Raw genomic sequence first — 62,720 nt, 5'->3', positions numbered from 1 at the left:
AGTGTGTGTGAGTGTGAGTGTGTGTGTGAGAGTGTGTGAGTGTGTGTGTGAGAGAGTGTGTGAGTGTGTGTGAGAGTGTGTGTGTGTGTGTGTGTGTGTGAGAGAGAGAGAGTGTGTGTGTGAGAGAGAGTGTGTGAGAGTGTGTGTGAGTGTGAGTGTGTGTGTGAGAGTGTGTGAGTGTGTGTGTGTGTGTGAGTGTTAATTAAATTCACATCATCTTCATTCAGACTCACACACTCTCTGAGGTCACCAAAGACTCCAGAGGTTTTCTGGTTTGAAGGATGTAAAGTTTTGTCCAGATGAGGTGTGACGTCCTCTGTGGGACATTTTGTCCGTCTGTGAATGAGCTCACAAAGCACATGATCCAGCACACCTGAGGCTTCGTGCTGCGTTCAGTGTTTGTCCAGCACACCTGAGGCTTCGTGCTGCGTTCAGTGTTTGTCCAGCACACCTGAGGCTTCGTGCTGCGTTCAGTGTTTGTCCAGCACACCTGAGGCTTCGTGCTGCGTTCAGTGTTTGTCCAGCACACCTGAGGCTTCGTGCTGCGTTCAGTGTTTGTCCAGCACACCTGAGGCTTCGTGCTGCGTTCAGTGTTTGTCCAGCACACCTGAGGCTTCGTGCTGCGTTCAGTGTTTGTCCAGCACACCTGAGGCTTCGTGCTGCGTTCAGTGTTTGGTGGCCTTCAACACCTGTTCAAGCTGCGTTTGAGTGTCAGCACTCAGAACAACTTCATCACATCAACACATGTTCAGTTCAGCCAATCAGAAGAGTCACAGCTGCTGCGTGTGTATCAGCTGCCTATCAGGCTGAAGTCCTGCGTTCACTCACCGAGTGTGTGTGTGTGTGTGTGTGTGTGTGTCCTCAGAGGGGGGAACCATTTCATTCAAAGTAAAGACTTATTTAAAGGAACAGTTCACCCAAAGGTGAAACCTTAGTCATTCTGTCCTGTCCTCACTCCGATGGAGAGTCAGGTGAAGTCTCCATACAGCTTGTCAGGCGTAATCCAAAGTCTCCCGAGGCCCTGAGATCCCAAACTGATTTGAATAAAACTTTATTCACATTTTCTGTCCGTCTCTGTCCGTCTCTGTCCGTTTCTGTCCGTCTCTGTATGTCTCTGTATGTCTCTGTCCGTTTCTGTCCGTCTCTGTCCGTCTATGTCCATTTCTGTCCGTTTCTGTCAGTCTCTGTATGTCTCTGTCCGTTTCTGTCCGTCTCTGTCCGTCTCTGTCCGTCTCTGTCCGTTTCTGTCCGTCTCTGTATGTCTCTGTCCGTCTATGTCCGTTTCTGTCCGTCTCTGTCTGTCTCTGTCCGTTTCTGTCAGTCTCTGTATGTCTCTGTCCGTTTCTGTCCGTCTCTGTCCGTTTCTGTCCGTCTCTGTATGTCTCTGTCCGTTTCTGTCCGTCTCTGTCCGTCTATGTCCATTTCTGTCCGTTTCTGTCAGTCTCTGTATGTCTCTGTCCGTCTATGTCCATTTCTGTCCGTCTCTGTCTGTCTCTGTCCGTCTCTGTCTGTCTCTGTCCCTTTCTGTCCATCTCTGTCCGTCTCTGTCTCTATTTTTGTTGCTTCTTACTGTCACCTCAGCTTCTATTCAGCTTCTGCTCTCAGCTCAGTGCTAAATGGAGCTTCATGACAAAAGACAATACAATCAATAAACATCACAAAATACACAATCAATCAATGAAAATCACAAGTGACATGTCATGAAAAGAAGAGACAAATGTGTACTTGACTGAAGTACAGCATTGACAGTAAACCTACTCAGTTCCTGGCAGTGTGTGTTTCGTGTGAGACGTCGTCTTGGTCTGATGTTTCAGTCAGGAGCTGAAACGTGCAGCTGCTGGGGGCGCTAGAGGGACAGGTAACACCTTCTGGAGCTCTGTGATTGGACACTTCATACAGCAGTGCATTCTGGGACTTGTGTTTGTTAGTAGCCGTCTCGTACCTTTGACTTTCTGTCAGCAAACCGGAAGCCTTTGGGCTCCGGGCTGACGCTGATGACTGAAGTGCTCCTGGTGAACTGACACCACGTGACCTAATCTCTGGGCTGTGATTGGACCTCCGCCTGCCGCTGTCTGTGTGTGTGTGTCTCTGATGATGTTTCGACCCAAATCTCGCAGTTTTATAATCTTCATTTGCTAAAGGAGCGGCGGGTTCAGCTGCCACGCCGACCTCGCGTTAAACTGGGCCGCTGCGGTGCATTAATCTTCATCCCATCACGGACGAGTGCGTGTTTTATAACGCACATCATCCGGGTCACAGTGGGACGCCGGCAGCCCGTCCGGAACGCACAGAGAATATCACGGGGTTCAGTGTGAAGCACAAAGCGAGGCCGTGTGTCGTGACGTCAGCACACGTCAGTGAGACAGGCTTCCTCTGTGCATCCAGGCGGTGGTGGATGAAGTACTTTTACTTAGCTAAAAGTAGCAACAGTATACAAACACTCTGTCACAAGTATAAGTAATAGTATTGTTGTGCATTTAAACCTAAATGATTATCTTATCTTAAGTGAAATAATTAAATGCGTGACTTTTACTCGTAACACAGTATTTCTACACCGCGGTGTTGCTCCAAGGGGTCAGTCATGAAAGTGGATCGTGGGGAGGTGATTCAGTCCAGCAGGTGGCAGCCGAGATGCAGCTGCAGGGGAGACACGAAGAAGAGTCTTCTTCTTCTTCTTCTTCTTCTTCTCTTCTTGCAGCTGTTTCTGTCCATTGACGTGTGGTCCGCCTCTGTTTCTGTTCAGTGATTTTTTTCCAAAACATTTGCCAGAGATGTCCGAAGGTCTGCGGTCCGAGCTGGAGACGTACCTGGAGACTCTGAGCATCCAGACGAGCTGCGTGGAGCACCCACCGGTAAAGCAGCTCAGCGTATCCGTCAGCCGCTCACCCACAGCCCGAACTCCTTACTCAGGAACTTCGTTGTCATTCTTTCAAAACAAAATAACGTTGATGACAGGAGGTTTGATGGGACAGAAATTCAGTCGGGAAAGATTGGACTCTACTCTCACGAGAACAACACACCAGGGAATCTCATTAGACATTTACACATTAATAAGATAAGATTCCGTGCTTACTCTAAAGTTTAGAGTAAGCACGGAATCTTAGGTTTAGAGTCTAAACCTAATGAACGTCTTAAAAACATATCTGGTAACACTGCATGAATCGGTAGAATTTACATGTGAATTCGGCGTTAGTCAGCCCCCTGACTGGTTCTTATCCCCCTGTGGTTTAGTCCTTCAGCTGTGATTTGTCTGCACTGCAGTGTTAATGAGCACGTGGACGGTTTATCTAGTTGTCATTTGACGTAAATAAGAGATGTGCTGCCTGTTGTTTGTATGCCGAATTAACAATCAGCTCAGTCGAAGCTGAAGTAGTGTGAAGATGTTCTCCTTTAGTCGTGTTTCTGTGCGTGGGATCAACCCAATCCAAGAAGCGATGAGTTTTTCAAAGGAACCTGGTGCGACAGCCTAACCTGACGCTTTTACTTTGAAATACAAACTTTATTTAGGGACAAACTCCCTCACCTTCCTAAGCTGTCTTTAAAAGGCACAGACTTGTATTAAACTGTCGTTGGCCTGATGTTAGCGGCTACATGCTGCACACACTGAAGTGGACAGGCGGAAGATTGTCTTCAGGTCTACAGGCTGCTGATCAGCCACTCAGTCTGAACGTTTCCGCTGCACGAGCCTGCCGTGACCTGCAGGAGGCGCCAAACGACACTTTATGTTGATGTGTTTTTGTTTGCACATGCAGTTTTACACTTGGTCATTTAAACCCGCCTGTGTCACGTGATGTGATCGTCTCCTGTCCTACTCCCCGCAGGTGTTCACGGTGGAGGAGATGATGCCTCACCTGCAGGAAGTGAATGGGGCCGTCACTAAGAACCTCTTCCTGAAGGACAAGAAGAAGAAAGGCCTGTGGTTGGTGTCGGCTCGCCACGACCGCCAGGTCAGCTCACGTCAGTGATCACCTTTCACTGCTGAGTGCGTCACATCTCCCCATAATCCTCTCTGTTCCCACCCAGGTGAACCTCAACGACCTCGCCAAGAAGCTCGGTGTTGGCAGCGGTAACCTGCGCTTCGCAGACGAGGCGGCCATGTTGGAGAAGCTCAAGGTGAGAATAGGTTAAAGCACGCAGTTTACAGAAACACCTGGAAGCCCAGTCAGCCTCCTCGGCATCAGGCAGGAAACGTTCAGCTGTGAAAATGTTCCTGTCTGACGCGTTGGTCACTCTGTCAGTGATGTCAGTGATGTCAGTGATATTGTGAATTTATATTTCATGTTTGTGATTCTCTTGTGTCTTACTCACAGTCTTCCTGCAGTCTGACTCCCAGGAGTAAAGAGTGTGTTCATGATGCGAGGAGACCAGGGTTCTCCTCAGTTTAAAACCAGAGTGATGCGTTTAATGTCCACCAGGTGGCAGTGTTCTGCTCTGGTTAACTCACATGTAGTTTACACTTCCAATATGACCCTGGAAAATGTTTGCGCCTCTTTGGTTGCTTTTAAACTCTTTTGGGTTCATGAAAATAAAGACGAAATGTGTCAGGCAGCTCGTGGGTTCTGTGACAGGAACAGGTTGTCTTACCTGACTTCCTGTGTTCACTTCCTCTGTCCGCCTCCTCTCAGGTGGGTCAAGGCTGTGCAACGGCTCTCGCTCTGCTCTTCGATAAGGACCGGAGTGTGAAGTTCGTCCTGGACCGTGACCTGGTGGAGGGAGGCCACCACATGGTCTACTTTCACCCCATGACCAACACGGCCACCATGGGGCTCCGACCAGACGACCTGCTGCGCTTCCTCAAGGAGACTGGACACGAACCCGTCCTGGAGAGCTTCGAGTAGCATGGTAACCTGGACCTGAACCGGGAAGAAAACTGGACCTGAGTATCCTGCAGGGGTTAAACCAGGACACGAAACAAACTCATTCTGCCTTAAATATGATAAAATGGAACCCACGTCTTTAGTCAGAAGCTGAAGAGAAACTTTTATTTTGTAGCCCACAACAGTCGGTCAGAAAAACGTTTTCATAAAAATTGAAATGATTTATTTTAGAGACAAATCAGCCCAGGAGCAACAGTTTTTATGCATGCACACACACACACGCACACACACACACACACACACAGACGTTTGTTTAGTCTGCAGCTGAGAGCAGAGACGTCGACGTGTCCTCGCTCAGCAGCTCTCACACATCGAACTGACGTGTGAAGTTGGTGTTGAGGCTGAAACGAACCCCAGCCAGCTCGTCTGTTTACAGGAGGCTGATCTGCTGGGAGACCTCGAGTCCCGGCCTTCATCAGCTTCATCAGCTTTATTGACAGTATGTATGTTGTTACACACACACACTGAATTCATCTTCTGCATTTCTCTGCATCTCCTTAGTTGAACACACACATGCAACACCCGGCACACACAGGAGCAGTGGGCAGCATCAAGCGCCCGGCGAGCATACTGGGGGGTTAAGTGCTTTGCTCAAGGGCACATCAGCCTAACGGAGGGGGGGAGCATTTTTCGCATTAATCACTCCACCACACCCAAATTCCCCCACCTTTCCCGTCCGGTGGGGGAATGGAACCGGTGACCCTCCGATCACAAGCCGCCTCTCCCACCTCCAGGCCACGGCTGCCCCCGTGGCTGTGGATCCTGTCTGACGTACACGGTTGCAGACCACCTAAACCCCCTCAAAATTACTTTGAGAACTTTGATTTTGTTTGATTTCATCAGACCGCTGGTGAAACATTCGTCCTGAGGGTGGCACGAGAGGAAACATCACGGACTCACTGAGGTGAACCAAAGTGTTCAGGAGGTCACAGACATGGACGGTGTAGTGCTTTTATTTTGAAAGGACCACCAGGAATGCTTGCACTTGGCAGGTCCATCAGCCTGCAGCTGATTACCAAAGGTTCCTGAGCTGTGTGTGTGTGTCTGTGTGTGAAGTGCTCCCTCTCTGCATTCTTAATGAGACTGTGTATTGTTGTATTGTTGTGTAAAATTAGCAAATGAATAAACGTCACGTACTGACACTCGGTTCCCAGGAATTCTTTCACACGCTGTGTGTGTGTGTGTGTGTGTGTGTGTGTGTGTGTGCGTGTGCGCGTGCGTGTGTGTGTGTGTGCGCGCGCCTGCGTGACCCCCTGTTGTTCACACATTGTGCTGGGAGAAGTCCTGTGTGGGAATCTCTGTGAAACAGACGTATGTTAGCTGCCGCTGATTGAGATGCTGCAGTCAGAGTTAAACTTAATTATTAAAGAGTTGAGTTAAATGAACCAATGAGAGAGCGAACAGATGGTCACATGTTCCATCCTCACAGTGCTGAGTGACCTCTGACCTGGAGAGAGAGCTTCTCTCCAGCGCTTCCTGTCTGTCTGTCTGACTGTCTGTCTGTCTGTCTGGTTTCCATCAGTTGTGGTCCTGAGCTGTAGCTCTGTCACCGTGGCAACACAGAGGAGTGTGGTCGCTATGGGAGACGAGCCAGAAATAAGCTATCATTAGATGTCTGTGTGTGTCTAGACGTCGTCGTCGGGTTCTTATGTGTTTTTCTGCTGTTTCTTAGTTTTCCTCACAGCTCCAGAGTCTCTTCAGTGAACACTGCAGTCTGCTGTGGGAGGAGGAGTAATGCAGTACTACTGATGAGTACTGTAGTAGTACCTGTTCAAAGTCCTTTGAAAAGAACTGTTGTCTCCCCCTTCTGGCAGGCAGAGTCTTTACAGTCACAGTGGACCTTGACCACCTGTTGCACACCTGTTCACCTGGACTTACCTCAGTGTCCTGCACCTGTCCTCAGACCTGTCAGTCACACCCGGGAGGCTGCGGTCCAGCAGCACCGGGCTGTTACAGGACCTTCATGAGTGACCATCTCAGTGATGTTCTCAGCTGCGAGATGAGGAGGCCACACAGCTGGGTCAGTCCGTTAACGAGGCAGTTCAGTCTGTTGACGATCTGTTAATATTTAAAACTTTTTGAATACATGTTTGTTCTCTTAAAAACAAGACTGAGAGAAAGCTGCAGAGCTGCGGAAAACGTGCTGAGACGGAGAGGACGTGAGGCCTGCAGGCTTCGACAGCCTGATGAACACAGCTGACGTTTCAGGTGAATTCTTTAAAATGCTCTGCTGTGATTGGACAGTAAAAGTTTAAATGGCACGTCTGATTGGAGGCCGGTCTTTCACACGAATCCATCACGTCTGCTGCTGTAACCATCTGACATTATGAGTGACAAATGATCCTGCACCCCCCCCACACACACACAGAGTAAATGAGGTGAAGGGTCTGATATGTTTAATGGGACTGTCGGGTGTTTCTGCATCGGTTCAGTGTTGGTGTTTTGAAGTGGAAGCTGTTCTAGAACAGACACAAGTCTGATTCCCTGAAGTGAAGCATCTGCAAAACTTTTACTTCTGTTTCCTTCTTACTTAAATACAGCGATTAATCATGTGGTCTATAACAGTTCAAATATGGGGAAGATTTCCTGAATCTGAAGGTGGAGTCTTTAAAAGTTTTGGCTAAAACTCAAAGAGAAAATCCTCAGGTTACAACCGGTTTTGTTTTTGCTCGATCAAACAAGCAGCATCGCAGTACTGACAGTCTGGACTCAGTCAGTATGACACACGTATGTGTCGTTCTGCCACACATAAAAATAGAAATAGGTCAGGTAGGCTTTTTTCAAAGATAGGAAGCCAAAAATGATCCCAGAGACAGGGTCATCACAGGTCATCATTAAGTCACATGATCACAGCGGGCAGGTGTCCTCACGCTGTTAGAAACAAGCCTGTTGCTTTTGCCCTGCAGGAGTGACTGACACTTCCCCTTTAAGAGATCCAGGAAGTGCACCGGTGCAGGGAGGGGGTGCTGGGAGGCGGGGCTTCCTGGTTCAGGGGTGGTGCTTTTTGAGGAAACAGGTGTGTGTTCTAACAGGGATGATGTCATTCTCTGGCTGAGTCACCTGGGAGACGGCTGCTGAGTGTGGCGTGGACAGAGAGATAAGAAAGAGGAGGAGGAGGAGGAGGCAACGAGCTGCCACCATCACTGCTGTTTTTCTTCCCTGAGGAGGCGTCGGTGTGAGGCAGGAGGCCCAGCAGAGGAGCAGGAGGAGGAGGAGGAGGAGGAGATCACCGTTTGAATGCTGCCGTTTGTCAAGGTGAGACAGAGACAGAGAGAGGTAACATGCAGTCATAGAGTGACTCACATTCTGTGGCTGAATCTTCTCACCAAACTCCATTCAAAAATCTGCTCATTTTGTCTCATCTCCTAACTAATAAGGCCTCAACTCAAAGTGGACACCACCGTCCACACACTTTGGTCTGTTTGTTCAGGGAAATGTTTGTGCTACAGCATCCAGTCTTGTTTTAAACAAATATGTTTTTTAGTGCTCATATTTATCTCTGAGGCAGTTGCAGCCTCTGCGTTCTTGCAGCTGAGCGGCACCAGTTTGTCTCTTAGTTTTATTCCAAAGTTTTATTCAGACGTGATCAGACATCAGCGTCACGTTTCAAACTGAGCACGCAGCCTTCAGGACCACGGCTTGATTCAGCTCAAATCTGTGGAAAGGTGAGGCGTGCTGCCAGGTGAGCTGAGGAGGAGGAGGGGGAGGAGGAGCAGCAGGAAGAGTAGCAGCAGGAGCAGGAGGAGGAGCAGCAGGAGGAGCAGGAACAGCAGGAGGAGGAGCAGGAGCAGCAGGAGCAGGAGGAGGAGGAGGAGGAGGAGCAGGAACAGCAGGAGCAGCAGGAGGAGGAGCAGCAGGAGGAGGAGCAGCAGGAGTAGGAGCAGCAGGAGGAGGAGGAGCAGCAGGAGCAGGAGGAGGGGCAGGAGGAGGAGGAGCAGCAGGAGGAGCAGGAGCTGCAGGAGCAGCAGGAGGATCAGGAACAGCAGGAGGAGCAGCAGGAGCAGCAGGAGGAGGAGCAGCAGGAGGAGGAGGAGCAGGAGGAGGAGGAGCAGGAACAGCAGGAGCAGCAGCAGGAGCAGCAGGAGGAGGAGCAGCAGGAGGAGGAGGAGCAGGAGGAGGAGCAGGAGCTGCAGGAGCAGCACACTGACTCATTCAGTCTGTGATTTCTCCAGCTTAGCAGTCAGTTTTCTTTGCTCTCCGTCGCTGCCTGCTTTTGGTCTTCGTTTTGGATCGTCTGTCTGTCACTGAAGTCTGACGCCATGGACGCTGAGCCTGTCTGGTTTTGGCGGGAAGCTACTTTCATACTGGGACAACATTCAAACCGCTTCCTGCAGTCCCACCGTCGTTTCCTTCTTTTCTCTGAACTCTGTCACCAGTCAAGGCCCATAAACTTCCTCCATCTTCTCTCATGTTGCTCCGACCTCAGACCTGAACCTGCTCGAGCTGCTAAACCACGCAGCAACACCACTGCAGTACTCTCAGCTCCGTGCAGTAACAGTACTGCAATACTGTGTACCTGACTCTGCTGCAACTGGAGGCTCCTTGAAGTACTTTGTACACAGTCAGTGCGGATGTTCCCGACCCGCAGAGTCGTGATTTAAGCTGCGACACACCGGCGTGTCTTCAGTCTCTGGACTTTGGTCTTTGTCTGGTGGGATATTTGAGCGTTAACTGAATGAAATGATTTCCGTGGTGGAGCTGCTAACGACTCACAAACACCTCAACTCAACTTTACTTTGAAAGGGTCTCAGGACAGGAAGTTTGGTTTAAATTCCTCATGTTGTAGTTCAGTGTAATCATGGCTATAGCTGTTAAATAAATGCAGTGGAGTACAAGTTGTATACAACTGAAATACTCAAGTAAAGTACAAGTACCTCAGAACAGTACACATGATTAATTATGTACGTGGTTTAGTGATGCGTCTTCTCTCCACACGGGCTGAAGACTTCGACGTCGATAACGTTGAAGATCACATTACAGTCAGTCAGTCTGTCAAAGCGAAGACGAGCTGACGGCGTCAGACAGCAAACAGGTGACTAACAGTCTGCACACACACACACACACAGAGCCCGCGGCTGTGTGTGTGTGTGTGTGGTACCATCATATGACTGGGAGGGTAAATAGTGCACATGCAACACGGGTGAACGGTGAGGATGATGTCATACAGGAAGTGGATGACACACACACACAGAGTTAATGTTTAGCTGGTTGGCTTGTGTGTTTCTGCTGTTACAAACCTCACCTGTGGCAGGTGAAACCTGTCACATGCAACAGGACTGTCTTCACTCTGAGACACACGTGTGTGGACGTCGTCTCTGAACTGTGGGACCCTCTGACTCCTCTAGCGCCACCATCAGGTCAACATTGCTTTATTTTCATCATCTTCTTACTATAGTCTTGGTATCTCACGATCGTATGACTTTTCACAACTTGATTCTCAAACTCTCCGTCCAATAAGATCAAACATTGTGCTCTCAGTCTGTTTCATGGTGCATAATTAAGCCTGATTGTCCTGGTGGACAAACGGGTCTGAGTGGCGTGATGACTGTGTGTTTGTCTGAGACAAACGATTTGAGGTTGTCACGGCGTGTTTTCAGACCCAACACTGAGTCACGTCCATCCTGTCCCACTCTTACTGTCCCCCGTCACTGCTGCTGCTGTGCTGATGAACAAAGAGCTCAGTGAAGTGAGAGCGGAGACGCGTCTCTCATTCACAAAGAGTCTGCAGCTCAGGACAGACCGACCTGCTGCAGCTTCCTGCTCATTACGGACCCTCGGTGTGTGTGTGTGTGTCTGAACCAGTTCACTCGTGCTGAATTAGAAACAGTTAACAACGCTGGCGAACATACGAGCAGCAGAACTTTTCACTGCTCTGAAAGCAGCTCTGGCGCAGGTCAAAGCTGAAAGTTTGGTGTCCTCGGCTGACCTGAGGATCCTGATTGGACAGGAGCTCCGTCCAGCTCTGCGGTCATGAAGAAAAGTTTCAGCAGGTTCAAACCTCACTGAAATGTTTGTATTTTGTCCTGTCAACCAGCTGTTTTGTTTCTCTTTTCTCGTTTGCCTCACTGTGGTGCTTGAATATCCCGTAAAATCAATTTTAATGCTCCTTCAGAATAAAAGCATGCTCACAGTTTTTACCTTTTGTGGAAAAACCCGTTTCTGTCCATTTTAATTTGACGTTCCCTTGCACTACGATGGCTGTGCCTAAGTTGGCTTACATTTTGGGAGGCTGTGCTCTGGTGTCCTACTAATCCCTGTTGTCTTTGTGCTGTGACCTCTGACCTTTGACCTCCTTCCTGTCGCTTGTGTCGAAGCTCGCTCTGCTCCCCTCTGTACAGAAATGGTCCGTTTGCATGTCCCAATATGGACGAGAGGAGTCCAATAATTCTGAAACATTTTCAAACAAAGTGCTGCATGGAGCAGAGACAGCAGAAAACAGACTAAGAGCAGAGCCTGACAGTGCGAGCGCGGAGATGATGTGTTGGCTGTTTGTGGTCTGCGTTGTCTTCCAGGTTCAGTAGTTTTCAGTGTGAAGCAGCTCTGGAGTGTGTTTGGTTTTGTCCATATTTATGCTCCTGTTCCTGAGCAGCAGAGGATATGAACCGTGTCAGATATTCATTTTATAACCTGCTCTTGTTGACTTAAGCTCGGGACAAACCTGAAGACAAGCAGGACAAATCAGACTGCCTTCACCAGTTTTTTAACGGGCTGAGCACCAACATGTTCTCGTACGGAAACCAACATGGACGCCACGCAGCAGTTTGAACTGTTTGTGTTGAAAAGGCTCAAAATGTTCGGTGAGATCCTTCGTGGAGGCGTGTGGGACCGAAGAGCCTCCAGAGGAAACGTCAGATAAAGCTGTTTATTTTCGGCTACGTCTCCCATGGCAACACACGGGCGACGTCACCAATCACCGACATCCGCTGCCGGTCTGTGAGAACAGATCCAGTCTGACTGGGTCTCATAAAGCACCAGGCTGGACCTTGATGGAACCACCACTTGTCGAACCTTTGGTGTGAAATTCAGCTGTGAGACTGGTTCCCATTAGAGTTTAGCCAACCTCAGTATTTTACCATCTGGAAACTGGATCCAAAATGGAAACTGGTTCTGGATCGCCTTCTGAATCCATGTAGATTTTGTTGCCTAAACCCAAATCGTGAGGAACCAGTTTGTCTTTTATTTTGAAGGACTCGTGCTGTCGCTCAGAGTCATGTGATGTGTGTTGAACATCATGGCTGCTAAGGATCCTCCTGACCTTCCCTTGGGACAGATGAGGCACAGGTGTGTTCAGGTGTGAAGCTCCTCGAACAGCTGCTGTTTGTGTGGCCTTGCAGGGGAGCTTCTCAGCAGGGGTTAACATGATGATCCACTGCTGGAAACTCATCCAACACATCCTGTTCACACGCGAGAGCTGCTGCCTCTCATCTTCAGACTGTCTGTGTCTGTAAGACTCATGAAGTACTGGTGTCATGCTTTTACTGCATGTTTTGTGTACACGATTCTGTCACATGAAGGATAAAACAAACAGCCACCCGACACGTCACCACATGCTTCACTTTTATTCTGAAGGTCTGGGCAATGGCGCCTGCTGTAAGATGTAGACTTTGATCAAATATGACTCAGCAGTAGTACTTCAACATTGTTTTTACACTTGAATTTTTATGCAGATTAACAACATGTTTGCTTTTTCCAGTCCTTATGCTAAGCTATACTAGCTTCATGTATGAAAAGTGAGTACATGACGGTCTGAGAGTTTTCATCTGATTCATTGTTGAGATTTTTCTTCTTCCAAACGACTATCAAAGCTTTATTTTGGTCTCAGCAGAATCTTCAAGAGTACATTAAATCTAATCAATAACCTATAATTTAATCTGGTCATAGGTTATGGAAGGAGGAGTCTGAAAAACAGTTCAGACGTTCAGTATCTGTAAAACTGACAGAGCTGAACTGCTTCCAAACTGTGGCGAGGATGACAAACACCATCATCACTCGTCCCTCTGTAAACATCCATAGAAACGCTTGCAGCCACGTTGAGCCCAGTTCGGCCCAGTCTGGTCCCAGTTTGGTCCCGGCTAATAGAAACCAGGCTGAGGAGTTTCCACCAGAGGAATGTTTGAGGGCTGAGCTGTGGTTCGTATCTGATCTCCACCCTCGTCGTCTTGTGAACTTCTGTTTACTCTGGTACACAGTGTGTTTTTATAGGCAGTATTACTGCAGTACTTCAGTGCTGCGCTGAAGTACATACTACTGCTGCACTACATGTCAGAGAGATTTACTGTACAGTGCAGAAGACACTTCTCACTGCATGTTGTCTTTTATTCTGAAAGTCCTCGCGTCATCCTGAGGAGTCATATTCACCAAACAGCTGAACTGATTCTCTGTGTTTCAGTGGGCCGAACGCCTGCTGTTGTTGTTGATCTGCTCTGGTTTCCAGCTGTAAACTCCTCCCAGTTTTCATTTTCTCGGTGACAGAAAAACAATAAATCAGTTTTATTATGTGGTGAATTCATTACTTTCTTCTGTTCACAGTTGACAGCTGCAAAGCGACTTTTGCTCACATTATCTGTAGGATTACTTCGAAGTGTACTTCAGTGTAAGTTTGTGGTACTTTACATGAGTACATATCCATTTTCTGCTACTTTGTACTCCCAGTCTTCCAGTCCACTCGGGTACTTTGGGTACTTTTTACTGCACTGCTTCTGGTTGTAGTATTAATGGTGGTACTATGACGGTGGTAAAGTATGAATAAATCAGATTAAAATATTTATGTGAATGAGTTAGCAAAAGCTGTTAATGAATAATTGAACTCCCTATAATGACAGGAAGTTTATTATAATCAACATGTTGACTGTGAACAGTGTGAGTCCTCCTGCAGTGTGTGCGTTGTGTCAGGCTGTGCTGAGCTGCACCTATTGATCCTGACATGTCCTCCTGTGTTTCTAAAGTGATCAATACTCTGATCAATACAGTCACACAGCACTACTTCACTGCGCAGTCAGCTCACAGGTTTAACTCCTGAGTGGCTTCATTCCCAACACCAGACTCCACTGATTATCCACAGACTTTTAGGAGGTGATGATATTCCACTGACCTCATCTTAAGGTTAGTATAATCTCATGATAATCTCCACAGGAATCTAAAAGGTGTGCTAATTATTTACCTGTCTGACCTCTTAAACTGTTGCATTGGTTGTCCCAATGGACCTAAATATATCTTTAAATAAGAGACATGGCGCTTGAAGGACTCTCTGACATTTTGGAAATTGTCTTGTTCCTTTTTTTCCAGAGTCGCACATTGATGATGAGTGCCAGTTTTCTGGCTTGGTCAGGTTTGGCCATCAGGACTGATGATTGGTTAGGGTCAAGGCGAGGCTTGGTAAGCCAAGACAGAACAGGGCAGATTGTTCCGGTCCAGGATGTGGTTAGCCTAGCTTAGCACAAAGATGTGATGCAGGGTGAACTGTTAGCCTAGCATAAACTGGATCTTATAAGTTAACAAGCCAGTAAGCAGTGTACAGTCAGCTGGATTTAAAACAGGACTGATAAGATGCTGCGTACAGATGCTGTTTGGTTAGCAAACAATTTGAACTCTGAATAATGTTAGCTAGCATTTGTGTTGACTGTTTCCATTAGGTGTCAAAACAACAAACGAGCATAAAGAAGGCCTACCGCCACCTGCTGGCGCAGAGAGGTATATCCTGGTCCAGTGCGGACGTGTTGTCCCTAATCTTTGTTTTTTGGCCCCAGCACAGGCGACATCACGGTAGGCCTGTGTCGTCAGCAGTTATGTGACGTCAGTTTGGTGTAGTAAAGTATCCGAAAGTTAGTACTTTCACTACAAATTGTTTTTATGATTTAATATGAAGATGTTTTGTTCCCACGCTGAACACATACAATAACAGGACATGGACACGCACGCACGCACACGCACTCGTGCTCGCGCGCAGTGCTGCAGGTAGTAACTCCTCCCCCCTCCATTCTGCCGCTTTAAACACAATAACCGCCGCTTCTCCGGAGCTGCGGACAAACTGGCTCCAGGTCAGCCGGGATTGCTGCTTCTCCTCCGGTTTACAGGTCACAGGTGAGCCCGTCTGTAACGTCTGCGTTCGTGCTGTGATGATGTCTGTAGATTTGAACGTAGCAGCCGTTACTCTCATTCACCGGCGTTAGCTAATACTACGCTGTCGGTGCCGGTTCCAAACAAGCTCGGCAGTGAACCGCTCGCTAACGTGCCGTAAACATCCAGGCGGATTCGGTGTTTTTGTGGTTGTAGCTGAGCCGAACCGGAGAGTATTCGGTTAAAACTGGTCGGTGATGCTGTTTTGCCCTCATTGTTCTCCGTGAAGTTTGCTGGAAGTGATGTAATGTAGCCCGGTGCGTTCGGTGCGGTGTGAGCCCTGCGCCGGACCCCCTTTGAAAAAACAAGCATTTAAAGTGCAACATCGCTCGTCAGCAGACGGCCATATGGCTGGACGTATTTTGGCCTCCTGTGCTCGGAGTAATTTGGCAGGCAGTTAACACACCAGTCATAATAGTGTCTTAATGAAACCTCAACTCTGGGCATTTGCTCCCGGGCTTCTTCACTCCCGTTTTCGAAGAAAGAAATAAGAGGCGAACCAGCTTTGAACGTGACGTGTTTTCTGTTTGAACAAGAGCCCTCCGCTGGGTCTGGTTCATGCCGATGTGAAGAATGGTTCCTGTGGATTTCGATTACTGACTGATGAATACTCTCCAACCAGTATATGTTGGCATGTAAGCAAGAAACTTTTAAATGTTCGATTTTGAGAAGGGAATTTGGCGTGGAGGTAGAATGAGAGCCTGAAGGGGACAAGATGCGATGGAATCCGCTTTTGGTGAACGAGTTATTTTAGAGGTTAATTGTTCGATGATCAGCAGCGCGTGAACTAACTTTAAAACAGCGCAGTTACAGCGTCACATCATACATTCATCCCTGCGTTCAGACTGACGTTACTTGTAGTGTGAATGCATTGAAACAACCTGTGGGTCTGCTGGTCGTGGTTTTGTCCTGAGTGAACCTCCATCACAGTGATGCTGGGAGTGAAGCGCCTGAGCTTTAAATTAAAGGGACATTATTCAGCAGTGTTCATGGGAAAATAATGTGCTGAAAGAAGAGGAGGAGGAGCTCCTCCCGGTCTGGGTGATTTACTGTTTATTCACTCAACTGGTGGAATGTGGGAGAGCGAAAATTAGAACAATACATTCACATCAGGAGGTGTGACGGAGCAGAAACAACAGGAAGCCTCTGCAGAAAGTTTGAGTTTGAGGGGGAAAGTTTCTGAAATAGTTGGCTGTTGTCAAGTTGTGTTCTTGTTATCTCCATCCTTAATTCAAACTAAATAATGATGAGTTTCGCCTCACGGATGCCTGAAGGTCCTGGGATTTGATGTCCAGTGGAGTTGATGAGAAGCTTCTGAGATGTAATGAATGCTGGTGTCCAGCTGTGACTGTAAGTCGACTGGCAGAATTAATCAACTGTTTTGTTTTTTTATCATCAATCAGTTATTTGAGTCAGTTCAAGCAAAATGTGAGACTTGATCTGGTTCCAGCTTGATTCTGCTGACTTTTTACGTGATCGTAATCTGAATCTGTTTGGGTTTTGGACAGCTGCTCCAATGAAACATCTCAAGATTTCTGTTTTCACTGCTTTATGGAGGTCCACAGACTGATGAGTGAAACGACCAGCATATCCACTCAAAATGAAAATAATCATCAGTGGTGTCCTTGTTCACCGTAAACTCACCTCCTCCATGGATGAAGACCCGATGCTGTGGAGCTGCCACCAGGAGTCGACTGAATGAAAACTGACCTCCGACTGGTTTGTGAGCAGATGAACTGGCCGTCAGAGAGAGGGATCACATGGTCACATGGATCACAAGGTGTGAAGTGACCGCCGTCTGTGTTCCTCTGCCAGTTAGATGACCAACAGAAAAATAAGGCAATAATTTGATAACCAATCAGTCGTTTAGTCTTTCATGCTAGTGAGTCAAATGTTTTGTGGTTTTGAGCTGCTGACTGGACAAAGCGGGACTTTTGTCGTAATCACGTCACGACTGTGGAAACGTGTGATCTGATGGGATTTTATAGATCTCGATCAGGAAAACAATCTGCAGATTAACTGTAACTCAAAATAAAGCCGTGTATTTGTTGTAAATTAAGACGAGTGGACGTGGATGCTGACCAGCCTCGTCCTGCTCTGTGTGTTAATGCAGTGTGACCGCTTTTATTTTATAATCAAGCTGACAAAGTTTACGCTGCTGCATCTATTGGCTGGAAGGCACGGACAGAGACATGCCTGGAAGCCCTTGAAAAGTCCTTGAATTTGAAGTGAGATGTAATAAGTCTTCAGACTGTCCTGTCACGTTTTGGGGATAAAAGTTTATTCATGCAGCGCGACAGCATTTGCTTTGTTGTTCCCTCCTCAGCTTGTCCCTGCGGCGTGTTGACTGTGTGATCTGAAGCTGCCGCGTGTACGTTTGACTTGATTTCCTCACCGAGTTCGTCCCGTTGGCGTAACACGGCAGCCGGCGTCTTAACGCGCACCAGTCGCAGCTTTCAGAGCGCGAGCTGAAGTGTCCTTGACTGAAACAGCTCGAGACGTCGACTTGCCTGAGAGTCTCAGAGGGAGACGACGAGAAGCTAATTCCTCCTTTCACTGGGTGGAATTAAGTGATTGAAGTGCTCCACATTCCCAAATTCTCTGAGTTATTTTGGTGCTGCTGCAGCTCTGAAGGACGGCCGAGTATTCATGAGCTCTCCTTTTAGTCATTAGGCCCCAAATCTTCCCCCACACCGGCTGCCAACGAGGTCAGCAGCGAGAAGAGCGTCACTTCCTGCGCCCAGAAAGCATCTTGGAAAACATCTGAGCGATTCCCTCCAGAGTTTCACAGAAAAGACTCAACTTGAGCTGCGTCCTCAGCAGACTTGCTTCAGTTAAAAGTTTGTGTCTTTGAGCGCATGTCCTGCAGGCTGCAGGGAATCTGTGTGTTTTAACCTCATTCTCTCCTGAGCAGCTGATTCGTCTCCACGTCCTCCTCATCCACCATCAGCTCACGTCACGTCACGTCCAGTGTTTCCTCCCTCCGTCCCTCCACACGCTTCAGTTTAGAGGTATTGATGTTAACGTGATGGAGTAAACACGTGTTCACATGCTGCAGACAGCCTGCTGAATCGATTGGTCCATGAACGCGTGTCGATCGACGGCACATCAGTCTGCTTTTTGATGGCAAACACGATCTCACGAGGGAGGGTTTGCTGTTTTTCTCTGTCCGACAGTAAGCTGATCGTTTTTTGGTTTTGGACGCCATCTCTGGCTGTAGGAAGTTGTTACAGACTTTAACATTGGCGTCCCTTCAGGTTCTGACACGACGGCGAGTTCGGGCCTTCACAGAAAAGACTGAGACGCACAGACTTAACTTGAGCTGCGTCCTCAGCAGACTTCCTTCAGTTAAAAGTTTGTGTCTTTGAGCGCATATCCTGCAGGCTGCAGGGAATCTGTGTGTTTTAACCTCATTCTCTGACGGCAGATTTTTGTTGCGCTACTTGGACCTTGTTGGTGGCCTCTTGGTGGCATCCTCGATTGAGGATGTCGCCGCTGCGGTGGAGCCCATCAGTGAGAGAAATCACTCTGATTGGCTGTTCAGCCAAGCGAACCAGTGCCAGTGAGAAACAAACGTCAAAATGATCTTAATATCTGAATGTTGATTTATTATGAAAGCAGACGAGTGAAATCACAAGCTTGTCGGTCATGTGGCACAGGACCTGAACGTCTGATGGCTGTGAAATGACTCCGCCTGTCTGTCTGCCTGCCTGTCTGTCTGTCTGTCTGCCTGTCTGACTCTTTATCTGTGCTTCTACATGTCGCTGCTGGCCTCATCCCAGTGTCCCCAGTAGGATCCAGTCTCCTGGCAGCCCTGCAGAGTGGCTGCATGGAGCCGGCACTGAGCCAGCCTGGCGAATTAGAGGTGATTAGTGTGTGTGTGTGTGTGTGTGTGTGTGTGTGTGTGTGTGTGTGTGTGTGTGTGTGTGTGTGTGCGCGCGCGCGCTGTAAAGCCTCTGCGACAGACTGGCGTTTTGTTATATAACCAATTTTACACCAAATCAGCCTTGCAGCTCACCATGAGAGGAAACGACCTCTGACCAGCTGAACTAATCCGGACTCTCTGATTGGTCAGTCCAGGGCCTCAGACCTCACCTGGGTCTCCTTCACTTCTCAGGTTGATGTGTGAAGTCCTGTGTGGAGGTGCGGGTGTTTGTCAGTGTGAAAAGGGAAAATGAGCAGCGGCGTGTCTGTGAGCAGCAGTCTGTAGCGCTCCGACGCTGCTCGAGCTAACGTTACAGACTGCTTCAGCGACTGACTTGCTTTCAGGGGTCAGGACCAACTGTCAGTCTGTAGCTCCAGCCTGTGAGTCGGCAGCCTTCGGTCTGTACTCAGCGTTAATTCTTACCGATTCGGCTCCTGGCTCCTGGTGCTGGTGGCTTGATGTTGGACGGTGATCCTGGTCTCGTTCAGTCTGAGGTTCTTCAACTGGTCAGAAATTGAGGAGTTGATCTGTGCTGTTTATTTCCAAAGGAAACTCTCAGGTCTCAGTCTGTCCTTGTCTTGTCGTGTTTGAAACTAGAAGTCCCTGGTCCAGGTCCTGGTCCTGGTCTACATTTGCTTTTTCTAGTCTGAGCTGCTGGTCATACTAATCGACTCTAACATTGAAACCCAGTCAGGACCCTTAAGCTGTCCTCTGACCGTCAGCCAAAGTGTTTTCACTGCCATGCGTTAAACTAAAATTTTCCACACACACACACACACACACACACACACAGACTGTCTAATCCTGGGCAGACAGACACAGTCTGATCAGGCTAATCCCTCCTCACCTCCCTCTGTTGTGACTGGCAGTTTACCGCTACGTAACACACACGCACGCACATACACACAAACAGGCTTTCTTACTTCCTGTGTTTCATGTATGAACCGACTCATTCATTTAAGGTGAGGTAAATCTGGCATTTTGAAACAGTGCAGAGCATCATGGGAGCTCTGAGACGTGGGCCGTCTGTCTTCAGGTGTGACACCGACATGTTGAGGACAGGTCAAAGGTCAAAGCTTTGTGTGTTCACATATAAAAACATCACATGCTGGGGTTCCTACTTTTCCCTTCCTGTTCTTCGTCAGCACTCAGACAAGCAGGCTGGTTACTCAGCAGCTTTAGTTTGTGTTTGCTTTTTAAATGTGATCCCCGTGGAGACGCGAAGCTCGTTTCTCAGCGTTTTGAAACTCGTTAAACTGTGTGTGTTATTGTTCTCCTCCTGCAGGTCTGCAGCTCGGCCCTCTGAGCCTGCTGGCTGATGAAGAGGAGGATGAGGAGCAGTCACGGCTGGGATCCACATGTCGATGTGTGAAAGGAGGCCGAAGGTCGTCGCACCTGCAGCGCACGCTGAGGTGTAAAAGCTGAGAACCTTTGGAATTCCTTAGAACACAGAATCGATCGAAATTGATCTTATTGATTTACTCATTGGAATAAAACTGTTGGAATTTCTGGGGCTAAAACCTGAATATCCTCGGATTTTAACAAATCTTTTATGTTGGAATTTAGAAAACAGGAAGCAGAAATGAATGAACATATTTAACCATTTAAGTATAAACATTTTTGAGTCCTGGAACTTCCTGAACTTGAAGGTTTTTCTCCATCTGTTGGCCGTTTTCGTCATACTGTGATCCTCCTCTCGGCCGGAGGACATGGATCTGTCTCCTTCGAAACGAGAAGGGGCGACAGGAAGTTGACTCCTGCAGGGAGAACCAGGACACAAACCAGGAGAGAGAGAGCACAAAATGTCGTGGAAGAGGAACTACTTTGCGTCAGGCAGTAGTGGAGGAGGTGGCGGAGGCGGTGCCGGTGGCAGCGGAGGTGGAGGTGGCGGGATGCAGGGGATTTTGACGCCTCGCGCCATGACATCCATCGCTCCCAGTAAAGGGCTGAGCAATGAGCCGGGACAGAACAGCTGCTTCCTGAACAGCGCCCTGCAGGTACATTTACACACACACACACACAAAACGTAGAGCTGAAATAAGAGTCGTGGTCTTTTTCCAACACTCAGTAAGAGTCTGCAAACTGAGGACACAAAATCCGTGGTCTCCGTCAGAGCAGAACTGTTTCCGGTAGCCGGCTGTGAGCATGTTTATTACAGCATGGGGTCTTATGGTGCACGGACTCTCTTGGAGCTGGTCTCAAGATGCCCTTTGTGGAGCGGCAGGTTTTAGTGCTTGGTACTTGGTGGTATTGGCTTTGGTTTATAGCCCTAGATGTTGCTGCTTGGTGACCACCTGGACGGTCCTTCCCCTCTTTGTCCCAGGGGTCACGATGTCCACGTCCAACACCATCTGAACGGTGGACTGGTCAGCACACACACAGCTCAGAGCAGTCTGTGGTGTTTCTTTGCACAGTGGAGTCATCATGACGGTGATTTCCCGAAGCGCTCGGGAGTCCACGTCGTCACGTCGGTTTTTTAATGCTGCCTGAGGGGACGAAGGTCCCGTGCAGTCAGTGCTGCTTTTCAGCCTCGCTCCTTCTGTCTCATTCTCTCAATCTTTTGAAGATGTTATGGTTTGTAGACGGTGAAATCCCAGAATCCCACTGTCACAGACAGAGCGCTTTAACCTGCAGCTCCCCCACAGTGTCAGTCCATCGACAGACAGACAGACAGACAGACAGACAGACAGACAGGCGACTCCACCATCCATCTCACACTCACATAACGACCAGTTGATGTGAGCCTGTAATGAGCCTGTGCTGCACTCGTTCATGACTCATCAGTTCTTTAAGGAGGAGGTGGGGAGACGTGTTGTCGGCGTCGACAACAGGAGCTCAGACAGTCAGGATCCAGGTACTGATCCAGGACCTGGATCCTGACTGAACCTCATGACCCAGTTAGTTTTATGGACTGATGTCAGTGGTTCTCTGAGTGAATCAGAAATCAGAACAATGTAAACTGTAACAAACTGATCTGAGGTCAGGACACAGACAAAGTTCAGCAGGCACAGGTGGTCGGTGACGTGAGGTGTCGTTCACACCTGCACTTCACTGAACTGTTTATTCTGTGCTCAGAGTTTCAGACGGTCCAGCGAGTCCGGAGAGCCTGCAGGCTTTCAACCTACCGAACGCATGTTGAAATCGTGTTGTCTCGGCTGCTGATGTGAGTGAGAAATCGTGTGTGTGTGTGTGTGTGTGTGTGTGTGTGTGTGTGTGTGTGTGTGTGTGTGTGTGTGTGTGTGTGCGTTTTCCTCGTCTAAACTAACGGAGGACAAACCGTCACGACCGCAGCAGGAGGTTCATCAGCTCAGGTTTTTGTTTAATTTTTGTGGTCATACACACACACACACACACACACACACACACACACACACACACACACACTCAGCATTGCTTTGACTTGTCTTTGTCACGCAGGAGTCCAGATGGTTTCCTGAAGCAGATGGAGAAAGTGACGAACACAGTTTGACACACACACACACACACACACACACACACACACACTCTTTGTGTTTTTGACGCAGTCTCTCTCACTCTCTTACACGCACACTTCTGTTTGTCCTCGGGTCCCTGAACTTGCTCTGCGATTGGCCGGCTGTGGTCTCGGGTCTGTGGCGGCCGCGCTGGCAGGTGATTGGCCGGTAGCCGCGCTGATGTCTCAGCAGCAGGACGGAGCAGCTGCTGCAGCACACACACTCTGACAGTCAGGAGTCCGTCTGGGTTTTTAATTTGTTTGGTTTCTTCACCTTTGAAGAGAGTCAGACTGGATGACTGCTGAGTGTGGACAGAAAGAGTCTGTTTCTCATTCTCGTCCTTCCTCCTCCTCCTCCTCATCTCTTCCTGTGTGTTGTTGACTGACGTTCTCCTCCTGTTTGTGTCTCTCAGGTTCTGTGGCACCTCGATATCTTCCGACGTAGTTTCCGTCAGCTGACGACTCATAAGTGTATGGAGGACTCGTGCATTTTCTGTGCTCTGAAGGTGAGACCTGGTCTGACTAATATCTGATCCTGGACCAGCTGCCTGCGTCTAACCGTACTGTCTGTCTGTGTGTGTCCTCTCGTTCTTCAGAGTATCTTCGCTCAGTTTCAGTACAGCAGTGAGAAGGTTTTACCGTCCGACGCTCTTCGCAGTGCGCTCGCCAAAACCTTCCAGGACGAGCAGAGGTTTCAGCTCGGCATCATGGACGACGCCGCCGAGTGCTTCGTACGTCAACACACACTCTTCACTGTGAAGACGCTCAGTTACAGGAAGCCCTCAGAGGAGTTCGGCTTGATTATTGTGATCATTTCTGTTCTGCGTCTCTGCAGGAAAACATCCTGATGAGGATTCACTTCCACATCGCAGATGAGACCAAAGAAGACATCTGCACCGCCAGACACTGCATCCCTCACCAGAAGTTTGCCATGACGCTGTTTGAACAGGTGAGACAGAGACGATCCTGTCCGCTGGACAGACGACTATCACCTTGAAGTCCAGTCACTGACATTAAAGGTCTCAAAGGTATCGTAAGGCGTCTTCTGCGTCGTCTTTCCTGCTGTTCACTCTGGATGCGAGTGAACAGTGTCATCGCTATCACTAAGTTATCACGTTTCGTTTATGCTCGATATACAAAAGTGAAGTCATCGTCCTCCATCAGGCACGAGTCATCGTTTTGAATTTTGAAACAAGGTGTAACATCTGAAAATCCAACTGTGAGGCCACAGGGATGCTCAACTCTGGACTTCAATTCATGTCTGATGGCGTGGACGAAGACGAGAGGACAGGACAGATGTCGAGGGAAAAGAGACGCAGATGGACGGAGTGATGGCGAGCAGCCATGCTTGGCCTGTGACGATCTTCTGGTCGCCCTCATCACTCCACAGGATGTTCTGTTTGAGAGCTGCACGCTCGTAGCTTAGCTGAGCTTAGTATCAACAGAGCTTTGCAAGATAAAAGTGAAACTTGTTGGAATTTCTGAGTAAAGGTGTCAGAAGTGATGTTTACCGTGTGTGTGTGTGTGTGTGTGTGTGTGTGTGTCAGTGTGTGTGCAGCAACTGTGGAGCCTCCTCAGACCCTCTGCCCTTCATTCAGATGGTCCACTACATCTCCACCACCTCCCTGTGGTAAGTCTCTGTGTGTGTGAGCGAGACTATGTTTAGCTCCCCTCTCAGAAGAGGTGAGTAGAGGCCACCACACACACACACACACACACACACACTCACTCACTCCTGTCGCTAGGTTACACTCAGGGTCACCTAGACAACCGACCAATCGCTCTCTTTGTCATGGCTCCTGAGGTGTTCCTCATGCTCTCTCACACACACACACACACACACAGATGATTCAGGTAAGTGTGTGTGCATGTGTGTGCGCACCTCTCACCTGCTCTGACATCACCCCATCGTTATAGGAACATGACTTGTTAGAAGGTTAGTTTTTTTGTCTGTTTGCTGATTAAAATAATTGCTCTTAATAGTAGATTTACCTTCTGGATCTGCAAAGTAACTGAAGTTACCAAGTAAATGCAGTAGAGTGGAAGTAAAGTTCAGCTCAGCCTGAGACGTCCTGAGAAGAACTTCTTAGACATTTGGATGAGCTTTCACGGCGTCCAGACTCTCAGCCCGCCTCGCTGATAAACCTGAGCCTGGTCAACATGTCACAGTGCTGTTAACATCATGACGTCACTGTGTCTGTATTTTCAGTCATAGCAGGGCACTCTGATTGGCTGTCTTTGTTTGGTTAAGAAATGAAGTTGTGACTTAAAATTCTCTTGATAGAAGAGACTTCAAAATGTGTGAATGCAAACATACTTCTTTAACTTGGTTATATATCAGTTTAACGGTGATAGCTGACGGTTACGTCACACGCTCCTCCCCCTCAGTAACCAGGCAGTGAAGATGTTGGAGTCGAGGGAGAAAGCGACTCCTGGCATGTTTGGGGAGCTGCTGAGAAACGCCAGCATGGGAGACCTGCGCAACTGCCCCGTAAGACGCTTCGATGGATGACGTAAATGTTAAACATCCTCTCGTTCATGTCAGTATAAATGTCGGTCCTCCTCTTCCTCAGAGTCAGTGCGGTCAGCAGCTCAGGATGGCCCGAGTCCTCCTCAACAGTCCGGAGATCATCACCATCGGTCTGGTCTGGGACTCGGATCACTCGGACCTGGCCGAGGATGTCATTCACACCTTGGGAACCTGCCTGCGCCTTGGGGATGTAAGAGACGCTGATAAACGTCAGGGTCACCAGCATACAGTGGAAGAAACTCAGAAACGGGTTCAGTTCTGCTGCTCTTCCTCTCTCCACAGCTGTTTTACAGGGTGACGGAGGAGAAGGCTCGTCAGTCGGAGCTCTACCTGGTGGGGATGGTGTGTTACTACGGGAAACATTACTCCACCTTCTTCTTCCAGACAAAAATCCGCCGATGGATGTACTTCGATGACGCGCACGTCAAGGAGGTACATTCACTGATGCGTGGTGTCGTGTGCAGGTGGAGGTAGGAGGAAATGTGTCTGATTTCATCAATAAACAAATGAGAAAGTTGTGGGATGTCCTGGTAGCCGAAGGGTTTTAGATGTGGACCATAAACTGTGACGTCTGTCAGAAAAATGGTAAAATAGTGTGTCAGGAAGAGACGGCGCACCTCCCAAAGCAGGTGAAGCGGTACGGCTGAACGCATTTCAAAAGGTGGAGGAAACGTCAACGACAACCTAAGATGTGAAGATTCTGACTCTCTGCATTGAGATAAGACATTAAAGAATATAAACACACACGCACACACACACACACAGGAGTACGCCTCTGTAGTAGTGTGAGAAATGAGCAGTTCCAGATTTAATGTAATGAAAGGCAAACAGAAAAACTTTGAGCTGCAGCAGACCTCAGGTCTCAGTTTCAGGTCTGCACGTGATAAAAACTGAGAGCTCCTGCTCCATGTTGGGTTTGGACGGTGGGGACAGTCAGCAGACGTCCTCACAGAAATCAGACAGCAGGTGAACTTGAATGTCTCGTCCTCGGACAGAAAGACAGTCAGTTCACTCCCCAGCATGCTGAACTTTTCCTTTAAAGTGATCAACAAATGTCCTCTCTCATATAAAAGCACAAATGTTTGTGTGTGTCTCAGACAGGAAATGAGCTCAGTGATTCTCTTCCTGTCCATCCTTACACCTCTCACCTATCTCCTCCTTCTCCTTCCTGTGTCCCCCTGCTCTCTCTCCATTCTTCACCTCCCAGTCTCTCCTCTTTTCCCTCGTTTTTGCCCTCTTCACGCTGCCGTAAAATCGTTGGTGGAATGAGATATCACATTCCTCCCTCTCTCTGTCTCTCTGCTGCTTGTGAAAACAAGGATATCCCTCTATTGTTTATCAGTCCAGCTGTACAGAGGCGAGGGTGTGGTCAGAGAGCGCGCACACACACACACACACGCGCGCACACACACACACCACGGTCGACTCTTTTGCTCACGCTGCAGACTTTCGTTCTACATCTTTCTTTCTCTTGCACAAACACACACTGAGCCGCACACAGTTGACGGACTAGTCGGCGTTTTTGATTTCGGGACGTCCTGTTCGATCTGAGCGGAGCTGGACGTGAATGTGGACTTTTGGAAAATGGAGGAAGGGTTGAAATAACAAGCGAGAGGATTGGTGTTGAGCTGATGAAACGGGTGGTGCAGCCGTGAACGTTTCGGCTGTTTTACCTGCTGAGCGGACGTCTTTACTGCGACTGGAGTTTAATTAGCAAAACTGACCAAATGTTTGAACTTCTGAAAGTGATTAAAATGTTCCTGTCAGTCAGTCGCCGCTCTGGGCTGACACATTAACAAAAAGCCCGAGTGAGTGAAATGGCAGGTCACACCGTTAAATGATAGAAGATATGATAGTATAATTTGTCCACTTTTTGGACACTTTTTGGTTTGTGGACTCATCGTCCTCTGTGTGTTTTTGTCCCTCCTGCCGTGCAGATCGGGCCCAAGTGGAAGGACGTGGTCTCTCGCTGCATCAAGGGCCACTACCAGCCTCTGCTGCTGCTGTACGCCGACCCGCGGGGGACGCCGGTCTCGGTGCAGGACCTGCCGTCTCGCTTCGACCTCCACCACCTCAACAAGGCCTGCTACGACAGCGAAGACTCGGGTAACTACAACACAGCTAGGAGTCGTAGTAGTAGCACAGCAGCAAACGTTCAGGTAACTAAACCAGAAACAGCAGTACTTGTTATAGTCGTAGTTTTGCTATGACTGAGGGAACTAAAGGCCAGCTAACAGAAGTAGTAGTAGTAGTGTTTGTAGTAGTCGTCGTAGTACTTGTAGCAGCAGATGTTTAGGTGAGTCTGAGAAATGATTTGTGCGCATATGAGTATGTGACCATTAACCCCGCCCCCTCCACCCGCCGGCCAGGCCGCGAGCAGTCGATCTCCAGCGACACTCGCACCGATTCTTCGACGGAGAGCTACTCGTACCGACAGCCCTCCCACTCGCACCATGAGTCCCTGGCCAGTCACTACTCCTCGGACTCCCAGGGAACCGTCGTCTGCATCGAGCGCCCAGACGGAGCCCTGCACGCCTCGCTCTGCAGCCTGGAGACCGTAGGTGGGTCGCCAGGAGACCAGAGTGAATATCTTATGGGTTTTGGACTCATCTTTTTTGCATTAAATGATTATTTGAGAATATAACTGGCACATTACCTGATAATGGAAGTGATTGTTCAAGTCATCCATTCATCTTCTTCTGTCATTGTGTTGCATGACGTGGTGACCATCCTGTAAACGTTCGTTGCCATGCTTCTTGTTGCTAAGGCCACGTGACGGACAGTGAGCAGCACCAGTCTCTGAGGAAGGGAGGCGGGGCCGGGGATAGGAGGCGGAGCTCTAGCCGCCACCGGCGATCTAAACCTGACAACGAAGCTTCGTCGGCCGGTTACCACAGCGAGGGTAGGCGGGGTTTGGGCCTATCGGGGGCTGGGGGACTTGGATGTGGAGAGGAGCAGTGACGTCATGATCACCCTGTCCTCTCTGTGTGCAAAGCCTGATAAGGACAGAAACTTTACTAGAAATCATTTAAATCAACATATCATATCAACAACTATGACCAAAGTCATCTAAAGGTGTTCGGTTTAAAGGAACAGTACACCCAAAAATGGGAACTGTCAGCTCCAGAAATGTTTTGCGGACCTTCACACAACTTTCCTCCGGCCTGATGAGATGATAATGAACGCTTCCTTTTAGAAATGGAAAGTAAACTTCACACACACCCAGTCTGAAGCATCTTATTAAACTTCTTATTTATCTGTCGGCCTCTAATGTTAAAAATCAGAATCACTACAGCAATCCAGATTTTATTTCGGCTTATGACGCAGACCGGTTTGATCCTGTGAAGGCTGTCTTACTTCAGTTAGTGATGTTCTGGAGTGCATTACGAATGTCGAGCTGCTGCCCTCCGATGAAGCTCCTCAGTGGGATGATGAAGACGAGCTCAAACAAACAGGACTTGTGTTGCTGTTGGTCTTTCATTCTGTCTTCATTCATTTCTGCTGTAATGTTACTTTCACCTCCTCTTTTTATTACTTCACTTTTCTCTCAGTTGCTTTGTCTTTCACCTTTTTCCCCACTGATTTCCTCCTTCTCTTCTCTCATTTTTATCTGTGTGTCCTCCTTCTCTCCCTCTTTTCTTCCCTCCTTCCCTCCTCGTACTCTCTTTCCTCCTTCCAGGAGAGACGTTAAAGGAGCAGCAGGTTCCTCGTCACCTCCCCAAACCTTCCTCCTCCTTTTCATCTTCAGCCAGTCGCCTCCGAGACTTCAAGGAGACCATGAGCAACATCATCCACAACCGACCCCTCTCCTCCTCTTCCTCCTCCTCTTTACCGACCGCTGTCCTATCTGAGGTTACCTCCTCCTCCTCCACCTCCACCAACAACCACCACCACTCAGCTGGCACTGCTGTTTCCTGCTGCTCCTCCTCCTCCAGTAAACTCCATGACTGGGAGGCTGACAGCACGAGCAGCGAGTCGAAGTCCAGCTACTCAGGTGGAGCAGGGTCGGCGAGGTACCGGCCAGCATGGAGGCCACGAAGGGAGGCGCTCAACATCGACAGCATCTTCACCCGCGAGAGGCGCAGGCAGGCGGGCTACAGTCCACTCGGAGCCTCCCTGTCCGACGACTGCAGAGCTCCAGCCTCCGAGGGAGCAGACGCCTCCTTCCCTGCACAGGGGGAGGTCAAGTCTGCCAGACCGGGCTCCTCCTGGACTCTGCCCACCTCCACCGGCAGCCACAGAAGAGGTGGAGATGGAGTAGGTGGTGCAGAGCTGTCTCCTCCTCCACCCAGACTAATCCAGAGGATGGAGAGCGGATACGAGAGCAGTGAGAGGAACAGCAGCAGCCCAGTCAGCTTGGACCTGAACCTGGCGGACAGGTGAGCTCCACATATTTACTTACCAGGAAATTCATCTGCAGCAGTTTGATCACTGATTGATTGATTAGGTCAGTTGTTCAGCAGTGTGAGGATCTTCTGATCTTCCCTGTTTTAGACCAAAATAAACTGAATGTCTTCGGGTAGTCAAACAGCACAAAACATTTGAAGGCTTCATTATGGCCATCAGCTTTCCTCTGTTTCTTAAGCTGAACATTTCAGTCGAAACATTTTATTGATCGTAGTGTTAGTTGGTTATTTGTTCTGCACAGGCTGCCATTTAAACAATTTAAAGAGATGAAGTGATCCGATCAGATCAAATCTGTATCGATCACAACCGGTATGGATCATGTGTTTGAGCTCAGCCACGTGACAAACATTGTTTCTCCTCTCTGCAGAGAGTGTGTTATGAAGAAGCCTTCATCCTCATCCTCAGGACCGTCGTGGAGGAACATCCGGTCGAAGAGCAGTGGAGCTTTGCTGCAGGAGCTCAGCTCTTCCAGCAGGGGGAGCCTCGGTACAACTCTGAACTTTGCCTCCCTCACACACACATTCGATCAGTTGTGTGTTTGTTTGTTTGTTTTTCCTTCCTGTCTTCACATGTCTCTACACACACCTGCTGCTTATTCATGTTATTATTTGTGTGTGTTGACCAGCGCCTCCTGCAGGCCGCAGCGAGCTGGATGAGCTGCAGGAAGAGGTGCAGAGGAGAGCCAGGGAGGAGGAGCAACAGCGACAACAGGAGAAGGAGAGGGAGGCGGCGCTCGGCTTCAATCCCCGACCCAGCAAGTACCTTGACCTGGACCAGCTCCAGATCCAGGGTATGTATGCACACACAGTCATGTTTCCATGCCTTATGAGGACATTACATAGACTTACATTTGTTTCCCGGAGACTTACCATAACCATTACTTGTCTAACCCTTACCTTTACCCTAGACTTGACCCCAACCTACATTAAATCAAGTCTTCACCCCAAAATTTAATCATTTACCTTATGGGCACAAAAAAGTTCCCATAAGGTGCACAAGTCCCCATGTGTAACTGTGTAAACAGGTATTTGTCCCCACGAGGTGAGTAAAACATGTATAAACGCACACAGAGTTGCATTAAGTCAAACAGCGCATCGTGGTTATTCTGGGCTTCGTGACAGTAGACGCGGGACGTGTTGCAGAGGAGGAAACATCACTCATCCAGCCATTCAGCCTGTGTGTGTGTGTGTGTGTGTGTGTGTGTGTTGGACAACAGGAATGTTCCTCATTGAGCAGCTCAAAGCCAACACACAAAAGACAGAATGACCCACGCAGCAGTAAAGCGTGTGTGTGTGTGTGTGTGTGTGTCAAATGAAACCGACACAGAAGACATCAGATTCAGCTTTTCTTTCGGCACCAGCTCCATGCTGGCCTACACCTGTGGTGCTCCGAGCAGGTGGGGTCTGCAACTGTTCAGATACAACTTTTCAGTTTGTGTCATCGCAACCACAAGGCTGATACAAACATGATGATTTGTTGTCAGCTGGTGGTGACTTGATGCTGCTATTTTCACTTGGTGGACCCACTTTGTGGTTCAGTTCCTCTGCTGTCCACTAGAGGCTGCTCTACAGGACTTTTAGTGTGCTGAAGTGACTGGAAAACCCCTCAGCGTCTCTGCAGAAGCATTCAGTGTGTATGTGTGTATTGTTCTTCCTGCAGGTAAAGGTGACAGCTTTGAGCGGTGTGTGTCGGAGGCGGAGCTTCTGCTGGACCAGTCTGTGCGTCTGGAGCAGGCAGGCGAGGTCGCTGCTGCGCTGTCGGCGGTCAATGAAGCAGTCTGTAAGCCCCTCCCACTCTCCCTGACCCTGCCTCCTCCTCCTCCACACTCTCCACACACACACACACACACACACACACACACACACAGCAGCCGGTCTGTCTGATTTAAAAACGTGTGTAAAATATGAAAACCAAAGAAAACATCAAGACCAGAATCGAAGGATTCAAAGACTTGCAGATCGTTGTCTCGTCCAAATTAAAGTCCGTCTGAGCTGCGTCAGTTTCCTGAAACTTTTGTTCCCTGTGAATCAGGGCTGCACTTTAGGGGTCAGTAAATACGGTAGGTCAGAGTTGAATCAGGGAGTGCGTCTATGAACTGATGCATGATGGGAAGGAATAAGACCCATGACAGCTTGGACTGAGTCAGTTTGAGCCGACATTTTTCGTTCAGATTGTGTTCATTTAACGTTCTGTCTGAATATTATTTCACCATTTCATCATTCAGAACCAGATTTGAGTTACTGATCTTTTAACACACTCATCTCACACACCTAACATTCCTGAAACAAACACAAACACACACTCACACACTTCACCATCACATCAGCAGTCTGATATTTGATTTTCTGTCACATTGTTTGCTTTTTAAGATTTTTGCATGAAATCATCTTAACAAGTTATTTTCTGCATCTTTCTTTTCTTTTTTCCTTATTTGTTCTTTCTTCTCTTTTTTGTTTCTTTCTGTTGTGCATTTTCTGTTGACATGTGACCTGGCCACAGCCAAACTGCAGCTGCTGGCGGCTGAGGGCGGAGCTAATAGTCACAGCCGGCTGCAGCGCTGCATGAGGAGAGGCCGCAGTCTGCAGCAACGCATGCAACAGCAGCAGCAGCAACGACAGCAACCTGAGCAGGAACCAGAGGAGGGGCAGCAGCTCCAGGAACAGTCCAGGTATCAGCTGTAGTCTCAGCCAATCAGAGGGCCTGTAGCATGTGTGTTGAAAGCTTCAGATACACTCTGGCTCTGTTAGTGACAAGCTGAATGGGTTACTGAACTGAGACGAGAAGACGGAGGTCATTTTCACATCTGTGTGTGCGCTCAGTCCTGTGAAGTTTTGTCCTGGTTATAGTTCTGGTCTCAACACGAACTCGCGGCTGCACCCTGGAGAGTCAGCGAGGGCTGAGGTGGGGCCGAGCCACAAGCAGGATCCCCAGGACCGGCCGGGTTTTAGTTTTAGGCCCAGTACTCCAAACTCCACCCCAAACAGGGCTGTAACCGCACTGAAACCAAGACCGAAGCAGCAATGCAAACACCCGTGGCCTCGACTTGCAGTTTCACTCACATCATCAGCACGTGTCAAATGGTGACTGTAACGAACTCTGCACCCTGAAGGGGGTGCCAGCAACACGAATGAGCTGTTGTGGGGAGAAGTGTTGTCATGACAACCAGTAAATTCTGAGGATGAACCATCAGGAGAGATCACGCACACACACAGTGAAGCAGTCTTGTGCTTAGCCAGAGCTCTGACATGGCACCATATGTTCCAAACAAACTGCAGGCCAGCACACACACACACACACACACACACACACGCACGCACACGCTCTGACCTCCCCTCTCTCTCTCCCTCTCTCTCTCTGCAGTGAAAAGCCTCTCTCGCTCCAAATACTTCTGACGGAGAAACAAGGCAACCAATCAGCTGCCAGTCAGGCCCCGCCTCTCTCTCCCTCCATTGTTAAGCCCCTCCCTCCTAAAACAAACTCAGTGTCTGACGCCACCTCCAGTGCAGGAGCTCCTGCCGGTTCACCCAGAGAAGAGAGCAGGACCGGGGGCCCCTGCTCTCACTTTGGGAAACCCCTCATGACCACCAGGTCCCTCCCTGCTCTGTGTGTGGACACCTGGGAGCAGAGTCCATTGGGAGACTTGGCCCCACCCCCTCCCCCTGAGGAGGTGGACCTTCCCTCCCAGTGGACCACAACACTCCCTGTCTCCATCCCAGTGCAGGCCACGCCCCCAGTCAGGCCGTACTCCCAAAGCCCATCGCCTGTTGGCAGCAGCGACAGGTGTTGTCCCAAGGTGGATGAGGAGCAATATTACACCAGACCTCAGACCACGCCCCCAGTGTCTAGCCCCACCTCCAGATTAGCCCCGCCCCATTCGGCCTGCCCAACCAGGAAGTGGTCCTGCTTACACCTGGACCAACCTGATGTTGTTGATTCACCCGTTGACCCACCAATCAGCTCACACCTTTACTTGGCCCCAGACTCCCCCTCCAGCACCGCCCTGCCTCCTGCAAGTCAGCCCACTCGGACCTCCTCCCCGCCCCCCAGCCAGGACTACAGGGCGGCCCTGCCCGTGGAGCGCTGGGCGGAGAACGTCAACAGATACTATGGCTCCCAGAATGCAACAGGAGAGGGGCCAGCGGCGGCAGATGAGGAGCTCTCAGAGCTGGACTGTCTGTACCAGGCCAGCCTGCTGGCTTCCAGCGTGCCCCGGGGCAGCTGTGGAGTCAGTCCTCAGCCGGTCAGCAACAAACCAGGTAGGACATGCAGAAATCAAATCAAATGTCTGTCAGCTCCAACTGAGGTGTCCAACATTTAATGTTAGCTTAGCTTATTTCAGCTCTTTTTCTATGTCAGGATTCCTTCAACTACTACAGCAGCCACTGCTCATACCTGTGTGTGTGTGTGTGTGTGTGTGTGTGTGTGTGTGTGTGTGTGTGTGTGTGTTTGTTTGTAGGTATGAGGAGGATGCTGTCAGGATCTGGACGGTCCAAAACACCAACAGCTGAGCTTGAGAGATACGCCTACAGAAGCCCGGTCACACACCTTCCTAAGGTACAACATACTGTTAGTGTGTGTGTCTTTGTCCGAAGTCTGTCCTTGTCCACTGGATTTGAAGTGTGTAAAGTTGTTGTTCCTCGTTGTCGTCCGTGCAGCTGCCATCTGGTGAAGATGAGAGCTACAGCGCAGAAAACCTGCGACGCATCGCACGCAGCCTGAGTGGAACCGTGATCGGGTCGCGACCCCAACAGTTCGGCCCCTCCCGCAGCTGTGTACGTCTCACACACACACAGTACAAAGAAACACATCAATTTGTGTGTGTGTTTGTGAGAACACCAGTCGTCGTCATCTCCTTCCTTTTCCTTAACAAAATGCTGCCCCCTGATGTCGGTGTGATGTAACTGCAGCTCGTTTCCACTCCTCTGTGGTCACCATGGAGGCTCTCTTCGCGGTTCGTAAGATGTTGTGTAAAGCACAGACTGTTCCTCAGTGGTCTTCTGATATCTGAAGTAGAACGGCCTCAGTAGTCAGTGGACAGATGTTTACACCTGTAGGATGGACCACCGTGAGATGTGGTTCAGAGCTTCATGGTCTCCAGAGGATGAATGCTCATAAATTTGATGATCCTCAGATCACCAGCAGGTCAGAGTTTCCGCTTCAGTTCAGGATACCTCGAAAACCACTGGCTGAACTCGTGTCGGCTGTCAGGGACGTGTTGGTGCTCTCAGTGTTGTCTTTCAGGACACGTTGAAAGACTTTCTGAGAACCAGCCTGACTTCTTCACAGTCTGATGTCGTGTTGTTCTTCACTGAGCCTGAGTCTCTGTGCTGCTGCTGGCGCTGGGGCTCGGCCATCTTGTATGCAGCCCTCAGGAATCGCCTCAGGCCAGCACATTAAACATTGATCACTGATTTAGTTCTTCCACTAAGCTTTTAACCTCTGAGCTCGCTGCCTGATCTGAACCGACAGCTGAGGTTGGACTGCAGATATCGCCGTCAGATCCACCCAGCTCCTCCGTCTGTGTGAGGATGGAGGCTGAATTCGCCTCGAATTCACCCGCTGAAACACAAAAGCTAAAGACAAGGTGGACTCACACCTGCAGTCAGTGATCCTCATAAACAACTGCTAACATTAAGAAATGAATTCATTTTACTGATCCTCACTCATGAACCACAACCCAAACACAAGCCAGAGACTCGCGATGCACGTCGTCCTTTAGCACATCGCCGAGTTAGTGTCAGACCGCTCTTAATAACAGACGAGTCACGGTTCAGGAGACCCGCTGACCGCCATATTGCTCGAACACACGCCACGTCCACGAGCCGCCGCCATGGTGTCCTCACTGAGGTTTACAGCAGAAGACAGACTGGATGAGGGGATCAGTGACGAGCTCTTTTCATTTCTACAAAAGAAGTGAAAATATCTTCTGTCTTCAGTTTGAAGTGATGTGTCATTTTTCAGTTTTCCCTCCATCGTGTTAACTTGTTGTCATTTTTTACTCTTGATTCCCACCATCTGTTTTTCACTTCCTGTCTGTCATCTTCACTCACTCCATGCTCTTCTTTCGTGGTTTTACTCGTCCCTGCACCTCCTCCTCACCCTGAAGGACCCCTCTGTGTCCAGACCCGCCCCCAGACAGGCCGACCTTCACTCTTCCTCCCTCCTCCGTCGCCCCAGCACCTCCACTCTGCACCTCCCTTCCTCCTCCTTCACTACAGATCACTCCTCCCACCACCACCAACCCCGACACCACGGCCCCTCAGCTCCTGCACCTCCTCCACAGCACCCCCCCCTGCAGACATCACGGCCCCCGAGCTCGGGCCCCTCCTCCCGGGGACACTCAGGTAACCTGCTGGCCCTCCACCTTCACCTCCACCACCAAATCAAAGTGTCACTATGTCCTTGGAGACGGCTGTCTCCTGGACTTCGTTAGGTTTCCTCAGAAGTTTCTTTGAACTTTTAAAAGTTTTATCTCTTCCTTCACTTGAGTGTTTACATTTAATGTCAGTGTAGGCAGCCCTCATGTCCTCCATCTTTATATACACTCAGTGAACGGGACTGACGTAGTTGGACTTCATGGTCTGGTGTGCGAGTGTTACTACATCAGAGTACTGTTACTGTACCTCTGGGTATCTGTATAATTCATCCACAGCAGGTAGAAACACTGCGTCCCCATTGGTCCAAACTCGATGGGACATCCGAGTGTCCTCTGGATGTGTTAATTAGCTGTTGACGCAGGATGCGTCCCCATTTGTCTGATTGGTCCGTTTAACAAGTTAAGAGTCAGGACATGTGACTGTTGCTGATTGGCTGAGGGGGACTATTTGTATTCTAATTGTCTTTTCCGTTTTCTTCCTCCTCTTCCTCACCCCCCCTCCTCCTCAGGACCTGGACCAGGTGTCCAGCAGCAGTTTCTGGTTGTGTCTGACAGGCATCAAGCTCTCTCAGGTCAAAGCCTCCACAGCGTCGCGCTGAGTTACGGCACCCTGCCCCGGGCTCCTCGCCGAGCTCCGCCTCCCTCCTGCACCTCCTCCCTCCCCAGGCCCAGAGTCGGCCCCGGTCCCGCACCCTCGCCAAATCCGCAGAGTCTCTACGCCACCTTGTCCCATCCCCGCCGATCTGCCAACCACATCTCCACGAACGGTCACTACCGCCAACCGTCGCTACCCAGTAAAGTCAACGGCTCGACCCACCTCGTGTCGCACCACCTCCGGCTGTCAGGGGAGGGCCCCCCCCAGCCGCTCCGCCTGGACGTGCCCCCAGAGAGCGACTGGCGGCGAGACGCAGACTACAGGACTGTCCAGCCCAGCTCCAACTGGGACCCCCGTGCCCCTCGCCGCCACCAGCCCCTCCAACGGACCATCTCTCAGCCACCTCCGCCGGCTCGTCCCCACAGAGACCCCCAGCTCTGCTCGCTCTGCCAGCAGCTTCCTGCTGAACCCTCACGGCCCTACTGCCCGCCCTGTGGCGCTTACGTGGCCCGCTTCCACCCGGCCAGCTGATCGGGCCTGAGGGTCTGCAAGCCCCACAACAGAGGAGTCCTGCTCCAAATGTCTCACGGAGGTCACGTCTTCACAGTGAGCTTTCCCTTTGGGTTTAAAATGTGCCAACACGTGTGAAGTTCAGCGCTGCCCACAGTCCTCTCGTTACCCCCGCCCGCTGCAGGTGAAACCACGCCCACGCCTGCGTGACAAAAGTCTCGATGGTGGAGGTCACATGTCGGAGGTGTTTGTGGTTTCATCCAAAGCGGGCGGGGAAATCGATGGATGTCTGTCTGTTCGGCTCTTCGTCTTTATGTTGGACGTCTCAATTTGGAAACAAGATCGTCTCACAGAAATGTGACAACAAACGACAGCGTGCTCGTCCCCGGTCTGGACACAAAGTGGACGGAATCAGACAGCCAGTCTGAATGTCTGCTGGATTTAAGCACATTTCACGACGGAGCAGGATGACGAAACAGAACTGCTGATACGCTGGTCAAAACAGGAGACGAACCCGACTCATCAGTAAACCAGCAGGAAACTTCATCCACTTGATGTCAGATGTTTTCCAGGCCTTCATGGTCCTCAGAGCAACAAAATTCACCTGCAGCTCCTTCAGTAATCGACGACTTGTTTTACTTTTCAAGCTAAAGCCTCACGATTTCAGCTTCGCACACCAGAGGATTTTCTGCTCTTCAGGTTTGGACAGTTGGTCGGACAGACGAGACGGTCGAAGACGTCACATTTTCTTTCATGTTGGCCTTCTGGCATTAATAAACCAAACGATTCATTCATAATGAGAATAAATCGTATCTTATTTTGCAGGCTTGAAGTGACTGGAGAGAATCGTTTACCCGTTCAAACCTTCAGTCTGACTGCAGTGAAAAGTTTCCTCCTGCGAGGAAGAGAAACTTCAGGTGTGACTTGTTGAAACGGTAAATTTCCTCCACAGAGTAACGTTCAGGAGGACATGCAGGACAGCAGAAGGCAGATTGAACTGACGAATACACGTCATTTAGTGTGAAGTTACCTCATGACAACACAAAGCACTCAGCTTCTCACAGTGACTTTAAAATGTGCCAACCTTTATTTTGAAAGGTCACACTCTTGTAGTAGATGTGGACGAAAATGTTTTTCTTGTTGGCGTCAAGTCTGGATGACAGAAATAGCAGATAGTTCTTAACACAACCAAAGTATCGGATGTTTCTTTCATTAAGGATTGATTCAGTTCCTTCGTCAGTCAGTTAATGAAGTCAGAAAACGTCTGAGGTGATGTCATCTGAACCGGCAGTCCATAACCAAACGCGGTTAGACGTTCTCGCTGTAGAAACGTCTTCGATGTTGATGGAGGCGCAGATAAACGACTTCAGGTTCAGTGGGACTCTGACATCAGGCGGGAGAAGCGCTCAGCGTCAGTTTCACACACCTGGGCCTGACGGCCTGAAACTGAACCGGCGGCAGCTGAAACAGGAAATGAAGGAGACGCGGCAGGAAGCGGCCGTCTGTGACACTGAAGACTCTTGTTACTCTATTTTTGTCAGATTGACTTGTGCTTAGATGACCTGAAGTACATAACCCGAGTATACCCGCTATAGAGCTCAGCTGATTTTCTACAGGTAGTTAGTGGCCTTGTTTGGGATGCCGAGGCTGATTTGTGTCTTTTCTCAGCGTGTTAGATTCAGAAGTGAAGCTTTCCTTTGACAGAGTTGCAGCTAATATTTAGCATGATGTTTTCAGACGTATTCTAGCCTTGAGACTTTGCTGTACATTTACTGTAATGATGATATATGCAGATCTTCTTAGTGCAGCCGCTCAACTGCGTTTGACTCTCATTTAGTACACTTCAGAAGTGTTGATGGTAGATTTTTTCTGTGCTCGTTGCTGATTTCTTTTCACATCTGTCTGGGAGAAGCTTCTCATTACGTTCAAGAGCTTGTTTTTCTGCTCAGTCGACTGACTTCAGATCAGTTTCATGGATTATGTAGGAACACCAGAATCTGCCCTAATGCCAACAGGCCAGTGGCCCCGCCCGCCTGGGGCTCCAGGTTAGATGAAACAAACAAACTCTCAAGTCAGACGTTCGTTCGGAGATCAATATAATAATAACTGATCATTTCAGCCTGATTTATCAACTCTGGACTCAGACTGAGGCCTCAAATCTCATCTGGTCACTTCAAAATAAAATCAGGGTTTAATTTTGAACTGTTCAGACCAGGTCTGAGTTCATGATGATGATGATGCAGCATGAAGTGTCAATAATTCAAATGAAGAGAGGTTATTTTTTCACCATGTCAGAGTTTGTTTTTGGCTTTTTGCTTTGCCAGAATTTATTTTGTTGATTTTTGGTATATTTTTGATGCTTATTTTTCTACACTGTAGACTCAACAGAGGTGATAAGATGATTAAAATGTTTAACAAAACCTTCAGAGCCTCACGGGTTGTTTTAGTTCACCGCCGTCGTGATTCACACAGCAGACGGATCTCTTCATTCGCTGCAGGATGTTTCTGTAGAAGGTACGAAGGTAGTAGTACTCATACTGTAGTTAAGGACACCTTTGAGATACTTGTACTGTACTTGAGTTTTTTATTTTACGCTGCTTCACACAACATTTCACGCGTTAATATTGTAGTTTTTCACACTTGCGCAGTTTTTTTACTCTAATTGATTCTAGTTAGGTTTTACATTAAAAACACTGTTTGCAGTACTGTAGTACCAGTCTACACAATCTTGTACAAAGGATCTAAAATTGGCTCAACTTGACCAACTATAACATGAAAACCTCCTAAATGTATTCATTAGTGATACAAACAGTGATATTATATAATAATACTGTGAAAGGAGAAATAATGAGTATTTGTACTTTTGATGCTTTAAATTCCAAAAACGATTCTTGTGTACTTTTTCTTAAGTAACATTTTGAATTTTGAAAAAGTATTTTTAAACTGTGGTATTTCTACTGCATACTTCATCTATTTCATGCCACCCTGAGTGATCCCATCACACCTCGGGTGTGAACGTACCCTCAGGCCACATGTGACCACATTAGTAGCGTGTACCTGAATGTGTCCTGGACCACGCTGAAGGACCACCCATTCACCTGACATCCTCTGCAAGTCAAACACACCATCTGATTTCCAGTTGGAATGTTTGGGCTCATACCTGTCCAGGTAAGCAGCAGATGTTTGTGATTCACACTGACCTGAACCTCAATCTGATCAGACGCCCTTAAAAATAATGCAGTTTGCACACTCTGAGAAGCTAAAAACTTTGTGTATTGTTGGCTTCATGTAGTAAAAGTACTGCAGTATTATTGGCTTTGTGTAGTAAAAGCACTGCAGTAAGACATCTGTGACTGATATCTGATTCTATGCAACATTGCAAGAAATGAATTAATTGTAGCTTAGTACTTGAGTGAATGTACATAGTTTCTCTCACACAGTTTACACTCTGTGATCACTGATCAATATTTATTGATTACCAGCATCACAAACGAGACCTTGTGAAGGAGGACAGCGACCGTATCTTCACGCTGGACTTCAGGGGAGGACTCCGCCACCATTTGAACGATTTGTTTCCTGTTTAACAGATTAAGGATATTTTTAAGCTAAACGTTGTCCTCCTGAACCAAACCAAGATGTGGAAATAACACAATGTGTGAAACAGGAACAGATAAATCCACGCCTCTCTTCTGTGTCTGCAGTGTCGTGACGTCAAACTGAAACCCGTCGGAGAAGTCGTCACTGCAAAATGTTTGGAAATGAGCAAGTTGGCAGCTGATTCGATGAGCTAATCAATCAAGGGCTACCTTAGACCAGGACCATGGCTGCCAGCACTTCCTCTCAGGACTCTGGTTGGTTTTGAACTGTTGCTAAACATCATACAGCCACTTCTGTAGATAAAATCTTTTTATTAAGTTACACATATATATTTATATACACACTGTATATAATGTCACTGTGTTAGTGTTTCTGAGCAGGAGTGGTGGTTAGCATAGCTTAGCATAAACACTGGAGGCAAGGGGGAGCAGTTGGCTCTGTCCAATGTGGGGCTACAACAGTCTGAGACGTTCATGGTACGATAGCTCCGTTACCACAGGTTTAATTATTCAGTTCCAGTGATAATGAGATAAATATACAGTATATACTTTAATAAAAACATGACACAATACTGTAGATGAGCTAATGCACATGTTTATGATAACTGTCAGTTTTCAGAAACCAGTTTACTTTTGTGACTCCGAGCCAAAGTCCACATGTCCACCAACATCTTTAAAGGTCATCAGAGAACATGATAGAAGACTGCACACGCGTACTGGGCGGAGGGACACGTTGTCAGCAAGTAGTTCAACGCATATCCCTAAAACCACTAACTGTTTTTCTGTTGGTGAGCTGAGCAGATGTTGATGAGTCTATTGTTGATGCTACCTGTTTCCTTTATGCTAAGCTAACACCGTCCTGACTCCAGCTCTGCTGTAAACACATAAACAATGGAAACACACGCTTCACTCGGACATTTGGGATCTTTGATAACATTTCTTAATCGTAGTTTGCTTGTTTCCTTAATTCCTCTTCTAGTTCTGGCTATCAAGATTTTAACCTGAGATGCTGGTGGAGCTCAAACTGGTCTGCGGTCCACAGATTGATCACAACTGTCTGGTGGTTTAAATGTTTGATCCGCTCTGATCGCACCTCAGTCAGTCAGGATTCTGTCAGATGCTCTGGAATAAAGCCTCCACCAACTGGACGACACCAAGTGTTAAATTCTCTTTTTAAATGTATGACTCCGCCCCTGCCAGACTGATCAGTGAGCTGATTGGTCCACAGTGCCCTCAGGTGGTCTGATGGAGCAGCAGCACAGTGAACACATTGTCTCCTGACTCCACCCACTCTCCTCCTTTCAGTTCCAGTCTCACCTCCTCCCCCTGGTCCAGCAGCAGGAGGCCCACGCTGGTGACAGGCCCCGCATCCGTCACCCCCTGCTGGTGCAGAGACACCAAAGCCCCACCCGACCCCCTCCTCAGGACCATCTGGGCGGGACCTGGCCTCAGGTGGATGGTGAAGATGAACAGGTAGAGCCCATCCACCGGAGCCTTGAAGGTGCCAGTGTTGGAGTAAGACTGACCCCGGTTCAGTGATGCTTCTAACACGATGACCCCATTCGAGACCCTCAGAGGAGATGTAGCCACAAGCAGTGGGGTGTGTTCTGATTGGCTGGACAGGATAGGAACAGCACCTAGAGAGAAAAGGAAGGTCAGCAGTGTTGAGCCTCGTTCACAGATTTGCTCTTCTCTGGCATTTTGGGACCTACACTCTGATGTCTGTACAGTAAACATGAAGCTGTAGGCAGCAATGTGTTAACTTATATTAGCATAAAATCTGGAAACAGGACACAGCCAGCCTGGCTCTGCCCTGGCTCTGTCCGTCCATACTGAACTGCAACAAACAAACCTGAGAGGACAAGCTTGACAGATTTAGGTCCATAAAGTTGACGCTCACCTGATAAGTCTCTTCTGCTTCGATGGCTTCCTCCTCTTCCTGTTCCCTCCCTCTCGTCTCCTCTCTTCTTCTTCTCTTTCTTCCCGTCTTTGCTCTTCACCAGCCTCCACAGTTTGTCGAGTTCTAGCGTGGCGTCAGATCCAGCCAGTACGTCAGCATTGCTGAAGACGTTCTTGAACACCCTCAGATGTTCCTCCAGCCCTCTCTTCAGCAACATCACCTCCACTTGTAGATCGGTCTCCACACCACTGGGTGGCGACTCTCTCTCAGTGGAAGTGTTATGGTGTTTCTCCTCCAGCTGGCGCACCTTCAGTCCCAGCTCCTCCACTCTCTTCTCCAGGTTCCACAGATCGCTGCCGTCTCCTCTGTGATCCAGACGCCTGCCCTCAGGGTGGAGGAGGAGTTGGCGCTCTCTGGCTGAAACTCCATCGCTGCTCCTCCTCATGCTACCAGGATACCAGTCGTCAGGGAGTGAGTGGGAAGAGGAGGAGGGCTGGTCAGCAGACGGTACCTCCTCTCTGATTCCTATGGGCAGAAGGAGCCAAAAATTCGTCTTAGTGACAGAAAAACTGTTGCAACTTGGTGGCCTTTAAATTCTGCTTCAGTAAACGCAAATTGTTTATTCAGTCAAACCTCAGAGCTAACAAGATGTCACATACTTTGATAAGCTTGTTTCAAATCAACAGTCACAGCAACACTACTGTCAGCAGGTAAGTCTGAGAGCATCTGCATTTTTTCACCATCTTTCTTAGATCTTAAATAACCAACAAATACTATAGAGCAACAAAAGGTTCCCAGACACACCACCTCACCAGTACTTCACCAGTACAAGTGGGCTAAAATCCACTGAACATGTCTGCCAGCTGATATCAATCAGGTCGTGGAGGCGCTTGTGTTGTGTTGGGGTGTAGTTTCTCACAGCTGCCACTAGATGCTGCTAAAGAGCTACATCTGACTGACCGCACCTCGGAGGTTCTGATCTGGGTTCTGATCTGCCTGTTTTAACACACACATACTGTGTGTGCACACTAGAAGGGACACAGGACCAAACTTCCAGTCCCTTCAAGCTCATCTGAATATCATCTGATGCTTCATCGGTCTGAGTTTGATTTCTAAGTGTAAGTGTTTTGCGTTTCCACAAGCCTCGATGAGGTTCAGGGCGGACAAATTGAAGAGCAAATCCCTGAAGTGAGGGACAGATTTATTTGTTTACCTGGCCTGCTCCCCAGCAGGGAGGTGATGCTCAGGTTTTGTCCTCTCAGTTCCTCCTGCAGGTTCCCCAGCTGCTCCTTCAGGGCTGGGATGGAATGGGCCTCCTGGTCCTGGACGGGCCACTCCAGGAACTCCAGCACCTCCTCCCCCAGCAGCAGCTCCAGCACGTCACTGTGGCGGATGGCGTCTTTCAGCAGCGAGCTGAAGGAGCTGGACAGGTGCTGCATGTTCTCTGCCAGCTTTCTGTCTGCCTCCTTCAGGCCCGACACTTCGGCCAGACCAACCCTTACCGAGCTGCTCAGCTGGTTCAGGCTGTGGTCCAGAGTCCTGGTCCTGGTCTGCTCCAAAGCCAGAGACTCCTTCACCTGCAGGATGAGGGACAGGTGAGAAAGCATCGTGTTTAATTAAGATAAAGTCAGGATTCTACATTTTTATTCATTTTAAATCTGTTCAGACCAACATGTTAGTCTGACTTCCTGTCTGTGTCTCTTGTTCTGATGATTAACATTTGTTGGTTCGTCTCGGTGCCCTAAGATCAGACCTGCTAGTGTCACTAGGTGGCAGTAAAGTCCAACATGTTCTACACGTTGGCTTTGATAAAGTGTAGTTTCATACCTGCTGGAGGCCCTGTTGAAGCGCCTCCACCGCCGGCTCCCAGTCACTGGCCCCGCCCCATTGCCCCGCCCCTCCCTCACTGTTCTCGTCCAGGGCTAATCGGTTTTCATTGGCCAGCTCCGTCACGTTGGCCACACTGTCCTCCAGTCGAACTATGGCGGCCTTCAGCAGCTTGCAGTCACAGTCTCCAGACGAGTTTTGCTTGTAGAAGCCCGTGTACAGGTAGTCCATGTCCACATCCATCTCCTGCAGCTGCTCGCCCTGCAGGGTCAGGTTCCCCGCCAGCTCGCCCACCCGCCTCAGCACCACCTCCTTCGCTGCCTCCACCTCCAGCCCCGTCTCCATGAACTGGATCTGACTGTTCCGGGCCGTCTGATTGATTTGCTTCTCCAGGTCCTTGAGGTCCTTTCTCAGCTTCTGGACGGTCCCCGAGGTCACCTCCACGTCCTCCATGAGCCCGCCCACCTGCACGACGAGAAACGGCAGTCGTCTTCAGCTCACCTTTAAAAACTTTTCCTGTTTTCTATTCATGACTTTTTATGTGTCAGCTAATTTGAGGTTTAAGTCTAACAAGTCATGAAAAGTCATCAAAGTACGATTTCCTTCATTTGATTGTAACAAATTAATTTCACACAAACTGATTAAAGTGAAATGCAGCTTTGTCAGGTTTGGAACCAAAATTCTGTTCCAAATGAGAAACAAATCCACTTTTTTTTAACCATACTGGAATGCAAAGTGGAAATCAATAACATTCAAAGGACAGCCAACCCTGCGGCTCTGCGAAGTCCTTGAAGCTCCCAGGAGACCCAAAAGAACCAGACCACCTGAGTACCATCAGTCCTGGTCCTGTGTTTTGTCTAATGTTGTTGTTCTGTGTTGGAATTATTTTATCCTAACAGATTAGTCCGCTTCTGTTGTCAGTATATTTCTGTGTTTCTTCACACAGAGCAATTCTTAGGGGGTGCTGTCGCGAGGCCTTACAGCCAAGCTCTGGAAACCAGGTCCACCCAGAAGTAATACATGAGTTTGGCCCGACCCACCTTCACTGAGTTGTTGACCACCATGTTGTCCAGGCGTTCGATAGCCTCCCAGAGCGCCGAGGTGTCTGAGGACACCGGCGACGGTGGGAGGTGCTCCTCCAGCCGGTCCTCAATGGTCTCATCCTGGTCCAGCTTCAGCTCAGCCAGTGTAGCATTCATGGCCTGCAGGCTGACCTGGGGTCAGAGACGGATGAACTGATGTGTTTCATCACTTTGTCAAGTAAAAATAACAAATCATTTTCACTTTGTTTCTCTTTCTTTCAGTCAGAAACTTTAAGTTTTTGTCTGAGCAAGAAAAACATTTTTAAATTCTTTCTTTCTTTGGTTCATCTGTTAGTAACATTAAGGCAACACACACACAGTAAAATGTGACTAAAAATAATGAGACAAACTTGTCCCTGTTGTCCTCTGACCTGCAGCATCTTCTGGTGGCGTTTCAGCTTCATGTCGGTGTCTGTCTTAAAGCTGGTCAGGTTGTAATGCAGCATTGCATGCTGGGAGTGCAGTCTGTGCTCCATGTCCGTCCTCTGGTTCGCCATCTGCCTCTGGACCTCCCTGATGTGCTGAAACACCTCATCCAGTTTGGCATCCAGACGCTCCTCCGCTGCCTCATCAAGCCCGGGGTCGTCCAGGGGCCCAGCCTGCAGCTCGGCCCCCAGCTGGCTGCTTTTCAGCTGCGCCACGTCACGGGCCAGGTCCCCTACCTGCCGGCTCAGGTGCTCCAGTGAGCGGTTGTAGCCCTCCAGGACTGGCTGCAGCTGAGACATGACCAGAGCCATCATGTGGGGAACGGGGAGGACCACAGGGAGGGCGGCAGCATCCAACTTATCTACAACCAAAAAAGAAACTCATTCAATCACAGACCAAAAAACCAAAAGTGTTGGGGTTCTCTGAAACCACTGAAACCACCTGCCGCTCTCCACAAGCCCGTGAATCCTGACGTTACAGTCAAAAAGGTGACATCTGCTGGTCAAACCTGTGCTAATGCATTAGTAAGGATGGATTTGTAAGATTTTCACATTAAAATGTCTAAAAATTACAAAATTTATTATGTATTCTGCAGAGTTGTGTACCTAATATGTACCTAATATCATCCCAGACTTTGGAGCTCCTAATGCTACTACTGTTGTCATTATTATTAATTCTGTTATTATTGTAGCTGTGTCCCGGTGGGGGATGCTGGAGTTGGGTCTCGACCTTTTCTGTTTGCGGTGTTATGATGTCACTCCTGTTGTGATTTGGTGCTATTTAAATACAAGTGAAGCTGAAATAATGTCTGGGAAATCTGCATGTCTGAACCAGAGTTTTCCATTTTTATCTGAAATGAAAACACGATCACCTCCCTGCTGCAAAAACACAAAGCTGACCTCAACAAGCGAGCACACACAAACACACCCTTTCCCTGGTGATTTGTGGCCCTCTGGGGGCCAGCAGTCAGTCGCTCTGCTCTAAAATGGGACCAGTTTAGTTTCCAATCTGGAATAAAAACAGCCGGCAGGGAAACAAAAGCGAGCCCGAGTTCTGCTGGGGGCCCGGCGAGGGGCTTCAGGGTCAGAAGTGACACCAGCAGAGCTGCTCAGGGGTCTGATGAGTTTGTTTCTGTTGGTTCAGAGGGAAACCAAAACACACACTGAACAGCTGGACCCCCTGCAGGCAGAGACGCCTCGGCGCTCTGAGGATCCATCTGAAACTTTGATTTCCTGCTGGTTGTCGGCCTCATTAATGTCGTGGTTCCGAAGCAGACTGCGACTCGGCTCTAACACGGCGAGGTGGTTCTGAACTCCAAAGTCCTCTCAGTGAACAATCTCTGAACCACATCTCAACAGCACGATGTGCTCTGTCTCTTGTCCCTTGTCTCTTGTCTTGTCAACAGGGACTTTCTTCAGTCCTCACTTCTTGGAATGTGGTGACGGGGGTCCTCACAGATATAGAAGGACAAACGTGTGTGTTTGCATGAGGTCATGGCTGTCACCTTCCTCTGGAGAGGAGTGTCCAGACACACACGCTCACACACGCTCACACACGCTCACACACACTCACACACACCGTGACTTCAGCCTGTTCTCATTACAACAGCCCAAACGCTTTTCCCGCACACTGTGGGGTCTGAGAGGTCAGAGGTCACGGTGCAGTGAGGCCACGATGCGACAGGACGTTCCAGGTCACTTCAGACTCCAGGCTCAGGGGGACGGAGCTGTTTGGAGTCAGCTGGCAGTTCAGCTTTTCTGTCTAATGACCGTCAGTGTGATTTAAGGAGCCGAGCTGAGCCGACTTCCTGTTCGGGCAAAACAGCGTCTGTTACACGACCGACACGTTTGGCTGTAAAAGTCACCATTCAAAGACGAGGCGACGCTTTGCTGAGGACTTTACGTCCTCTCTTATCTCCTGGCTCTCAGACATCAAACTGACGCTTTTACATTCAGTGCGACTTCCACTTCCCGAGGCGTCGTTAGCTCTGATGTCCGCCCGCATTACGGTAACGAGAAAACGACGCTGGACGTGAGAGCAGAAGCTTCCTGACAGTCGGCGTGTTTTCAGGCTGCAGGCCGGCACATCGGAGACAACAGGACCCCGTGGGAACCTGAGAGTGAGGCTCCACACAGGACGGACGACGTGTGTGTGTGTGTGTGTGTGTGTGAGGTGATGCTCATGCTGCTGGTGTGATGTCATTTTGTATGACACAGAAGAAAGAGAGGATTTCCTGTGGAGGAAGTGTGTGTCTGTCTGTGTGTCGGGGTGTGACTGAGACATCACGTCTGTTATCACCTCCACCTGACGCCACACACATGTCGCACATGGAACCAAGACACACCTGACAGGTGATTTGATAAAATGCTAAAATTAAACCTGATTACATCACAGTTCAGAGATGATCTCGTTGACAGCTGATGGATCTGACAGGTGGAGGTGATGGTGGGTCTAACAGATCGAACTGCACTTCCACAGGTTCACAGGTTGACATTTCTGTTACAGGAAGTCCAAGGCTTCCGTGTCCTGTCCTCATATTTACCAACAGAAACAGACAAAACTGAACAGCACGAGAAGCACAGCTAGCAGCAAGGATGTCACATTGGACCAAAACTCACCTGGGACATGACGCTCCTGCTGCTGCTGGGCCTCACGACGGAGGGACTCGAGGCGGTCACCCGTGTTGTTGTTGTGGGCGAGGCCTGGGTCCTGTGCGTGGCCTGAGTGCTGGGCGTGGCCTGAGTGCTGGGCGTGGTCTGGGTGCTGGACGTGACCTGAGTGCTGGGCGTGGCCTGAGTGCTGGGCGTGGTCTGGGTGCTGGACGTGACCTGGGTGCTGGACGTGGTCTGGGTGCTGGGTGTGGCCTGAGTGCTGGGTGAGGCCTGAGTGCTGGGCGTAGCCTGGGTGCTGACCGTGACCTGAGTGCTGGACGTGACCTGAGTGCTGGGCGTGGCCTGAGTGCTGGGCGTGGTCTGGGTGCTGGACGTGACCTGGGTGCTGGACGTGGTCTGGGTGCTGGGTGTGGTCTGGGTGCTGACCGTGACCTGAGTGCTGGACGTGACCTGAGTGCTGGGCGTGGCCTGAGTGCTGGGCGTGGTCTGGGTGCTGGCCGTGACCTGAGTGCTGGACGTGGTCTGGGTGCTGGGCGTGGTCTGGGTGCTGGGCGTGGCCTGAGTGCTGGGCGTGGTCTGGGTGCTGGGCGTGGTCTGGGTGCTGGGCGTGGCCTGGATGCCATTCATGTCCCGGGTCCTTTGCGTGTCCTGGGTCTTGGGCGTGGCCTGTGGTGTTGTGCAGGTTGTCGGTGTAGCCGGTGTGATGGAGCTCGCTGACTGACGTTTGGTAGTCGTTCTGTTCGCTGTTGGGATCGACGCGGTCCTGCTGGAGGCGGTCCTGAACTCCTGAAGTTCACACAGAGAAAAGACTAAGAACTGAAACAGTTTGAATGGATTCATTGACAGTAAATATATAATATCAACAGTCTTGTCCTGTCAACATCATCAGCGATAGCACTTTGGCAGCACTTTGGTCTGTTGCAGTGCCCTGAAAGTATGTACAGACGTACTTTAAAGCCTGCAGGTTTTCTAAAGGTTAAATCTGCGACATCCGCTGCCACCAGATGTCGCACTAGAGCCGCATTGTTTGCTCAGTAGAGCTGGAATCATATTTTAGTGTACCATTCACCTCTAAAATGAAAGTTTATGACAAGTCGGACACCATTTTGTGTGTCACTTTGAACTGTGGCTTCCACTGTTCAGGACGCCATCACACCACTATACCTTAGCACAGCAAATGGGCTACATTATTGATCAGAATATCAGTGAGTCTGTGCTCTGTCAGCATGTTCTTCACTGAAGTGAAAGAGAGACCAACAGGAAGTCAGACAGACAGGTGGAGGGTGAGACGGGGCTCATGTGTTTGGGGATTTCTCAGCTGAGTTTCCTCAGTTTTTTGTTTCACCCTGATTCATTGTCAAACGGTGGGAGCGACGGCAGGAACAGGCAGCTCAGTATCAGTGACCTGCAGAAAGACTCGACGGCTGCAGCCCTGAAGCGTCGACAAGAAGAGGAGGAAGTCCTGCAGCGAAATCATCAAATCTGTTTCCGTCGGCACTTTTTTCTGTTGGTGTTCGGTCACTCAGTCCTCAGTCCCAACGGGAACAAACAGCAGCAGGACACAGTAAACGCTTTTAGCCTCATTACTGGTGGGACTCAGTCAGACTGTGTGCTGGTATGAACGAACACACACTGGCTATAATCAGTACCACAACACAGCACGACTCTCTGAAGGCAAGTTTGGCTGCTCTGCGACGAGCCGCGACGGTTAGTCGACGGAAACACAATTAGCTGCCAACGCGTTCATTAATGAATGGTTTCTGTCATTTCTAGACATCTGCTGCTTCCAGCGTCTGAAAAATGTTTTCTTTGTCCTTTATGACAGTAAACGAAGAGTCTTTGGGTTTTGGACTGTTGGTTGGACAAAGGAAGCGACCTGAAGGCATCACTGTGGGTTTGTGAGTTGCAGCCTAAGCTGAAGAGGGTTTGATAAACCTTCACACTCAGTGGCCAAACTGTGTAAAATGTTTCTCTTCAGCTTTTGTACCATCTGCAGGAGGTGGACGCAGAAACAGTCACACCTGATGACTCACCTCAGAGGCTGCCAGGTGTTCCTGTTTTTGTCTCCAGTCTGCCTCTGCTGGGCTGCAGCTCCGCTCATGACTTAATTACATCGACATCAGCTCACAGGAAGTCGGCTCAATCGGAGGCGTGGTGGGAGCGGACTGGACCGTGACGAGGTGTGTGTGTGTGTGTGTGTGTGTGTGTGTGTGTGTGTGTGTGTGCGCGCGCGCCTCTTTGTTTGTCTCTCTTTGTTCAATCAAGCCTCTAAAGGCCAAAGGTCTGTTTTTAGTTGGAATTCTTTCCAAAAACAGACTGTTTTGATTCTCAGGGTTTTTTATGCCACTTATGGTACAAATACTTCATGTTGTGTACTCTGCATGTATCCTACAGTACTGCAGTACTACACTGTGGCTGAGCTCACCATCACAGTGAGAGAGAACTAAAACCCAGAGTTAACCTGAAGCATCTGACTGAGACCAAACAAGCTAACACTGATTTTCAGAACCTACAGCAGAAATGTGAAACATTAGAGTCTGTTCTGTCCCATCTGATCTGTCCCGTCTGTTCTGTCCCGTCTGTTCTGTCCCATCCCATCTGCTCTGTCCCGTCTGTTCTGTCCCGTCTGTTCTGTCCCGTCTGCTCTGTCCCATCCCATCTGCTCTGTCCCGTCTGTTCTGTCCCATCCCATCTGCTCTGTCCCGTCTGTTCTGTCCCGTCTGTTCTGTCCCATCCCATCTGCTCTGTCCCGTCTGTTCTGTCCCGTCTGTTCTGTCCCATCCCATCTGCTCTGTCCCGTCTGTTCTGTCCCGTCTGTTCTGTCCCATCCCATCTGATCTGTCCCGTCTGTTCTGTCCCGTCTGTTCTGTCCCATCCCATCTGCTCTGTCCCGTCTGTTCTGTCCCGTCTGTTCTGTCCCATCCCGTCTGTTCTGTCCCGTCTGTTCTGTCCCGTCTTCGGTTGCTTTATTCGGGAAATGGGAAACAAACAATCTTCATGCAAACCCCAGAAGGGACTTGGACATGTGGTGAGGACTGTCTGTCTCTCAGGACCAAACTGTTGATGGACATTTCAGGTGGTTGTTGCTCCACAGGAAGTGTCCAACTGAAAACATAATGCAGTCATGGAGGGTGGAGTGAGGGGTCTGTTCCTCCACCTCCCCCTGACCTCCGTCCCTCTATGAGTCACTGTGTGTGTCCACAGGCCGACACTGAGGGGCCGACCTCAAAGGTGGGTCGTCCAGGAGCAGTTTGCCCACACCCCCCCTCCCCCGCGGAGGAGGGTGAAGTGAAGGGTCTGGGGAGGACCTCCACCTGACCTGAGCTGAAGGTTTATCAAAGTCCAGCATCACTCTGCACTTCACAGCTTCCTCACTTTGTTCAACAGGCAGGAATGAGTCAGACTGTTCTGACACTGAGGGGAGGGAGTGTGTGTGTGTGTGTGTTAGAGTGTGTGTGTGTGTGTGTGTGAGTGTGTGTGTGAGTGTGTGCAGACAGATATTTGACTCTTTGTTCTCTGTGTGTTTAGGGGACTAAACTGGATTTGATTGTTCCCTCCTGGGCTGGACGTTGACAGGTGTGTCTTCGTACCTGGAGCGTGGAGCTCCATCCTCGCTGCTTCAGATCCTCCAATCAGAGCCGAGCTCCCAGGGTGCGGCTGTGCATCAGAGACTGTGAGAGACAAACACAGCAAGCCTTCAACTGACCGGAAACACTGGAATAAAATAAAATACTGAGGGAGAGCGGAGGACACGATGGTGTGAAAGGGGACCTTCAGCGTCTGGACCAGAGTCCTCACCACGACGGCCTTCAGTAAGTCAAGACAAGACAACCTTTACATGAAGACATCAGGGTGGACATTTATGTTGCTTTGGTGTTTTTATGTACATTCAGAATGAGGAAATTCCTTAAATGTCAAAATTTAACAGATCAGTTCACTTTCTGGCAGTGAGCTGGCGTTGCTTACATCCATCATAGCAGGTTTGTTGCCATAGTAACGGCGATGCTGACCTACCTCTGTCCTCACAGTTATGTCCTCCGTGTCCCGGACAACAGTGCCACAGCAGAGCAGTGAAGATCTTCTGCTTCTGCCTGTAGACCGGACGGGTGGCCTGCTTGTACCTGCAGACAGACAGACAGACAGACACACACGCACACATACACACACATACACACACACATACACACACACATACACACATATGGAACTGAAAAACAGCTGAAAATGAATTTGAGGAAACCAAACCTTAGCGAATTCCTCGGGAGGTCGGATGTGTGGATTTCCCGTCGACCCCCAACACGTTTCTCTGGTCGTCTCCTCCTCAAGTCCATCTGATCCTCCAGAGGAAAATCTACTTCAGAGCTGATGAGGTTTTTGCAGGATGTCGTGACTGTGGATCAGCTTTCGGGAAAAGTTTGGTTCTTGACGTCGAAGCTGAGCTCGTGTGCAGCCCCACGTGTTGAGCCTGCGGCCTCCATCTTTATTCTACATGTTTTTACTGGTGTTACTTACTTTACTTTGTTTGAGCCAACCAGGAAAAAGTTGGTCACAGGAAGTTTGATCCTGGCTGTGCGGAGGAAGACAAACTGCTGAAAATAAAAGAGCTTGACCCTCAAGTACTTCACCAGAAAAAGACAAACGTTAGGGGACGGTCTGAAAAAGAAACAAAACTCTGCTCCACTGTAGTTTCCCTCCAATCATCTTCGGACCCTCAGACTTTGTCCTGAGACCCTGTGGGGGCGATGGACTGTGACAACAGAATGAGGCCCCTGAGTGGATGCATCTGTCTCTGAGACTGAAGGCCACGTTCCAGAGTCAGAGTACAGAAAACAAACCCTCGCCGTCTTTAACTCGCGCTCACAATAATCCTCAGCCAGTCCATCAGAGGTCTGAGACAGAAGACGTTTGTCTCTTCACGTATTTCATTCTCATGTGTGCCGTTCTGCTTGGAATCTTAAACATAATACATCACAGTACGTTCACTCAAGTACTCTACTTAGGTACAGATTAGAGGTACTTTCTTTGAATGCCACCTTCAGCTCAGAGGGGAATGTTGTACTTTTACTGCATTTATCAGACAGCTTTGGTTTGTTGTTGCTGAGTGATTTGAATCTTCTGAGTGTATCTGTGATGACGCTGAGGTTTGAACTGTTGGTTGGACTCATTTTCCTGATGATACTCGAATACTTTTACTGAAATGCGACAGTACTGTGACTGTAGTGTACTCACATGACCAGCTGACAGTCGGGCGTCCCACTCGGACACGGACTCTGAGACCTGATGGTGTACTTCTCTGTTCCACACCGCACTGCCGTGGTGACCTCACGCTGCTGCACAAATGCACACCAGTTCCTGCACACACACACACACACACACACAGATGAGATCATTTGGGAAGCCTGGAGTCTTTAAATGCTGCAGGATTGGCTGGTTTGCAGTTAGTCCTTCCTGTTTGGGGTCAGAAGTCAAACATGGGTTCCTCTCCTCAATGACCGAAATCAGTTGAAGGAATACGTCAACTTCTTTTTTCCTTTACAGATTAAACAAACCAGATCCAACACGCTGAGCTGCTGCATTTGGTTGCTGTTTCCCCCTGCTAAGCTAAGCTAACCGCCTGCTGTCTTCATCAGTCTCATCTGACGAAACGTTCAACATCAAACATCTGCGTTTCCCTGACAACTGAGCGAACTCATTTTTTCGTTTGTCAGTGACTACTTTGCATGTTTCTCGTCGCAGAGCGTCGTAGTTTGAAGTTTAGGGCTGCTGACCGAGCTGCTGTGTTTGACGAATCACCGTCACCTGTTTAAACACCTGTGTGAAGTGCTGTTGCTGATGTGGTTCCTGTGATGAACATCTGGCCTGTCTCGGTCCTCCCTCGGACTGATGTGTGGTGCTGACCCTGTCTGCTGGGTCTGTTTACTGTACTGTTGATGTTGGACTGTTGGTCTCATAACTTCCTGTGTGCAGACACCAACAGCTCTGAGAGGTCAGCTGGGCTTTCATGTTTCACAATCACTCCTGTGTTTCTGGAAGTGACATCACTCTGGAGCTGAAGATCAAAACTTTCTTGAACCATATATTTAATTCAACTTTTCAGATCTGATTTTGAACCCTCCCCATCACATGGAACCATTCCTGTCCCTCCAGGAGGAGGTCCTGATCCTGGTCCTGGTTGTTGTTATGGATGGGGTGGAGGTGATCATAGTCCTCCAGCTGCTATCAGTGTGTTGATGCGGATTAGGCTGTTTGTGAATTCAGGTGCGCCTTCACGAATCCTGAAAAAGCTCCAGTTAGGGTTGGAAACTGTTGAGAAAAATCTTGACACAAAAAGAGAAGAGAGGACGAGGATATCTCGTGGCTATATCTCGAGGATATCTGAATGACTCAGAGAGACCTGGGAACCACTACAGTGCGTATAGTCTCATCTGCTTTTAAACCTACACATGTGCAAAGATGTGTTACAGCTCAGGGATATAAAACTGCATCATCTGCGTAAAAAGAATGATGGTGAAATACTGATTAGGACCAGAGTCATTCATTTCTAATGTGAATAGTAGTGGGCCAGCATTAGAGCCCTGTGGTGCCCCGTTATGACTGTAAGATGGCTTCACTTCAGCATCAAGGTAATTACTGCAAAACTGCCTCTGAAGCCCTACAGCTCTTATGCTTTCTCATATGGTTTCCTGTGGCCCAGCCCAAAGCCCTGCACTCAGGAACCACTACAGTACTCTCTGATACACACACCACAACCTTGTACTTAACAAAGTGAAACTTTAATCCTGATGTCAGCCTGGGTAGAAACAGGATCAGTGTGACAAAATATTTAACAGTAATATAATTAGAAATCCATTGTTCCTACATGTAAACAAACTCCTCAGACTCAGAAAAGCCCAGTCTCATTTCCTCTAGAGTCATTTCCTGTGGCATCACTGAAGGATAAACACACACACAGTAGTTATTCTATAAACATGGAGACATGAAGCTCAATGTGGAAAAACTTCCTCTCAGCTCACTGCTGGTTGTTAACACACCGTGACTGGCTGAGACACCACAGAGCAAAGGTGTGTGTGCAGGTGAGCACAGCATGTAAATGATCTTTCATATGTTTGGCCTCTGACCCGTGACTGCTGTGCAGTCACAGGACATTCAGTCAGGTTACAGTCAGCAGTACAGACACGCAGCACAGACACGCAGGCTCGGAGGACTTTCATGCACAGGTGCGTCTGAAAACATTTGGGGATTTGAGTTTGCTGGAACCACATCAGAGAATAAATCTTTAATCTTAATCTCCATACTGAGTTCTCCTGTCAGACTGAACTCTGGGAGCCAAAGCTTTTCTCCTCCTGCTTATCGTTTCTCCTTCACGTGAAGCAGCTTAATCTCAGATGTCTCCTCCTCTTCCTCACTCAGCCTTGTTTCTAAACCTCCTCTGCTCTGAAGCGTCGCACAGCTGCAATCTGTAAAATGTCAGCTGCTTCAGGTTCTGGTTTGAGAAAGAGAAGTTTGAGAGGGAAACCCGAGGAAACCAGTTCAGATTCCCGTCTGAAAAATGTTTGTGAAGCCTGGACGGGCAGAATGTCACATCAGGACCGTCCAGTGTCTGTGGTGGGTTCACTGTCTGCTCATCCAGGTGTAACTTTCAGAACTTCTTATCTGTCAGTTTCATCCACCTGCCTGATAGTCTGATAAAAACTTTCTGTGGACGCTGAGTGTCGTCCTTTCATCTGCAGCCGTGTGTCTCTGCCTCCTGATAACGGCCGAATGAGCACTAAATGATGCGTTTGTGGTCACGTTATCTGCAGCGTCGGCTCTCTTTGATCTGAATGCTCACTGAGCTTCTTCTTCTCCTGTTTGAGCAGGCAGAGTGCGCTCTGGATGAACTTTGTGACTGGATCTCAGCGAGGCCTTCATCAGCAGGTTGAAGGTCACAACAGCGAAACAGAGAGAACAAACCTTCTTCTCAGCCTGGAAGGCCAGCATGTAGCACAGAGACAGGAAGACTGTGTGCACTTCAGAATAAAAGTATATCCTGTATATGCTGCTCCATTTGTATTTCTGCAGTAACTTTCAGTTTGACCTCAGAGAAATGATGGCATGAAACTAAAGAATCATTTTATGATCTAAAACGTGAAAACGTTCTTCTCTTCTCTCCTGAGGCCAACAACATTTTCACCTCCACTTCATCAGTGCTTAACTTCCTGTTGACCTCTGACCTCTGAAGCACGTGGCCCTGCCCCCTCACCCCTGACCAATCAACTGTCAGTAACGCCGAGGCTAAACAAACAGAGCTGTTGGAAAGCTGCTCTCCATTAGAGCAACACAGCAGCGACTCACAGCACAAAGAGCTCCGTTTGTCATGAAAGCAGCGCTGAAAGTCGAGGGGCTCACAGCTAATGGAGGCTTGTTTTCTTAGGAGCCCTCAGGGGACATTTTATCAGCCGGTCTGTGGACGGGGCCCGCACTTTAATGTATGGACGTGAGCCAGATTAATGACTGAGGCCTGAGTGAGCGCGCTCCAACAAATGACACGCAAGACATACAGTGCTCTTATTTAGTCTGTCACACATCAACAGAAGTCCACATGTCAGACTGCAGCCGATCCTTCACTTCTCAGAACGTTCAGAGGAGAGTTTTCAGAGATCCTGCAGGTCTCATCCTGCACAGGTACCATCACCTGAGAACATCCAACGGGACCACAACTCTCATCCAGTTTGTGCTGTACAAGTTAATCCACATCTTTCCAGCCGGGTCCTGCTCAGGGTTTCTTCCTGTTAAAAGGGAGTTTTTCCCTGCCACTGTCTGCTTGCTCGGGGGTTCAGGCTCTGGGTTTCTGTAGAGCACCTAGAGACAATTTTGATTGTATAAAGTGCTATATAAATAAGTTAAATTGAAGTGAATCTTTCCTGGTGACCGCAGCTTCCACCATCAGAAAAACAACTTCTACAAACACATGAAAACAGCAGCCAATCAGACGCAGACTTCAGGTCTGTTGCGTTCAGTTAAAAAACCATTTTAAAGTCATTTTATCCAGAATTTGTTCTGTAATAACGGCCAGCGGTTCTTAATGTCAGATGCTAACACACTCAGTCACTTCTCTCTGCTGCCAGCAGGGGGTGCAGCACAGGGAGACGACCACATCCTGGTCCCCAGCAGGACTCTGAGAGGGTGTGGTCTAACTCCAGCTACTACACAGGTGTTATCAGCTGGAATCGGGTCGAACAGGTACAGTACACATCAACACGCTGACCTGGTGGTGGCGCTAGAGGTGGTGGACAGACAGACAGACAGGCAGGCAGACAGGCAGACAGACAGGCAGACAGACAGACAGACTCTTCCACAGGTCTTCTGTTCAGTGCAGACATAAAACAATAAGCTGCAGTTAAAGTTTGTTTTCTGCTCAGTGTGAAACCAGTGAGGACCAACACACAGAGGACACCAACAGCCCGAGACTCAGAGAATCATGAAATGAGTGTGTGTGTGTGTGTGTGTGTGTGTGTGTGTGTGCAGCCTGGGTGGTACCAGCCTGTTATGAACATGCTGGCAGTCAAAACATTTAAATGCTCCCTGCTAAGGACTCCATGCATTAGGCGTGACTCGTGTGTGTGTGTGTGTTATTGCTCTTCTATCTTTGTGAGGACCACAGTTTCAGGCCTTGACATTTTGAAACAGGATTTCCTTCTGAAACGATCAATGAAGGCTTCTGCTCTCCAGGCAGAAAACATCAGTCGGCTCACAGGCTTCACAGTGAAAACTAAAACATATTTAACAACCCACAGCACAAACGGCAGCAGTCTGGTGGTTCCCAACCTGAGGGCTCGGGCCCCTCCAGAGGGTCACCACATGATGGATGTGAGAGGAGAGAACTTCTGATACCCAAATCTGTTTCCACTTTCTGCACTTTAATCTCTGATCTTTTACAGAGAAATGTTGGCTCATTTGATCAGTTATTTAACTGAAACCATGTGAGCAGTTTAGAGGAAAAACTTCTCTTTAGCAGCTGATAACAACATCTGGAACGTGACAACAGCTGCCCGTTTGGACAAGATTATGAGCTGAGAACGTTTCTACAGGAAAACATAACCACAACTGTCACAAAAATATAGCAAAGTAAAGAGTAAAACATATAGAAATATAAACACTCAAGTAAAATAAAAGTATCACAAAGTGTACGTACTTGAGTAGATGTTTTGTTGGTGATTATTACCTTCTCATGACTGACAGGGATGATGGCGGGACGACCACGTAAAGCCCATATGTTGTTTAACTCTACTTGGGCACTGATGTGTTTGAAGAAAATTGGAATTTGTAGTTTTATTGCGTATTGAACAGAGCAGCACCTTGAATGTGTGGTTAACATATAAGAAAACACGGCTAACATTTCTTTTCGTTTTCTGTTCACACTACTGATTATTTTACTGTGAACTGATTAATCGATGGGTCCGTAAAACATCGTCAAACTCAGTTCGCTGTGACGTCCGAGCAGATGTGTTCGCACCTGAGCGGCTGGAGGCACGAAGTGCCGCATTTTCTGACTAATCGATTCGTGTCCTGATCGATCGTCCTTCCTCAGTGAAGGGAACTTTGTCAGTCGAAAGCACAGAGAGAAAAGTGAGGCCTGAGAGCTTTGATGTGGACTCACCCAGTTCGGGCTGGGAAGCTCCCTCCCTCCCCCAGTGGAGTCTCTGTCACCTCGGGGGGAAGCCTCTGGAGGCGAGGAGGAAACGCTGCTCCTCCTGCTGCTGCTCTTCCTCCCAGCTCCTCCTCCTCCTCCACCTCGGGGTCTCGTGCCCTCACCTCACAGTGAGCGCTCACCAGTAAGCCCAGCACCAGCACCAGTTCTCCCACTGCGGTCATGTCTGCTCCCGGCCACATCACAGAGTGGAGGCTCGCACGACCACCAGCTGCTTTTAAACAGCTGGAGGAGGGAGGCGGGAGGAGGCCACTCCTCCAGTTTCCTCTGTGTGTTTGTCAGTCTCTCCATGTGGGCTGGAGGGGAAGCCGTCCAGGGGCTGCGGGGACATGTCCCTCTGCTGTCCTGGACGGACTGAGTGATCACATGATGCCTTCAGTGTCTGCTGTCGGAAACGACTGCTGACATCCAGCAGACAAGAAAACTGGCAAAAGAAAATCTGAATGAAAGCTTGTTTCTGTAGCACTGTGTGATCATTAAGTTCCGATTGGCTGAAACAAGCAGTAGGTGGCGCCGGTTCTCCACTCAGGTCAGGTTGTGCCAGTGCAGAAGAAGACGCTGAGAGCCGGTTGGACATCAGGAGGTGAAAAGCAGTTTGCTTCACGTGTTCATTTGATCACATCTCCACAGATCTGAGATCTGCTGTTATTCGTCCCGTCTTCACCGGACTTCTGACGCTGCTGTCCACCTCGAGTCCAGAGCTCAGCTCAGTCCAGTCCGCCCGGGACAACACGGACACCAGTGGCAGACTCATGTTTGTGTGTCCTGTGTTTTTAGAAGTTTGTGATTTTCTCTGATTTTATCGATTCACCAAACTTTTCCATCTCAGCCAAGCAACACGTCAAAATGTTTCAGATTTATTACGCACAAAGTGAGCGTCTGGACTGAATTCAGTTCAGTTCACTTCAGTTTATTTATATGGCAGCAAGTCACAACAAAAGTTATCTTATGACACTTTCCCATTAGAGCAGGTCGAGACCAAACTCTTTAATTAAATTGTAGTATAGAGAACCCAACGTTCCCCCTTGAGTGAGCACTTGGCGACGGTGGCAAGGAAAAGCTGGACTGGACTCGTCTGCAGACCAGCGATGACACGTCTGCATGTCTGATTTCAGCTCTACCCTCCTTCGCTTTCAGCCTGTCTTCACCCTCTTCCTGCCGAGGTGATAAGAACGGAGGAAGTCCACCGACCTGCAGGACAAATGACCTCCTTCCTCTGTGGGTGTGTGTGTGTGTGCTGCTGCTCTTCTGTCTTTGTGGGGACCGTTTAGTCTTAAACCTGCAGTGTGAGGACATGTCCCGGGGTTAGGATGAGGCTTCAGTTTTAAGAAAAGACCCTGGCAACATGAAACACAACAGAAACGAGAAGGACGGTGAGAAGCTGCAGTCTCGTCCACGTTACAGTGCAGTGAAGAGACAAAACCGAAAGTCAACAAGCACAGCAGACATTTTGACAGAAGAACCACAAACATGTTGTCTCAAATGTTTACTGATGATAAAACATCTCGGCCGTGTGTTGTTTGTGTTTGTCTGCAGCACCGAGGAGGATTCAGACGGACTCCTGAAGCCGAGGAAGGCGGCTGGTGGATCCCGTCCAGGCCGAGAGTCGGGGACTTTTCCACCGGGCGGGTTGGGTGAGGGTCATTTCCGAGGATTGTTTCAGAGCTGTGAGGAGGAGGAGGAGGAGGAGGAGGAGGAGGAAGGGGGTGGGGGGTTGGAAATGTGCCACAGAGAAAGAGTAGAAGTGAAGGATGTGACTCACATTGTGCCCGGCTTCGGGACTCTGAAGCCCCCATTAAGACTTGGACCCCCCCAAAAAACAGAGTGCAAATATCAGTCATCTTCCTGGCAAGCAAACGTACCAACACGTGTGACGTGTGTCTGACAGCTCAGTGTGGTGCAGCTCGACTGACGTTAACGTTTTAATCCTGGAGACTTTTAGAAAAGCTGTGATGATTATCTCCCAACAAACCGCCTGAGCATCTTAAACTTTTGTCTGCCACAGAGTCCACCTTCTGTACCAATCCAATCCACAATCAAAGGGAAGAATCCCGCCAGGGGAGACAGGCTGATGCTAACATGCTAACATCTGTGTGTGTGTGTGTGTGTGTGTGTGTGTGTACAGTGATGTGGCTCATAACACACATACACACAGAAAGCAGGACTTTAACTAAACTCTCATTGGCTCAGGGACTGAAGCCAACATGTTCTGACCCAGGTGTTCCAGTAGCTCCTACACAGCAGTACTTTGTGAGTACTGCGATGTAGTACGCACAGATAGTAATGTGTACGGTACGACGCAGAACAGGGACCGTGGGTCACATGTGAAGTATGACAAAGTTCATACGAGCACAGGACATCAACGTCGGTCATCCAGTCTGAAAGTCAACAGCGCCACCTTGTGGTGAAAAGATTTGCTGCACGCGAGGGCAGTTTTCAGCAGATAAACTTCAGTCACACTCACAAGCAGGAGGCAGAATCTCCCCACAGGACCCGACATCAGCTCAGAGGAAATACAATAAAAAATGAAAGTAAGTCATGGGAGTGTGCTGACCTCACCTTGTTAGCTTCTGCCTGAGCAGCTCTTCAGAAGGGGGAGGCGGTTCAGTCAGGTTGAAATCTGTCCCACAGATCAGGAGCTCAAATCAAAGGCTTCTTATGTCACACTTCATGTTACTGTCACCCCTTTACAGTCAGTTTGGTTACAGCTTCACTAAAGTCGCCAGCTTCTGGGGACAACAAGGTGTCCTCTCACAGACACCGAACAGAAGAAGAAGAATGTGCTGATGAAGGACGTCTGGAAACAGGAACCAACTGGGGTTATAACTGCGGGGGGGCATTGCTGTGTGCCACAGGAAGTTAGCATAAAACAAGTTAATTAACTGACTGAATGTAAAACATCTCTAATTATATTTGTTTTTCCTAAGTGAAAAGCTGGACATCATACAGGAGAACTTCTGTAACATAAACATGCAGCATGTGAGAGGACCATGACCTGAGGGCCCTGTTGGACCTGAGGGACCTGATGACCTGAGGGACCTGATGACCTGAGGGACCTGAGGGACCTGAGGGACCTGAGCTGCCCCACAGGTTCTGACCAGTTTTGAAGGTGATTCTGTGTTGTACCAGGAGCCGACGAAGTGACAACATCATCAGAGTGGAAGTGGAAGCAGTTTGGCAGCAGTGAGGTTGTGTGTGTGAGAGTGTGTGAGTGAGTGTGTGAAAGTGTGTGTGTGTGTGTGTGTGTGTGTGTGTGTGTGAGAGTGTGTGAGTGAGTGTGTGAAAGTGTGTGTGTGTGTGTGTGTGTGTGTGTGTGTGAGTGAGTGTGTGAAAGTGTGTGTGTGTGTGTGTGTGTGTGTGAGTGTGTGTGTGGGTGAGTGTGTGAGAGTGTGTGTGTGGGTGGGTGTGTGTGAATGTGTGTGTGAGAGTGTGTGTGTGGGTGGGTGTGTGTGAATGTGTGTGTGAGAGTGTGTGCGTGGGTGAGTGTGTGAGAGTGTGTGTGTGTTCTCTGTTTAGTGAAGTTGTTGCTGGGTTTGCAGAAACATTAATGTCACTGGTGTTATGAAACTAAAATGATTACAGAGACAATGCACACACACACACACACACACACACACACACACACACTCAGCACTCTCATTAACTCTGTGCAGTTAGCGGGCAGCTGTTGGATTCCTCACAGAGCTGATGTGGAGCGACTTGTTCGTGTCTCATCATGTGATGTAGTGTGAGTGTGAGGCGGCCGCTCGCCACCTTTCAGCTTCATTCCTGTTAGCAAA

At 49.0% G+C, this 62,720-nt stretch overlaps 3 protein-coding genes across 6 annotated transcripts; 2 read left to right on the top strand and 1 right to left on the bottom strand.

Annotated features, from left to right (window-relative positions):
• Positions 1-2,661: 2,661 nt before the first annotated feature.
• Positions 2,662-6,019, top strand: LOC124066159 (prolyl-tRNA synthetase associated domain-containing protein 1-like). Its single transcript, XM_046402352.1, has 4 exons — positions 2,662-2,852; positions 3,822-3,947; positions 4,024-4,113; positions 4,626-6,019. Exons 1-4 carry the CDS (start codon positions 2,772-2,774, stop codon positions 4,836-4,838), a joined length of 510 nt encoding a protein of 169 aa, XP_046258308.1. The 5' UTR covers positions 2,662-2,771; the 3' UTR covers positions 4,839-6,019.
• A 2,057-nt stretch (positions 6,020-8,076) lies between these two features.
• usp54a (ubiquitin specific peptidase 54a) lies at positions 8,077-39,228 on the top strand. Of its 4 annotated transcripts, XM_046402299.1 has the most exons (23): positions 14,333-14,957; positions 18,776-18,858; positions 20,204-20,915; positions 22,804-22,896; positions 22,987-23,121; positions 23,226-23,339; positions 23,938-24,020; positions 24,779-24,881; positions 24,964-25,110; positions 25,203-25,352; positions 26,858-27,026; positions 27,290-27,481; positions 27,688-27,822; positions 28,600-29,299; positions 29,695-29,813; positions 29,953-30,117; positions 30,987-31,106; positions 31,827-31,995; positions 32,688-33,583; positions 33,784-33,881; positions 33,983-34,099; positions 35,434-35,671; positions 36,213-39,228. In XM_046402299.1, the coding sequence occupies exons 3-23, from the start codon at positions 20,721-20,723 to the stop codon at positions 36,827-36,829; spliced, it is 4,755 nt and encodes a 1,584-aa protein (XP_046258255.1). In that variant the 5' UTR covers positions 14,333-14,957; positions 18,776-18,858; positions 20,204-20,720; the 3' UTR covers positions 36,830-39,228. The 4 variants fall into 4 exon arrangements, with proteins under 4 accessions (XP_046258256.1, XP_046258255.1, XP_046258253.1 ...); XM_046402300.1 differs by lacking the exons at positions 14,333-14,957; positions 18,776-18,858 and adding an exon at positions 8,077-8,132; XM_046402297.1 differs by lacking the exon at positions 18,776-18,858.
• A 1,184-nt stretch (positions 39,229-40,412) lies between these two features.
• On the bottom strand, positions 40,413-59,129 carry mmrn2a (multimerin 2a). Its single transcript, XM_046402302.1, has 11 exons — positions 58,891-59,129; positions 53,481-53,603; positions 52,266-52,372; positions 51,842-51,922; positions 48,258-49,037; positions 45,585-46,000; positions 45,172-45,345; positions 44,132-44,596; positions 43,518-43,881; positions 42,305-42,829; positions 40,413-42,041 (listed from the first exon to the last, which is right to left on the bottom strand). Exons 1-11 carry the CDS (start codon positions 59,121-59,123, stop codon positions 41,638-41,640), a joined length of 3,672 nt encoding a protein of 1,223 aa, XP_046258258.1. The 5' UTR covers positions 59,124-59,129; the 3' UTR covers positions 40,413-41,637.
• Between the last annotated feature and the right edge of the window lie 3,591 nt (positions 59,130-62,720).

This window comes from Scatophagus argus, chromosome 10 (genome assembly GCF_020382885.2).
Source record: "Scatophagus argus isolate fScaArg1 chromosome 10, fScaArg1.pri, whole genome shotgun sequence".
NCBI classification, from domain to species: Eukaryota; Metazoa; Chordata; class Actinopteri; family Scatophagidae; genus Scatophagus; species Scatophagus argus.
This window is presented reverse-complemented; position numbering and strand designations above follow the sequence as displayed.

Coding starts and splice junctions, on each gene's coding strand:
- mmrn2a (XM_046402302.1), bottom strand. CDS start 59,123: ATGTGGCCGGGAGCAGACATGACCGCAGTGGGAGAACTGGTGCTGGTG. Junction 53,604..58,890: donor AGCTTCCCAGCCCGAACTGG/GTGAGTCCACAT, acceptor GTGTGTGTGCAG/GAACTGGTGTGCATTTGTGC. Junction 49,038..51,841: donor GATGGAGCTCCACGCTCCAG/GTACGAAGACAC, acceptor TGTGAACTTCAG/GAGTTCAGGACCGCCTCCAG.
- LOC124066159 (XM_046402352.1), top strand. CDS start 2,772: ATGTCCGAAGGTCTGCGGTCCGAGCTGGAGACGTACCTGGAGACTCTG. Junction 2,853..3,821: donor GCTGCGTGGAGCACCCACCG/GTAAAGCAGCTC, acceptor TACTCCCCGCAG/GTGTTCACGGTGGAGGAGAT. Junction 4,114..4,625: donor CCATGTTGGAGAAGCTCAAG/GTGAGAATAGGT, acceptor GCCTCCTCTCAG/GTGGGTCAAGGCTGTGCAAC.
- usp54a (XM_046402300.1), top strand. CDS start 20,721: ATGTCGTGGAAGAGGAACTACTTTGCGTCAGGCAGTAGTGGAGGAGGT. Junction 23,340..23,937: donor CCATGACGCTGTTTGAACAG/GTGAGACAGAGA, acceptor TGTGTGTGTCAG/TGTGTGTGCAGCAACTGTGG. Junction 27,823..28,599: donor GGCCGGTTACCACAGCGAGG/GTAGGCGGGGTT, acceptor TCCTCCTTCCAG/GAGAGACGTTAAAGGAGCAG.